At 40.2% G+C, this 72,089-nt stretch overlaps 2 protein-coding genes across 2 annotated transcripts in view; both read left to right on the forward strand.

Moving 5' to 3' along the window:
• Positions 1 to 16,233, forward strand: part of LOC145418447 (uncharacterized) — a 54,877-nt gene extending 38,644 nt beyond the window's left edge. The window contains exons 20-23 of the mRNA XM_080286863.1: positions 11,010 to 11,262; positions 13,556 to 13,721; positions 14,568 to 14,818; positions 15,219 to 16,233. Of these exons, the coding sequence (XP_080142989.1) occupies positions 11,010 to 11,262; positions 13,556 to 13,721; positions 14,568 to 14,818; positions 15,219 to 15,373 (825 nt within the window). The 3' untranslated portion in view covers positions 15,374 to 16,233. The remainder of the gene's footprint in view (positions 1 to 11,009; positions 11,263 to 13,555; positions 13,722 to 14,567; positions 14,819 to 15,218) is intronic.
• Positions 16,234 to 26,080: 9,847 nt separating this feature from the next.
• On the forward strand, positions 26,081 to 55,020 carry app (Palmitoyltransferase app). The gene is made up of 10 exons (XM_080286782.1): positions 26,081 to 26,280; positions 33,233 to 33,387; positions 33,892 to 34,052; positions 36,223 to 36,381; positions 38,677 to 38,814; positions 39,853 to 40,010; positions 41,186 to 41,303; positions 42,427 to 42,536; positions 42,922 to 43,090; positions 54,646 to 55,020. The coding sequence occupies exons 1-10, from the start codon at positions 26,104 to 26,106 to the stop codon at positions 54,960 to 54,962; spliced, it is 1,662 nt and encodes a 553-aa protein (XP_080142908.1). The 5' UTR covers positions 26,081 to 26,103; the 3' UTR covers positions 54,963 to 55,020.
• Positions 55,021 to 72,089: the final 17,069 nt, after the last annotated feature.

Consider the following 72,089-nt stretch of genomic DNA (forward strand, 5'->3'; position numbering starts at 1 on the left):
CTACAGCAACATCAACATACCTTGGCATAATGTTGTACTAATAGATGTAATTGCAGTTGAGATTTAATGTATCTGACCTTTAAACTTTGGTGACTTGTCTCATTGTTGGTATAGCCAGACATTTTTCCTCACCATCAGGACACCTTCTGAGAGGTAAGGGAAGAGAAACTACCTCAGTTAACCTTTAAACTTCAATTGACATCTGATCTCTTTTATTCTGGCCAACATTATATAATTTTCCTTGCTACTGTGAAACCTGCCAAAGTGTAAGGGTTAAGTACATGTACAGTATAAAAGTAAATTTGCATCACTTCAGTAGACCAGTAGGTGTAGTTATAAATGAATGGTAGCTGTTGCATCTGTTGCATATTGCCTCTTTACTGTGTAGTATTTTACTAGTGTTTGATATTCTCCATTATTTTAACATCTGAATTCTTGAATTTTGTGCATGCGGCTTCCTATGTTAATTAGTAATATTGTGTGCTTCATTTTGAGTTTTATATATCTACAGGAATACTTTCTGTCTAATCCATGTTGGTAGGAAAATAATATTACTGATAATTACTAAATCAGAGTAACAGAGCAGAAACTAAACACCCAATAAATAACTGCGTATAAGTTCATTTATATCAAGTAACCTTAGACTCCAGGATGCGTACTTCAGTGGAAAATCTTACTTCGTACCATCAGAGCAAGCTGACCTGATTCTCCTGTGATGTGTGGTAGCATTGTGTGTCATATCCCTCTCATATTCTTGTTACTCACTGTTGTGCAGACATACTCATCCAAGATTCATGACAATTTTATAAAGAAACATTCATCATACTGAAACTTCCTTTGCCTTGCAGATAAAATTTTGGTTGCGAATTACACACTTATGGTGCAATCGAGCTATTTCTCTAAGGTAAGACTTTCTGATGGAAATATGTCGTTGAAGGAGAGGCAGTGATGGGAAAATATAATAGGTTTTTGCACTGCCAAAAACTATTTGTCTTCTATAGGAGAAAAGTCTCAAATTGTTCATCACATACAAACAAAAAATGCATCGATTTACTTTATTTTATTTATTTATTTATTTTTTGTGATTCTGTGCATTTCTGGACTTACTGCTCCACCTGATACAATTATTTATTTCTTGACTGTGCTCCCTTGCATATAACATATTATATTTTCAGTTTCTTCATCTTGACCAGGTACAGCACTTCTTACTTCCGTTTATAAAATTTCATTATTCCCTGGTACAACCCCACAAAGACAATTGTTTACCTGCAGTCAGCAAGTCTTTTGGGGGCAAGCAACATTACTCCCTTATCCACCATTTCATTGTTGTTGGTGTGACTACAGCTTAACATTTGTATGTATGTTTTTTACATCAGTAAAAACGTGTAGTCTGCATCAGTTACATACAAGATGATACTGAGATGTAATAGGTTGCTGAGGAAAAGGTGTTAAGCACTGCATTGCCACATAGAATACAGGCCAGTATGTTTGGCTTAACCCTTAATGTCATAAATGTAAATTATGTGCAACTGATATTGACTCGGCATTTAACAAGAAATGGGTAGGTTAGTGCATTGGAGTGTGCATTTATTTATCTCTTTATTTATTAATCTGTCTTTCTTTCTGTTTACGTATTTATTTATTTATTTAATTATTTATTTTACAGATGAGGTAAGTGCATGGTGCAAGTTCCATTATTAAGCATTAGAGTTCTTCCTGAAAAATAGCATTGCAAAAGATATAAGGCATGAATCAGTATGTACAAATGGAATGTATTTAATACATGATGCTGTGATGCCAAAGAGTTAAGATACATGTAAAATGAGTTTGGTACAAATCAATGAAGAAGAGTACAGGGATAATATTTAGCAGAAGACACAACTGGAAGTCAAGTAATTTGAAGTGTTTTCTTGCGACCATCATCCACTCAGTTGATGTTGTGCTGCCTACTTCTTCCTTCATCTTTATCATTCTTTTTCTGTGTCTGCCTTCCTTTCTTCCTGTTTCCATCATCCACTTACTTGATGTATGCTGCCTAATTCTTCTTTCACCTTTATTATTTTTTTTTCTGTGCCTGCCCTCCTCTCTTCCTATTTCTCCCATCTTTCCTGTCACTTTTTATTACCCTTCTTTCCTTTTCAGGTGGCTTTACATTGAGTGAGAAGCACTGGGTAGTAACCATATAACCAACCCATACATGTTCCCTACGTGTCAACAAGTGGGTTGGTGGAGAGTTAGTGTCCCTTCCCGTGAAACAACTACGGTAACTCAAAGACAGATGGCCACCCCTTACGAGATTATGGCGTCTGGCTGCAGATAGACAGATTTGCTACACCCGTCACAAATGACCACTAGGGCTATTAACCCCTAAAGTGCGACCATGGACAGCCGACCCCCCCCGGGTGGCGGGGTTGGATCGCGGTCTGAGTACCTGTAGGAAAATATTAGCCAAAAATCAGAGATTAACCGTAGAACATTATACTTGGTATGGCAGATAGTACTTACATTCAGCTTTCTCCAGAGACAGGTATTGAGCCTTCATGGACTACCCAAGAACTTGTGGAGATTTGCAAAGTTGGGTAACAAAATCTTCACTTTCACACCTCCCGCAACCCAGTTTCCCCTCTACCACAGCCTCATTCTGTCGCAGTAAACTTTATACTACAACGTACAGGTAGTTTGGAATCCGTATTTGTACAATAAGCACTGAAAATAAGGCTAAAATCAACGAAGCCTACGGCCGATTGCAGCACGGCGGCGGTCTTCCCGTCACTCAACAAACATTTCTATTTTCACAGCTAAAAACACGTATACTACATTATTTTCAATCATATTACTTCCCAAAGGATCACTGCGGCGCGCTTTTATTCTGCCTGTCACTTTATTCTCGTTCCTGTCGGCCGCTCACCTGACTCAGAAGAGCTAGAACTCGCCTTAATGTCACTTTGAAAGCCTGCGGTAAACTGACACTAAACAGGGGCAAACTGCGGGAAAAAAAGCTAATGTGACAACTGGGGAAACAAGCGTTTCCTATTAGCATAAACTGCTTGTGAGAGGAGAGCGCAGATTTACAGTTCTGAGCAGTCAGAGCGCTGCCATATATCACATCCAGGCTTGCCGGGCCGTGGTGGGGGGGGAGGGGGGAAAAACGTGATACTTGGCAACAACGGAGGTCAGTAGTACAAAGGTAAAGTATGCTAATTGTAGCTAAAGGGTGGTGGTACTGATAGACAATACCAGCTGGAACATCCTTGCCCGCGTTTATTCAAAATTAACTCGAATCGCAAACGCGACGATCCGCCGTTATGTCATTTTTGGCGAGCGTCGCAAACGCGACGACCCTCGCTTCAGGGATTAATGACCCCCCCAGGGAAAGATTAATGACCTCAAAGGGAGAGGAAGTAGTTAATCTGCAATGGAAGTAGCAGAGATGAAATGTGTCGGCAAATGATGTGACATAAACAGAGAATACTTCAGACAACTTGAATTCCAGGACTGGCTTCTGCTAAATGTTTATCAAGTACAGTACATGCCCCCATCATTCCAAGGACATAATTTTTTTTTTTTTTTTTTTTTTTTTTTTTCCAGGCAATTTTATTCACCCTAAAGGATTTGTGTGTGTGTATGTGTGTGTGATGGGTTAATGAAGGATATATCGACCCCACTGAGTTCAAACAATCTCTCATAAATTCTCTGTTATTTTGTTTTTCTTTTTTTCTTGAAGGAAAGTCATGTGGGCTTCTGGCCTTTGGTTCCTTCCTTGCATTAAATAAAAGCTGAATAAAATAGTCTGGTAATATTGAGAATGAAATTTAAAGTATTTCATGATATTGAAGGATGTAGTCTCTTCCCTGTTTTATCGAATTTTTTAATCTTGCTATTTCCAGTCAGTTTTATGCCCAGCCTTCACTTTTGGTCTGTGCCATGCAGAGTAAATGCTGCACGAGTGAATCTATGTTAGGATGTGCTTCTGGTTCATGACTGAGGGGTTGTAACCATTAAAAAAAACTGCTACTTCCACTGGTAGTACAACTACTAGTACTACTACTACTACTACTACACCTACTACTATTACTACTACTACTACACCTACTACTTTTTTTTCCTGACAAATCTGGGCCACTCATACAGTTTTTATTCATTGCATAAAATTCAACGAGTCATAATTATTAGGTACGAATGAGTCTCCTTGGTTACTAGTGAAATTAGCATCCAGCCAGACTACACTTGGCCATGAACTGAGCTGAAAGGGGTTATGGATCTTCATCAGGTTAGAATAAACACACTATACTCTCGTCACCTTTAGTGGCCTTTCATAAATTGAATGAAATTGACTGGAGATGGCAAGAACGAAGTTTTAAAATGTGCTCTGCTTGAAAGAGTTAATTAATGTTGTATAAACTGAGTGCATGATGAACACTGACTGACCTGGTGCATGCATGAAAATTTAATCTTGTTTTGCTAGTTCAGTGCATGGACAGGTTTAAGTCATGCAGTACTGAAGGCTGTTTAAAGTCTCATTTTGCCGGTAGCAAATTGATTTTTTAAATGATCATCTTAGGCTTCAACTCCCACAGCCTTGGGACATTTTTTTCCTCTCTCTCTTTAATTTTATTCTGGTTCCTGGTTTTTTTTTTTTTTTTTTTTTTTTTTTTCAGGTTTAAAGAGCAACCTATACTCCTTTTACTCCAACCTGGCCTGAAATTGCCACCTCTTCATCTTGAATACTGAGCTGCAAAAATAGAATAACCCTAGAATATGCTACTAGTCATAAAGAAGTGCTATGGAAAGAACAGAGAGCCATGGTACAGTACAGTAATCCCGCATATTTCGCGGTAGTTACGTTCTTGTAACCCCCGCGAAAAGTCAATTCCGCGAATACTCTATTAACAATTGAAAACTTGCACTTGTGTCCACGATGCTGCCCATCACACAGTCCATGTCCATACTGATTGCGAGACAATTCGCCGTCAGACAATTCCCCGTCAAAACATGGACGATTCCCCTTCAGAACAATTCGCACCCTGGACGATTCCCCGCCATTCTATAAATATACTAATCAATACTTTCATCAATATACTTATTATTAATTAATCAATACTTTAATAACTATATTTCAGGGGGATCCAGCAAAGTCTACGTTCAGTAGCGTAGGTTCTGGATATTATTTATTAGTTGCACCTTTAGTCAATAATTAACTTGTTTCTTCCTCGCTGTAGTCGCCTTTGAATTATATTCTAGCGTCACCCATAGCTATCTTCATTAATGAAGGCGAATTGTTTTGTGTTTGTTGTGACTGCGAATTGTCCCGAAACCTCCATACTCATCCCGAAATACCTTCTTACAAGATTGAAAGCACATACTCCATTATGAAGGAAAAACGTAAACACCGTACTGTAATACACAATTATCTACACATTTATTAACAAACCAGTATAAAATAAAAAGATGCATTAACTGGTGATAGCAAACACTCGCACGGTCGTTTCTTAGCTTGTCTAGTAACACAATTTTCTCTGCTAAGGTCATAACTTGATCGTTTTGTCACTTTGGAGTTCTTACTAATTGTATTATTAGCCTTTGGTGAGGCTGGCTTACGTCCTGGGGCCATGTGGAAAGCAAGTGGGAGGCAAGAGGCTCATATCATAGTGTGGTTACAACCACAACATCCACTTACGGCAGTCAGGCGTGGACTGAAGAATGCGAGGCAGAGAGCAGTGTTGCCATATCCAAACGAAATTATGCTAGGGCAATGAAAAAATTATGCTAGATTGAGCATATTTGTTCCAAGTAAAAAATGAATTATGCTAACTTGAAGCTAAATGATAAAATTCTATACATATTCGTGCAACATATTAATTATATTGTTTACTATGAAAATATTAAAATGAACCTACATACAGTAAGAGGATAAATATCGGTATCTACCCATGCTGCTTTTTCCCACGAAACTTACGTTTTTCTGATGGATTTTGATGTGATTCGTTCGATTTTGAGCATCATTTCCATCGGAAATAACCAGATTTTGAGATATGACCCCCCCCATCCCCCTGAAATAATGAGGGATCTTTGGGGAATCGGGGGTTATAGGGAGGGGGGGAAACACAGAAAATGGTCATTTCCGACTGAAATGAAGCTGAAAATCGAATGAATCATACCAAAATCCATCGGAAAAACCTAGGTTTCGTGGGTAAAGTACAAAGCTCAAACTTATCCTAACCTAACCGAACCAAACCGAACCTAACCTAAAACCTAACCTAACCTAACCTATTCCAACCTAACCTAACCTAACCTAATCCAACCCAACCAAGGCCAAACTGAAAGTAACCAACTATTCAAACATCTTCTTACCTTATTCGTCTCTCTCTCTCTCTCTCTCTCTCTCTCTGATTTGTAGCTTTTATAAAATTATTCTAAAAATATTCCATTCCATTCTAAATTATGCTAGAATGCTTCTAAAACTTCTATTATGCTAAAAAATATTCCAGACTCGAAAATTTGATCAAAATTATGCTAAAAGAATAAAATTATGCTAGATATGGTAACACTGGCAGAGGGGCCACGGGAAAGGGACAGAGGGTGGCGTGAGTTTACCGCGCTACAATTGGAAGCTGCGGAAATTTCAATTTTTTTTTTTTTTTTCTGTATATTCAAGGATATTTTTGTTGAACTTATTAATGCTAAGAAAATCCGCGAGAGGGCAAAACCGTAGACAAAAAATCCGCAAAAAATGCGGGATTACTGTATTACCCTTTTCCATAACTAAATTACGTGAAGTGAACTGCAAAAGGACGAAAATCTGAGCCACGTTAGAGTGAAACAAGAATAGTAATGAAGGGATTAATGAAGGCTGTATCTAACCCTTCCAGTTCATGTGGTCACTTTTGACATTAACCCCTAAACCGTGGGGTTGTTTTGGCGCTCCTTGCGTGTCCCGCGGCGATATTCGCGCTCCGATGGACTTTGTAAAAATATTTGCCAAAAATCAGTTATTAGTCCTAGAATATTATAATTACATATGCATATGGCACATACCTTCAGCTTTCTCCTGGGATGTTTGTTGAGCCTTCATCGAGTACCATAGGACTTGTGGAGAGTTCTGAAGTTGGGTAACGAAGTCTCCACTTTACACTTCCCAACACCCCGTAATATGATTACCACAGCCTGATAATATCACTAGAAACACTATTCTTTGATTTTCAAATAGTTTGGAGTCCATACTCAAAAAAAAAAAAAAAACATCGTGAAAGCAGTGAAAATTACGAGCACGTAGCAGCTTTCCACTTGTGCCCATTCGCCGCTGGTGTTCTGTCATTTATTATTCATAAAAACACTCACACTTTATATTTCTATTACTATATAACACATATATATCTACAGTCTTTATCCATAAGTTTCCTTCAGTAATAGTAGTTTATTGTCACTGTAGGCATTCAGTTTCTCTTTCAGTAAAATACGTAGCATTCACTTTCTCGTCCTGTATACTAGCGTTGAGAGCGAATCTGTCACTTTCACTTTCACTTTCATAACTCATAGTATTCATGCATGCTAGAGTGAAACTTTCACTTTCATTGCTTCTAGTATATATACTCGTATTCTTATATTACTATTCATTTACATTTCTATTTACATTCTCTATTTTATTTACATTAATTACATTTTATTTTATTTACACTGTGTTATGCACTGTCACTTGCAGTAACTTATAAAACTATTTTCCACTGTTCACTTATATTTACATTCATTGCTTTCACTTGCTGTTTACACATTATTTACATTTCCACTTGCACTGTTTTAGTCACCAGAAAGATCGTAGTCACTGTCCATCATTTTCATTGATAAATTAGCCAGTTCACGTTCCACAGCAGTCACTTAGTCCTTTACCCCTTTCCACACAAGGTTTAGTAGGGGTAAAGGTCACAGGGCCCTTTGCATGGGGCTAAAAAGCGGTGGAATTGGACAGGCGCGAATCCGACGGGGTTTCAGCTTGAAAGACGACAGTAAACTGAATGCTGTGATGGCCTAGGGGCAGTGAAAGGCTGCCAATGTCAGCGTGGTGACAGCTGCTTATATATACACTATGAAATGATTGGCAGGAAATCTAGACAATACATAATAAATTAGGTAGTTCCAGGTGAATGTAAATATCACTTAGGCTTCTCCCATCCATTCATATATATATATATTTTTATTATGAGAATAGATTTTACGGCATATTTCAAGGGGAAATAAACAGGGAAAATTAGCGAACGAGGTCACGTGAGGCGTTGTCAAGTGATAATTAGCCAATTCCAGGTGTATGGCACTATCACTTACCTTATTTCTTTTTTGTATGTATTATTTTGTATAAGAATAGGGCATAGGGCTTATTTCAATGGATGAATTCAGTGGAAAATTCCAGGGAAGATTTACTTAGCGCAGCACGGCTGGGCAGGCAAGAGGAGAAGGTAATGGAGGGGAGGTAGGGAGGGGAGTCAAGAACGGGGAGAAATGGCTAAATTGTCAACAATGGATGGGAGTACAGACGAGATTAGGAGTGCTGACTAGTGTTGGACACTGGCAGTACTGATAGATGATACAAGCCACCACTTGAAAGCCCGGGCAAATTCAAAATAACACAGAATCACAAAAGTGACACCCTGCGGTATGATCCCTTGCTCCCAAGTGTCATTTAAGTGACGCCCCGCGGTTAAGGGATTAATAAAATTGTTTGGAAAATAAGAATGAAATAATAAAGACATTACACGTATATGGAAGGGATTACTATACCCGTTTCATTCTAACTTGGCTCAGATTTTCATTCTTTTGCAGCTTATTTCAACCTTGTCTAGATTTTCACCCTTTTGTAGCTTATTTCCCATTGTTCCATGCCAAATAGAAGATAGTGCTATGGCACAACATTCTTTCCATAGCACTTCTTCATACTAGCATCAGACTGGACTCACACAGAAGACTTTATACTATTTTTCCAGGCGTGTTTTACTGTAGACTTATTTGATGAAGTCATACTAGATTTCAAAGACTTTTTAGTGATGTTTTTTAACTTTAACTGAGTAATATTTTTCAGGCTAAACTGTCAATGTGTGCTGTTTCTTATGCATATTTTTTTCTCTCTCTCACACTTCCTCTTTCCTCCATTTTCCTCTGCTTTTCCTCCTCTCCTCTCTCCCAGTCGGCTTCCCTTGAATCTTAGTGTCCTCCTCTTCCTCCTCCTCCTCCTCCTTCATTGCTTTCACATTTTTGTATTCTGATTCCTCACTTCTGATCACTATTTAATTTACAGCTTTTTCAGTATTGTAGATGCTTTTTGCTGTATTTTCTTATAGCTCTGACTCCTACTCTGGTGTACTGTAGTTCACTCTCTGTCTGTCTGTCTCTCTGTCTGTCTGTCTCTATCCATCTGTCTATCATGTTACTGTAACAGGTGTGGTTATTTTCATTCTAAAGGATCATTGTTATATTTCAGCTTAATTTGACTATATTCTGAATGCAGTTCTTACTTGTATTTCCTTCTCATATGTTTATCCTTTCTCTTTCTCAGCATCTTTCAAATTTACAGATGTGGTCTTGCATTTTTTTTCTCTCTTTTATCTTGCTCTCTCTCTCTCTTCTTGCTTTTGTAATGTATTGGATTTTTAAGCTTCTGTGGGCTTGTAAAATATTTGTCTTGATGTTGTGTATGTTCGGATATGTCAGTTATCATTCATTTCTAGTCCCACCATCAAGTCAGAGGTGAGCACTTCCCCTTCAGTCAGTGTTTCTCTCTCTCTCTCTCTCTCTCTCTCTCTCTCTCTCTCGCACATCTCTGTACCTGGTGGCTGCTATCCGAGTTACACCGTCTCTTGCACCTTTCCAAGCAGTCCCCTAACACTGAGGTCCATTCTCTTAATCTCACAGGAGCTTTACCTTCAAATTAATATCTGTACAGCACTGCATCTCATTACTCACACATATTATCTTCACCACAACACGACTTGCACTAGCTGTTGTTACATCCAGGTCCCCAATATTACAACTGGGTGAACAGGGGGAGAGAAACACTCTGAACCTTGTTAGGGAGGAGACGCAGTTGATATTTCTTGATTGTTCGTTGTTGGAGTCAAGTGATTTATTTAACTTCCCTTATAGACTCAGTAAGTGTATATTAGAAGGGAATAAGGAACACACACACACACACACACACACACACACACACACACACACACACACACACACACACACACACACACACACACACACACACACACACACACACACACACACACACACACACACACACAGTTTACTGAATTAGTTGTTGGGAGAAATTTGTGACATTTTAAAACACATGCCTAAAATTACGATTTCATGCACTGTAAAATTGCCAAAATTACAACAACACCGTCACCTCCTTATGTTGATCCATTATACACTGCTGCCTTTCTCTCACACAGCCCTTTGCATAGGATATCATATCATCAATAGGTATGCTTTCTCCTCAACTTCTGTATTATAACACTTTGAACGCCAGTACTGTATTGGTGCATATTTTAGTTCTGCCTCCTCACAGTCCCCCATGCTCACTAACTTGCTGCAGTCCTTATGTTAACCCAGCTGACCTGACACAATGTATAATAACCTAGCCAAACCAATCCAAACCTAACCTAACCCAACCCAACTCAACCCAACCCAACCCAACCCAACCCAACCTGACCCAACCAAACCATGTTCCTATCTTCACAGTTCCCAGTCATAAAGTTCCAGCAGCACACTCACCTTCACTGAACTTCCTCCCATTCTTATGTTAACCTCACAGCACCTAGTATAACCTAACCTAATGTAACCCAGTGCACACCACACCACACCATACCCCACCAAACCCAATCCTAATCCCTCATCACTCTATACCATACCATATCCCACCAAGCCCACTCCTACTCCTTCATCACCCTGCCGTCAAGCCTCATCTCCTTCCACTCTGCTGCCCTGCCTTCCGTACCCTTCCACGGACACCTCCCCTGCACCACCAGATGCGTCGAGGATTTGCCCGTCCACTTCGTCGCTTCCGCTCGGAGGCCAGCGTACGTGAGGAGCCGAGTCTTTGCCCGGTGGTGATCTCGCAGGAGGAACTGGACCCCCACCTAGAGTTATCCTTGAGTGTGGGGGTGCCAAGGGTGGGTGTGGGTGGGGGTGAGGGGGACGCCAGTGAGCTCCTTGATGTGTCCCTCTCCCACGCTAAGTCCCAGCCTAACCTTCTCCTCATGACAGCAGAGGCTAACAGACGTAAGACTTGTTGTGTAAAGCACCTCGTCAGTGGGAAGTGTTACTGTGTTCAGTCATAGGAGTTGCCTTTAATTGTATTTCATTAAACTGTGGTGTTTACCCATTTAGCTGCAAATTACTGTACAGTACTACTTTTTTTTATGTGTTTTGGCTTACATCAGGTTATTGTTCCATGCTTAACAAAACCCTATGGTATATTAAAAATATATTACTGTATTAATAATACTGTAATAAAGTTTGCTTGAGCTTATGCTAGACAACAATCAGCAGATAGCCTCACCACAGTGAGTTGATTCATGTTTGTTATTCATCAGCAAGGCTAAGAAAAGTTTGGCCGTAAGTCATATACTGTACATAATCAAAGGCAGCTGCTTGAGACAGATACCATAAGACAAAAGACTGAATTGTTGTTGGACTGTTCCTTTATGTTTGCATGAATTAATTCAATCCCTCCCGTGAAGAGTTATTGGCTTGTATTCTCGTCGGTCATGGAAGCTCCCAAACACCTCTTCTTAAGCTATTTATGTTGCTTTTATACCTTGTTATCCACTTCTGTGTTATTCTGGCTGTATCCAATAATAAATCACTAAGGAAAAGGTGTTAGGGAGCTTCCTTAAGTAACAAGAATGCGATCCATTGTCTGTGCCTTTGAGCTACCGAGAAGGTACACATATACCATATATACTATCTGTTTTATTGGCTATGCATGAAAAGGGTCTTGTCAAAGGAAATCTTTGCTTACTGTTGTGGTGATTTAAAAACCTGTATTCTCAACAGTTAAGGAAGCTCCCTAGCACCATTTTTTAATTTATTTATTTTTTTAGCACCTCTTTTTGTTTTATTTTATTTTTTTGCACATTTTCATATTTATCTATTTTTCTTTCATTTATTTTCAGCACTTTTTATATTTTATTTATTTATTTTATCTTTATTTTCATGTATTTTTTTACTATAGCATATGTACTGTAATCTGATGCAAATTCCTGACCTCTTTCAGCTCATTTGATTGCCAGGTTGAATCAGGTTGGGAGACTTATAACTTAAAACTTATCTAATTTCATATGACCATAACATAGCACTGTATTTAAGTTGTGAGTGACCCAGTTCCATCAGATGAAAACAGTAGCTTAATTTTGCTGTGTTTTCATTTTTGTTTTCATACAGTATATTAGTTCCTTCACTTCAGTTATGTATTTTTTTTTTTCTTACTTTATTCGTTGTTTCTCCAGATCATTTTATTCAAGTTAGGAAGGTTAGGTAACGAAGGACTTTCCAAGGCTGTATCTGTCTCCTGAAAGTCTCAATAAAGCTGAATAAAATAATCTAGAAATTGAAATAAAAATAGAGAAAAGGTCATTGGATTAAAGGGAATAATATACTTTTTTTATACAGAAGATGAACAGAGACTGGAAAAAAAAAAAAATCCATAAACCAGATTACAGGTGTCTTTGCTAACTGTAATTTTGTTTATATGTCACTATTAAAACAATATAAATGTAAGTACAAGAGAATATGAAGGTGTAATAAAAAAAATACCTCCTTACCTGATGAGAATACAGTGTTACAAAATATTATGCTCTCCTGCTTCACTAACTCATTAACCGTCAGTGAGGAATGCATGGGTGCTTATTTGATCATTAATTTTTTCCAGAATTGTAAGAATCATGTTATATCTCCAGTGAACTGTGATTTAATACAGTACTTTATTTTCATACTGTACTTGTTTATTATGATTGTGTTATATTGTGCTGTAACCATAAAAGTCTGAGTATATGCAGAGTGTCCAATGAGATTTTTTTTATAAAGTTCTGGAGGTTAATATTTGCCTGATTTTGATTTTTTTTTTTTTTTAATGTAATATTCTCACCATCACAGAGGTACAGTTACTGGTGACTTTATGAGCAAAAACGGTCTCCTTCATAATTTTTATCCGTCAATCTATCTATCTATAGCCAGATGCCTTAAACCTTTAAGGGGTGGCAACAAACAAATCACCTCCATGTTTCCCTGTATCCTGCCATTTCACTGCCTTCCCCCCAGCTCACACCCCCTTCTCTCATAAGCTTCTCCACTCCATCCCTCCATCTCATCCTTATAATTTTACCCACAGTAATTGTAGCTCTTTATTGGTTAAAAATTGGTACCATGATACATAGCATCTTTTAAACAAATTTAGCTTTGGAATGGCATCCTAAAAAAAAAAAAAAAAAAAAAAATCTCACTGGACACTTACACATTACCACTGCACAGTAGAATGGAGGCGGTGGGTGTACATTTTCATCTCTGTTTTTAGTTTCGTCGTCTTCGAAAGTTCTGAATAGCCTCAACAACAACAGCACCAACTCAAGCAGGCAGCAGCGAGCGGATGTGTTTACCAACGTGCGCGGTGTGGCCGGCAGGGTGCAGGGCCTCCACATTCCTCGCTCTGGTCTGCAGCTCTTCTTGAGGGTCCGCATTAGGTGAGGAGAGAGAGGGAGGGGGGAGGAAGAGAGTATGTATAATTTTTTGCTGTAGTGTATTTTCATTTTATTGAGGAGAGAGGATGGGATGTGTGTGTGTGTGTGTGAGAGAGGGAGAGAGAGAGAGAGAGATTGTGTGCCCTCAGCACACTCTTATTTTATAGACGATTGAGAGAGTGAGTTTTATGTTTCATCCCTGAGCAAAGACTTACTAGTTTGTATGCATCAGTGCCCAGCTGTCCCTATACATACCATGCACCTTCACCTTTCACCACTTGGGTACTAATATGCACTGTCCATGATAAAAACATCATAGTACTGTCTAACTCAGGATGATTTTGAGACATTTGTGGGTCTTGTGGAGGATAAGTAAGGAGTATTTTGGCAAAACTGAAATCATCAAACCATTGGTGCCCCTGCCTAGACATGAACTCACATCCCTTTGAGCAGCAGACTACTTCTCCGTCCCCTTGACTACCACCTTCCATGGCAGTGGTGAGACAGGTGGAGGTTAGCAAGAGCAGTAATAGTAGTGATGTTTGCATAGTTCTTTCATCATAACTTGGCCCAAATTAATGTACTGTACTTTTGTAACTTGCTTCACCTAGTGCCAGGAAAAGACAATGCTGTGGCTGTACATCCTTTCCATTGAACTTCTTTGTGACTAGTATCATATTCTGGGGTTAAGTTATTGCTACAGTTCAGCTCTAAAGATGGGCAGACATTAATTAAGCCAAGTTAAGGTAAAAGGAGTTGCTGTACAGTGTTGGAGGTGTTAACAAGATAGAAATTTTGTATCTCAAATAACAAACCATTTCTTTAACTGCCAAACTTCCTCCCCTGCAGTGATGAGAAGGGTGGAGGTGGTTTGGGCAGTAACAGCAGCAGCATCAGTGGTGGTGGTGGCAGTGGAAATCGTAGCACCAAAACTGTGGGTCGTTCCCGCTTGGTGCCAGCGTGTCCATCCCCGACCTTCGACTGTGAGTGGCAGGTGGAGAGTGAGGTGTCACGTCGGGCAGTACTCATCCTCGAGGTCCGCACCGGTTCCAGGGAGCTTCTCAACTCTGCCAATGTACCCCTCAGCGATCTCTTCACAGGTATTAATCCCTACCTCAGTTTGCCTTTAGGTTCGCACATAGTAAGAGTTAGATGATATTGTTATTACTATTATTATTATTATTTAGGTATTTTAATCTGTTCTTGTTGTGTCCCAGGCTGTTGTGAATATGAACCCAATATACTGCAGGTTGAAGTTGCCTTTCCCCTTCCATCTGCCATCCTCCTTTCAGGGAACTGGGGAGGGTGATTTGAGGGCCCAACAAAACTGTCCAGTTATGTCAGTCCTACTAGTAGTGTGGAGGCACCTTTCATCATGTTCCTGATGGAGTAATAAGGGATTGGATGATAGAGATACTGTAAATAATCTAAAGTGCTTATTTGTATGTTGATGGATTTGTTGTATTGTGTACTGTACTGTAAAAAAAATATGTTTTGTAGAGCCTGGTGCGGAGGTGAGTGTGGAGCGTTGGGTGAACCTACAGGGAGGTGCCACCTTACTCCTGAGGGCTAGTCATGGGGGCCAGGCTCCACCATCTGCACGGCGACGATCCATCTTCCGCTCATGGTCACTCCACAAGCTGGGCAAGATCTGAGCCATTCCACAAAGCATAGTAGATAGAGTAGTGGCAAGATTCAGGACATTCCATGGGCTGTATAAGTTGTTGGCAAGATTGCAGTCATTCCACTGGCTGTACAAAGTATAAATCACTCCAGGCAAGTTCTGAGGCATTCTACAAGGCATGCAAGATATTGGCAAGATTAAAGGCATTCCACAAGGTGTACAAGATACAGTATTGACAGGATCTGAGTCATTCCATAGTTGTACAAAATATAATTCACTTCACAACTTTGGGTAAGATCCAAGGCATTCCACAAAGCATACAAGACATTGGCAAGATCTGCGGCATCCCACAAGATGCACAGTATAATATAATTCATCCTACAAATTGAACAAGCTCTGAGGCACCTGAAAAGACTTCAGTGAATTGACAGCTGTGGCGTAACATTGTGTGAGGCGCCCTACCCAATCTCACCACTAGAATGCAGGGCAACTGGAGAAAGTGTGGCCGATGGGAGCTTATTTTGTACTGGCAAACGATGCTCTTTATGGTTCTTGATGCAGTATTCATTTGTATTATTTATACGTTAGCAGAGTTAACCTCACATGACTTTGATTTAGTGTTTCATGCAGAGACCCGAGAGGACTTGCTAGAGAATGGGCCTATTTGGTCTACAACGAGCTCTTGTAGTGTTTAAGCTAGAGTCTGTGCCTGTCCTTAAGCCACTGTATATCACAGATTCTTTATTAGGAGATAAATGACCAATTCCATTTTGGAATTCAACCTTAGAATTTGACATTAATCAGGGATTTGGAACCTGTTGGAAAAGAAACATTCTGTATCACATGGAGACGTAATCTCAGTTCCTGTTTTGTACCATAATGCAAAAAATTACCTCTTGAATTACTGTATATTGATAGGAGTGTAAAGTGATATATTTTCTAGTCATTTGTGTTTAAAAAAAAATATCATGTGACTTAGTTCAATAATAGGTTTTGTATATCTGTATATAATTCATCTTAATTGTCATCTCACAGTTTAAGGCACCTACAGTCTATTCCTAATATTTTCAACATTTCTTTTGATACCCATTAGTATATTACAAGATAAAATTAGCAACTTTGTATAAAATGTAGGTCAGTAATACCCAACCACACCACAACACCTTATACGTAATTCATGTGTACATTTCTAATGGTCTCTCAGCTAAGGTACAGGACTGTGTGTACAGGGTGGTCCATGTATTGCACAGCCCAATTTTTGTGTGTTGTGGGGGTGGCCCAATCAACATTACCATTATCTTCCCTGCATCATTTTCTTCCCCATGTAACCTTTTCTGCGCATCATTGTGTCAGCGTTGTACATCCATTGATTCTTTTATGGCCAACCCTTATGGGATGAGGGTGTCTGATGGTAGACAGATAGATAGACTGGATGGTTGAGAACACTAGTAATTTCATGAATCAGCCAAAATACCTGCAATCCACACCAGCAGACTGAGCCATCCCCACGACACTCGAGATAGGACACAATATGTGCTGCCCTGTTTACCTCTGAGTCACAGCCAAAAAAATCTAGTCAGAACAGCTGGGATGTTTTCCAAAAATATGTACTCAGGGGAACATGGTGGAACATAGCAGGCTTAGTGTTTATACTGTGTTATACTGGAATAGGGAAGAGTGGGGCTGGAAATTAATGCCTTCAGGTGGTGGCACTGATATATCCAGGCAGCTTCACTACCTGGTTATACAATTGTCCTTCAGATTCTTCCCTGTCCCTCAATAAGAAGATGGTGGATTGTAGGAAAATAGTGACTTCAGCCTGCAGTCCACTGGGTTCACATCCAAGAGTGGTATTCTGGTGTGCTTATGAAGCTTACTAACGCCTCTTCCCTACCAGTTTATTTCTGATTCGACTCTGCCGCTATATTCTTGTTTGTTATTTATGCAATGTATACCCAAATAACAAGATAAGCAAAAAGGAGGATATTAATGGGGAGTTTTGAAAATAAATTGCTAAGGAAGAGGTGCTAGGGAGGCTCCATACCCAAGGAAAATATGGGCCCAGGTGAGCTAGGGTCCACAGCAGTAACCGGGAAAAGCACAGGATAACACTAAATCCTGGTTATAGATGGCCAGGCGTTAGAAGAAGACCCTGTTGCTGGTGACAAAAGCTACTCTCCATCGCTAAAATACTCCATATAGTGGCCTAATAGTTGTAAAGAAATGTGCAGAAAATTAAGAATTGATGAAGCAGTAGGACGAGTTGTGGAATTATGCTTTAACTACACTGATGGACTAGTGATGTGAGGAGAGAGGAAAGTGTGGTTGTTATGATGATGAACAGTGAAGTAAGTGATAGTGAAAAGGGTGTGAAATTTGTTAAGTGGGAGAAATAAGGAGTGGAAGGTGTCATACAAGCAGGAGGAATGGAAGGAAATGATAGTAAAAGTAATATTGAATTTGGCAGACAGAGGACACCCTAAAGTAAATGTAAAGGGAAGATTAATGTGGCAATCAGTTGTACTTGAAGCAGTTTATGGATGGAGAAATGCTGCGTCCCTATTAGAAGACTTTGTTGTGGATGGGGGAAGACTGTGCCCATATTTAAAACACTTTACTGAATCATGTAGGACTTTGCAAGTGATGTCCTTCATAGCATCAACGAATGGCCTTTGGTTGAGATCGAGTGCATAACCGTTTAATCTGTAACTTGGCTCTGATCCACCTAAGTATGGGTTAAGATAGCTTAGCCTTAAATTACACCACTCGCACCAGATTAGCATGTAAGGCAGCAACTTTAAGTCCCATGTTCTCGGTTAAAGAAGCTCTCAATGGCCACTTCCTTACCAATCTATTTTTGTGTTTGGTTTGCTAATATCCTCGTGAATGTTACTTATGCGACTCATTAATTTAAAATAATATAAATAACATCCAAGAGAATAATAAGCCAAGATACACAAAATAAATCAGTAAGGAAGAGTCATTGGGAAGCCTCTTGGGCAGGTGAGAATATCTCCCAGTCACTTTTCTTCCACTTATTCAAAACTGTGAGCTTCCTCCAGTGACTCTTGATGGACTAAGTGGCCTATTGATGGATTAAGTGGCAGTATGTTGTATTTCAGCACCAAAAAGCGGCCTTAAATCATCACAGTATATGCATAGTTTTTTTTTTTATTGAAATTGTTAGTTAATTAGTTTTTGCACTAGACGTGGTTTTTATCCATTTTGAGCCCAATTTTATATGTCCCTTGAATTTTCGTATCAAATTTTAGTATATGCATAGTTTTTATTGTAATATGTAGTCTGCTGGAATTGGTAGAACTGAAATTAGTTGTGCACTAGATTTGGTGCTTATCCATTTAGAAGCCATTTTTATATATCTTGTACTCTCTCTCTCTCTCTCTCTCTCTCTCTCTTTGTTTGTCTGTCTGTCTGTCTGTCTGTCTGTCTGTCTGTCTCTCTCTCAGTACAAGAAGCAGGGCAGTTAAGCATTTAGTATTTTTCACATTAGTTTTTGCTTTTTTAAATGTTAGTCTTTCATAATTCCACTCAATATAGTGACATATTTTAAGAGTTTATGCTTGCTATCTCAGAGTGATTTTATTCAACTCAGGATAGATCTCATAGACTGGAAATTTTATGAAGAAAGAATGTAACTTCTCCATTTTGAAAGACCTTGCATCGTCATCATCGTCATCGTCATCTCCGACACCTTGCTCCTTCCAATGATCTGCCAGACAGGGAATGGCCTTTACGGAACTTCGTCCACATTGCTTTTATCATCTCATATCTCTCACCCTTTCACTCCTCTTCTTCTTTCTTTCTTACCGACATAGTGCTCCACACACTTTTTCTCACTCTCTCAAACCGTCTTCCTCTTCCATCGCTCGTGGCATCTCACCCTTCCTCTTCCTTATATCAATATACTGCTTCACTCTTTTTCTGTACCCAATAAGATCCATTTTTACTAATATTACGTTCAGTCCCTCCTTCATAGTCTTTCTTTGACACCTTATCTATGTGTATTCTTTAAATGTCCATACCATTACAGTGTACTTCTTATCGGTTCAGTAGTCGCTTAACTCACTGCCATTAAATCATTGCCTTATTATTTCTTCATATCAGTTCTGTAGTTCTTTATCTCACTCCTGTTACATATTACAGTATCTTTATTTATTTAAATTTTTATATTTGTTGTTGTATCAGTTCAGTTGTTCCGCATCTCTTTTCTGTAAGCTATTGCCTTTTCTCTCTTCGTATCAGTTCAGCAGTTCTTAATCTCACTCCTGTTACCTAATACCTTTCTCTCCAAGCTGAATAAAATCATGTGCAGATAGCAAGAGCAGAATAAAAGACATCACCTTACTGAACTGGTATTCTGAGGAGTGTGAGGCAGTGAGAGAGGGATGCCAACATGCGCCAACACCAAGGACAACATTCTCATAAATTTTGGAGAATTAACAGCACCTCTTCCTTAACATTTTGACAGGTATTTTATTTATAGGTGTTACACTTTATTATTATTGTTTTGCTGGGGAAGGATGCCTTCATGTGGTGGCACTGATATGAATCATATGACTGAGTGGCTCCACTGCCTGATCATACACATGTCCCTCACCTCTCTCTCTCAGTCCCCCAAAAGGAGGATGGTGGACTGCATAAGGACAGCTAGATAAAGCCTAGGGTTCCAACGACTACTAGCACTACTACAACCACTATTACTAGTCATCACTGTATTCTGTTGTATGTAGTTTACTTATTTTTTGGTTGCTGATACAGCTTGCATAAATAACTCAAGAAAATATCACTCACATTTTTCCATACAGACATAGCTTTGCATCAATAAAAAGGAAAATACCAGCATACGAATTACAGAAATAAACTGTTAAGGAGGAGGTGGTGGCGTGTATGCTGTGTTGACTGAAATGCACACCCAACACTTGACGAAAGCCGATATTCCTCACATGAAGTGCAAATATCCCTCACCTTCCCTCTCTCTCTTCTCAGATATGTTGGACTGAGGCAAGATCCAAACAGCAGGTCTTAGGCTGGAAATTATACCTTGTCCATTTTAACTTGGCCTGAAATTGCTCTCTCTCCATATTAACTGCTGAGCCTTAAGAAGAGATTAGATTATGGTGCTAGTCACAAAGAAGTGCAGTGGAAAGGATGTAGAGCCACAGTATTGTCTTGTTCTGCCATTGAGTTGCAAGAAATAAGCTGCAAAATTGTGGAACTCCCTGCCAAGTTAAGATGATAGGACTATAGTAAGTTTTTGCAGGAGCTCTAGTCTACCGTTTTCTTTTTAATGTGTATCTACAAGTCACAATAACATCATGTAATATACAGTACTGGTATTTTATGTTAATTTCAATAAATAAAATGAATCATGTACTTTTAATTATATATACTGGTGGTTTAGTTTCATCTGAGAGCACTGGGCTACAAAACTTATGCCCATATTCTCGTAAGTTAAGGAAATTCCCTAACACCTCTTCCAAAGTGATTTGTTTATTACACTTTACCGTCTTATTCTGTGTTACATAAATCCTTCCCATATTGCCATATTCTGCACAAACAACATACAGAAGGATATTAACCAGTCACATCCAAAAATAAAGCAGTAAGGAGGAAATGTTTGGGAACTTCTCCTAGTCAGATTTATTCATCAGTCTGACTACACTTGGCCATCAACTGGGCTGAAAGGAATTAGGGATCTTTATCAGGCAAACACCACCTATAGCATTCAGGTTAGGGTGATAATTTCCTTATAAATAATACTGTAATCTAAATCCTGTATGGGTTTTCCAGTCATGCAAAGTGTTGGAAAGTTAGGAAAATACCCTGAGATGGTTTAGCCATGTGGAGAGAATGGAGAATGACAGATTGGGAGAGTGTGTGTGAGTGAGGTGTGAGGTGCAAGTAGGGAGGGAGGAAACTGAGGATGACATGGAGGGATAGGATGACAAGGTATGAAGATGATGTGACTTGGAGAAAAGGCGGCTTGATGGCAAAGGACAGGGTAACATGAGGGCAGTTTGTTTGTAGCTGTCTATGGAATGAAAGGGATTACACAAGACTAGTTTTTTATGTTACTTTTCATCATCAACAATATTATTATCATCATCATCATCATCATCATCATCATCATTTATCATTTGCCTAACCTTTTTATCTCACCTAAAGATAGGGTGAGGTAGGATCCAGAAAAGGAAAGAAAAGGTGAAAAAGTGGGAGAAGTATCAGCAACATGCCCAGTAAAATGGACCACACACTCATCCACACACCATTCAAGCCCCTGGAATCCTGGTTACACCTTGTAGGCCTTTATTTCTACACATACAGGTATTTTAATGGATATATTTCTTTGTAGATACACTTCACATACACAGATGATCCATTGTGACAAGTGAAGTCTTTGTAGATACACTTCACACACACAGATGATCCATTGTGACAAGTGAAGATGTTGGGTGGGAGAGAGAGAAATGTTAGAGATTGGGTTCTTTACTTCTCTAATGTTTTGGGCTGCACAGGACCTATCTTGTGTATTCTGAAACAGAGAAAATAAAAAAGAATTCTGGCTCTAACTTGCATCTTTCTCTTCCAGCATTTCTACTTCACACACACTTGCAACAGATTTAGTCCATCAGATGTTTTTAAAAATGGAAATAATATGTACCGTAGTTGACTCCCATAATGTTAACTGAATCAAATCCCTTGCAAAATATTATAATGATATCCTGTTTGTCAGGTCTTCTTATCTGTCGTTACGGTAGAAATGTAAGTTACGGTTATGTCTTAAAGTTACTGGGAGTTTTTGTATCTTGTATTATCATCAAGGGATGTAGGCAAATAATCTACCCTTACATGTAGTAGAGAGTAAAATGTAGTAGAGTAGCCTAGCCTAATGTCCTACACTTCAAGGGGGTATATGGAATTAGCTGTTACTGTTTATCACTGTGATGGTGTATGAGGAAGGTGTTATGGAGCAGAAAATCCCTATACAGTATACAGTAATGTGTGAAGGGAACCTTGGAAGAAATCATCAGCTTTATGAACACCAAGGTGAGTAGTGCCAGGTATTTTTTTTCGTTTTATTATTATTATTTGGTGGCAGGTGGTGGAGACCATCATCCACTCACTTGGTATAGTGCTGCCTACTTTTTCCTTCACCTTTATCATTCTTTTTCTTTTTCTGTGTCTGCCCACCTCTCTTCCTGTTTCTCCCATCTTTCCTGTCACTTTTTATTACTCTTTGTTCCTTTTCAGGTGGCTTTACATTGAGTGACAAGCCTAATGGTTTCCTGTGAGCCAGGAAACCATTTACGACACTGAGTGGTGACCATATAATCAACCCATACGTGTTCCCTGTGTGTCAACAAGTGGGTTGATGGAGGGTTAGTGCCACTCCCCATAAAACAAATAACCCAAAGACAAACGGCCACCCCTTATAGGATTATGGTGTCTGGCTATAGATATGTAGAGAAAATATTATTATAGTGGGTGAGAGAATGTGAAAGGCAAAGCTGCATGTATGGAATAGGTAGGATTGTTTTCAGAATCAGGTTAGTACCAATTCACTCCACTTTAATTGCTACATGTTTTCTTTTTCTTTTTCTGTTTAGTTCAGAGGAGATTTTTTTGAAAGTGGAGGGGTTAAATATAGCCTTCATTAGGAATATAATTACTGTGTGTGGCAGCAGCAAGAAAAACATATTAATGACATCCATGAGCTGAAGGAGTTAAGATTTAGTGGGTACAGTTGCATCCAGCTGGGGGGGGGGGGACAGCGACGTGGCAGGGAGCATGGTGACAAAGAGGCGATTTGTTTGTGGCCACCCCTTACAGGATCAAGGTGTCTGGCTATAGACAGATAGATTTCATCCAGTTAAACTCACTCACCAGTCAGTTCACCTCCTGGAAAGTCAGTTAAGCTACAGTCAGGGTTCTTAATACAGGTTTGTCTGTCTCTATTATGTCCTTCATGTAATGGGGTCTGTAGATGCTCACGTTGGCCGTAGCCAAAGTGGGAATTCCCTGTTTGGCCCAGTGGTAATGTGTGCACGTGTGGAGCGCCTAAGCCTGTGTTCAAATCTCAGCCAGACTGTGATTAATTTGTTCAGTTTCATTTCTGTTATTATATTCATCACCATTGCAGGCCAGATGGGATGTTCAGCATAAGTTTGCCAGGTTCAGCTACATCCATTCAAGATTACTTTGATTAATTCAAGACCACTTACATCAATTCATGACCAATTAATTTAGGACCAATTAAGTCTGTACAGAATCATTTGTCAGTACAGGACCAGTTGGGTCAGTACAGGACCAGTTGGGTCAGCACAGGACCAGTTGGGTCAGCACAGGACCAGTTGGGTCAGTACAGGACCAGTTAGGTCAGCACAGTACCATTCACGCCAGTATGAGACCAATTAGGTCAGCACAGGACCAGTTAGGCCAGTACGGGATCAGTTAGGCCAGTACAGAACAAGTTAATTCAGTACGGGACCAGTTAGGTCAGTACAGGACCTCTAGCTCTCATTTCCTCCCCTTTCCTCTCCACCTGGACGTCCCTCCCTCTCCCAGTCTTCTCAGTCCACTTACACTCCACATCACTGCACCACTCTATAAGCCACCTTGTCCATCCTCACCCCCACTCACTCTTTTCCGCTTATTCTACCCCCACTTAACTCATTCTCTTATTTCACATCTACACTCCCCATCGACTCACTCGCTCGACGCACTCCACTTGCACACTCACTGGCGCCTCACTCACACCTCATGCATTCATTTCCTCATTCCCCACTCCCTCAGTCACTCACTCTCATTCACAAATTCCCACTCTCTCTCTCTCTCTCTCTCTCTCTCTCTCTCTCTCTCTCTCTCTCTCTCTCTCTCTCTCTCTCTCTCGGCCGGATGACGTCATTTATACCTGTATTTTTGTTACCTTGAGACTTCTTACTCTGGGGAACCCCCTCACATTTCGCAATATCTCTTCCTAATCGATTTATTGTACGTACAGTATTTACACCTCAGTATCCTCTTGAATGTTTACAAGAGAATGTGACGGTAAAATATGAAAATAAATAGCTAATGGAGAGGTGTTACGATGCCTGCACCACTGAAATACGGCTTCAGATTTCCTCAAAGGTAAGTCAGTCATCCATTTTTATTTATTCATTTCATTAAGACTAGCGTAGGGGCCCGGGACTAGGCTGCTCGGTCTCGACATTTGTGAAGATGACCAGGCTCACACGGTCCTGAGTGGCATTTTGTGAGCAGTAAACCCTAAGTACCTCACGGAGAGCCTTAGGGGCCCCATTCAGTTTGGATGTCTTAACCCAATAAACCACCAGACGTCCTTAGGTTGCATCGAGAATAAAACTTAAAAAGTTCATCATCTGATTGGAGAGATTAATGTTATCTCTGGTGCTCGTTTGTTATCGGGGTTTCAGCTCCTGATTTGGATGTGCTGCCGTTTTTATCTGCTTATCGATATGGTGATAAATGGGAAAGAAAGCTTACACAGATAATTTGGTTTGTTTAGTGGTAAAACTGGGCGTCTCCCACAAGCCGTAATTGTGTTAAATTCTTACGCATAGACATGAGTCTCCTTGGTTATTTGTAGGCCATCAACTGAGCTGAAAGGGGCTAGGGAGCTTTGTCAGGTTAAAAACGAACGCAATACGACATTCAGAGATTTGCCTTCTGCTTACAACAAACATTTCAGTCTAGGGAAAGAAAATAGTTTGGTGTGAACAAGAATAGGGTATAAACGGTAATTTATTCGTGAATCCGGGTCAGGGAGTAGATCGTAAGCTGGTTCTTGACAACCCAGAATGCACTGTACAGTTACAACTACAGCAATCGCTAAAAATAAAACCATTTCCAGTCAGCGACCATGACCAATGACCCTCGCGTTTTCTCTGGAGAGTCGGAATAGGGGACTCGTCTATATTCGCATGGTTAGATAACTCTGTGAGTGTATGTGTTAATCTTATTTTTTCTAGTCTAAGCAGATGCATCCCACAGTATTTCCTTTTCAACCATGACCAGAGTGACTCCAGCGTTTCCTTTGGCGAAGGGAATGGGGGAAAGTTTTCCTTTCGAGCGTATCATACTGTATCTTTATTAATCTTATCTTTTCGATTCTAAGCGGATAAATTCTAGTACTTCGTTTTCGAGTATTATTTTAACAAAGTATTTGTAGTTTAACTTTGTATTTTTGTGTTGTTTATCTGCTCGAGAGATATTTCCAGTTTGTGAAATCTCAAGAGTTTGCTGGCCAACAGGTGGCATTAGTGGTAAAATTGTCGACATCGAAGCGCTTTTTATCATCATTCCACTAGAGGCCTAAAATAATCACCGTGACTGTGAGCTTTTGATCACTGATACGAGAGAATGCGAGTGAAATTAGATGAAACCGAGGACAGTATATTGAAAAGGGTGAGGAGAGTAAAGGAATGTCTCCGGTGCGCGACCCTGACTTAACCCCGCCCAGCGAACACACCCTGAGGAAGGAAAGCTCCTGCTTGTCAGAAATGTCATTCTGCAGGGGAGCTATTTGCCTATAATTCGCGGCGGAATCGAACTTGAATATCTGGTGGAGGTGTAGGGGAAGTGCCAGGGGTGGAGTTGGTAGGTAAAATGAACGGGGGGTGGTGGGTGGGGCGAGGGTCGAGTGTAGCAGCAAGTGGTGTTGGAGTGGAGGAGGACCTGGCCAGGTGACGCAGCCGAGGACGACCTCACACCACGGCCTTCATGCTGGAGGAAGGCGCGTACCAGCGTGTGGCTCTCGAGTCGCCCTCACAGTCCCCAACACAATCCAGTGAACACTTGCTGGACAACAAGTGTGTTCAGTCCAGCGCCAGCTCCTCCTCAGACAACCTTGACAACTTTGATGTGACCACACCTAAGGACACGCAGCCCAAGACCAAAGTGAGCATGTTTAAGACTTATTAGTGTACTTTATGATTATTTCAGAGCCATATGTGTAGAATGGCAGCAGATATCTAGAAAACACTATCCCTTGTTATGTCATCATTTTCGACATTGTCTTTTGCAGTCAAGCCTGTAATTTACATAGATAATGACAGGAAGATTGCCAATTTTACCAACTTGATTGAAAGCTGATTTTCCTACTCCCTTAATGTATATTATTGATTGTATATACATAAAAAAATACCCCAAATTGTAATACTGTATTTAGGAACACATGACATAACATGGACTTCTTGTTGTATGGTACTATAATGATGGCAGTGTAGTACAGCCTAAAGACATGCTGATGTATTTCAGTTTTATTAATGAAACCTTCAAGGTGATGCTGGACCACGATATTTTGCAGTTCTCTTCAGTTTTTCCACTACCAAAGCCCTTCATGGGATTTTTTACGTTTTCTGAGTGCATTTCAAGTTGTAATGTTTTTTCTTTTGAAAGTGGTGAACATCCACTTAAAAAATTGCCATTGTTTGCAAACCCCAGCAATGCCAAAGACAGGTGGACGCCATTGTGTGGTATGTTGAAGATAGACGCACAAGATGGTCCTGTGTCTCCTTGAAGCTTAGCTCAGTTTTGTGTTGGTGGATTTATTATTTTCACTTGTTAAATAGGGTTATGTGTATCTTTGTTTACTAGTATGTGTTTGCTTTACTTCCCACCCTCCTATGTGTTTTCTCTACTTCCCTCCCTGCTATGTGTTTTCTCTACTTCCCTCCCTGCTATGTGTTTACTTCCCTCCCTGCTATGTGTTTTCTCTACTTCCCACCCTCCTATGTGTTTTCTCTACTTCCCTCCCTCCAATGTGTTTACTTCCCTCCCTGCTATGTGTTTTCTCTACTTCCCTCCCTCCTATGTGTTTTCTCTACTTCCCTCCCTCCAATGTGTTTTCTTTACTTCCCTCCCTCCTATGTGTTTTCTCTACTTCCCTCCCTGCTATGTGTTTTCTCTACTTCCCTCCCTCCAATGTGTTTTCTCTACTTCCCTCCCTCCAATGTGTTTTCTTTACTTCCCTCCCTGCTATGTGTTTTCTCTACTTCCCTCCCTCCAATGTGTTTTTTTTACTTCCCTCCCTCCAATGTGTTTTCTCTACTTCCCTCCCTCCAATGTGTTTTCTCTACTTCCCTCCCTGCTATGTGTTTTCTCTACTTCCCTCCCTGCTATGTGTTTTCTTTACTTCCCTCCTTCCAATGTGTTTTCTCTACTTCCCTCCCTCCAATGTGTTTTCTTTACTTCCCTCCCTCCAATGTGTTTTCTCTACTTCCCTCCCTGCTATGTGTTTTCTCTACTTCCCTCCCTCCAATGTGTTTTCTCTACTTCCCACCCTGCTATGTGTTTTCTCTACTTCCCTCCCTGCTATGTGTTTTCTCTACTTCCCTCCCTCCAATGTGTTTTCTCTACTTCCCTCCCTGCTATGTGTTTTCTCTACTTCCCTCCCTCCAATGTGTTTTCTCTACTTCCCTCCCTCCAATGTGTTTTCTTTACTTCCCTCCCTCCAATGTGTTTTCTCTACTTCCCTCCCTGCTATGTGTTTTCTCTACTTCCCTCCCTGCTATGTGTTTTCTTTACTTCCCTCCCTCCAATGTGTTTTCTCTACTTCCCTCCCTCCAATGTGTTTTCTCTACTTCCCTCCCTCCAGTGTGTTTTCTCTACTTCCCTCCCTGCTATGTGTTTACTTCCCTCCCTGCTATGTGTTTTCTTTACTTCCCTCCCTGCTATGTGTTTTCTTTACTTCCCACCCTTCTGTGTGATTTCTCTACTTTCTGCCCTCCTATGTGTTTTCTCTACTTTCTGCCCTCCTATGTGTTTTCTGTATTTCCCGCCCTCCTATCTGTTTTCTCTACTTCCCTCCCTCCAATGTGTTTTCTCTACTTTCTGCCCTCCTATGTGTTTTCTCTACTTTCTGCCCTCCTATGTGTTTTCTCTACTTCCCTCCCTCCTATGTGTTTTCTCTACTTTCTGCCCTCCTATGTGTTTTCTGTATTTCCCGCCCTCCTATGTGTTTGTACTTCCCACCCTCCTGAGAATGCTAAACTCAGGATGAAGATGGCAGACTCGAAGTAGGAGGCCAAATGAAGAGGAAAAAATAGATTCATTTACACTTTGTGGCCAGACACAAGTTTTGTGGATAAAAGAAGGCGTTTCTGATGTCTTTTTATACATTTAGGCAAATTCAGGTGTGACCCCTATTTCATCCAAAAATATCTTGTTATGGATGTGATAGGAAGCGTTAGGAGGAACACACTGAGGTGGTTTGGCCATGTGGAGAGGATGGAGGGTGAAAGACTGACGAAGAGAGTGTATGTGAGTGAGGTGGAGGGGGGAAGAGGGAGGGGGAGGCCGAGAATGAGATGGAGGGATGGGGTGGAGAGGTATATGAGAGAGGGGGGTGTGAGTTGGGAGCAGGGCAGTGAAATGGCGGGGGACAGGGTAACTTGGAGGCGATTTGTTTGTGGCCACCCCAAACGGGATTGAGGCATCTGGCAATAGATAGATAGATAGATAGATGGAGTCACTGGAAAAATAAATGAATTTCTTATTATGGGTGGTATGCCCTGCCAGATTCCATCTCCATGATATGAACCCTCTTGTCTGCCAGTAAACCAAGCCTTGAAAATCCACTTAACGTAGGGATAGGCTGCTGGTTCAGGGTTGTCAGGCAAGCAGTGAGTAAGCATATCTAGTCTGACATGACATCTATGTATATTTAAGAGTAAAATTGGTGTTGGAAAAATAGGAAGCCCAAGGTGAAAATTATGGCTGAAACAGACTTGACTTCCACCTAATTACTGGTTCCTGTAGTCTGTATAAAAGATGCTCTCTGTTTTAATTTTTGTGGGGAGGGAAAAGTCTTGCTAGCTTCTGCCCTTTGGTTCCTTCTTCCATGCATTAACAAAAAAAAAATCTGGTGTTTTGTTGCTACCCAGTGTTGGTAAATGGATAAAAGTAAATAAAATAGTCAGAATCCAAGCTAGAGTCAGACATTTTTACAAATCTTAATAGCTACACATCAGATTTCTTTTCTTCCAACCATTTCCTGCAACTGTCTGGAAGTAGGGTAGTATTCTGGTAGTAATAGTACTGGTAGTTGTTTCCTAGGCAGTCTGGCCAAACAGCCCCGAGTCCCTAAGGAAGGCCACGGCTGAGACCGGGCTTTCCCACGGAGCTCTCAAGGAGTGTATGCTGTGTTGTTGGTGCAGGTGATTGTGTGCAATGCAGTCTTGCATAATGTGCTTAATACTATGGGGTGCTGTGTTGCATCCTGGACAGGCATCAGTGATGGAGTCATCCAGCCTCTTCTGATAACTCAAGAGGACTTGATGATGCCCACATCTCAGCATATTACTCAGAAGCTGAGTAATATGCTGGTTTGGACACTTGGTTTAGTTTCCAGTCCATAGAAAACATCAGCTATACCATGGTCATCCTCAGTGTGGGGATTCCTTATAAAAGCATGAAATTGTTTGAATTGATACATTGTATGTGTGTAGCCTATATTATTTTTAAAATGATTGATTGTATGTTGCCCATGTGTACTGTTATTTGAAAAGAACGGATTGTATGTATGTATGCAGCCTTTATTTATTGTTATTTGAAATGATTGAGTGATTGTATGAATGTATGTAGTAACTATGTGTTTTGAATTGAACTGATTGATTACTGTATGTATGTAGCCAGTGCGTATAGCCTATATGCTGCATAATTTACTTTTTCTGCCCTAAGGTTCCTTTCATGGGAACCCAACAGCATCCAAGAAATTAGCCAAGACCCAGGAGTGCTGCCAAAGATTTCTCAGTGAGGTTTTGTTATTAGTAATCTTTTGAGTGAAGTTTGCAAGGTGGAATAATATGTGGGTTTGTGTTCTCGATGGTTAAGGAAGCCCCCAAACACCATTTCTTTATTGACTTATTTTGCTTATTATGCCTTACAACTCTAATCTGTGTTATATAAATCCTTCTAACATCCCATACTCTGTTGAAATAATGTCCAGAAGGATGTTAACCAGCCATATCCAAAAATAATTCATTAAGGAGGTGTTACGAGCATCTTAATGCCTGTGTTCTTGTTGGTTAAGGAAGCTCCCTAACACCTTTACCAAAGTGATTTATTTTGCATATTACACCTTACTGCCCTATTCTGTGTTATATAAATCCTTGTAACATCACCATACCTGACTAAATAACATCCAAAGGGATATTAACCAGCCATATCCAAAAATAAATTGCTAAGGAAGAGGTGCTAGGGAGCCTCCTTACTTGATGAGAAGACGAGCCACATGCAGTTTGGTATTGGCATGTCGGGTGCAATTAATTATTTTTTTTGTTAATGCAGTATTGGTAAAAGGATGACTAATTTAACATTTATATAGATGTTCTTACATATTTATTTAATGGATTATATTATATTTTATTTTTTTGCAAGAAGAAAGAACTGCTAAGGTTTAGTTTGTGTTTTGGTATGAGGATGGGTCATTTTATTTTTATATAACTACATTTATTTATTTATTTACAGCATTTGTATTTACATACATTTATTTCCCTATTTACAGCATTTATTTGTATTTTGTGTGTAATGCAGTAATTCCTCTAAAGTAGTGGTATTTACTGTACTTACCACACTTTTTGCTGTGCCTGCCCTCCTGTCTTCCTATTTCTCCCATCTTCCCTGTCACTTTTTGTTACTCTTCTTTTCTTTTTCGGTGGCTTTACATTGAGTGACAAGCCTAATGGTTTCCTGTAAGCCAGGAAACCATTTACAGTGCTGGGTGATAACCATATAACCAGCCCATATATGTTCCCTACGTGTTAGCAAGTGGATTGGCAGAGGGTTAGTGCCCCGTGCCCGTAAAACAGCAAACTCTAAGACAAACAACCACCCTTACCAGTTTGTGATGTCTGGCTATAAATTGATAGGTAGATAGACTTCTGACACTGGTCATTAACATACAACTTTCACACCACAGACTATTGCATACTGCTAAATGGTCAGGATATTCAGTAAAGATAGGGTTTAAACAGGTCACACTAGCATTCTTTCTCTCTCAGGTGTCACAGTATTATCTTTAACAGCTACTGAACCATATACTTAAATACAAACATAAATACAAACCCGTACAAACAGATACTGGTACATCAATACAAACTGATACAGCCAGTCACATCAAATAGATTTTTTATTCTAGTCTGCAACTTTGACTTTGGTATGGTATTTAATATTTGAGATCATTTTTTGTGCTGGAACACAAGCCTCACTTCAGGATTGATTTAAATCAGAGTGAAAAAATCATGATTTCAATCAAAATGGATTTTTTAAATATATAAATACAGTAAAAATGAAGAAGACAGAGATTGTGGTGGATGTGTATTGTACAGATGCATTAAGTCTGCTTGGCCTGTACTCTTCCTGTACTGATAGTGATCAAGTCAGGCACCAGTGATTGCCTTTTGTTACACGGCAAATATTAAAAACAGAGGAAAGAAGGCTCTTTGATAATAACAATAAATGTGATTATACTCAGTGTTAACATATGAACTAAACTTTTTTTAATACACAGTAACATGATTCAGTCTAATGATTATGATCCTAATTTGACAAAATATAAAAGAGAAGTTGGCAGCTTTCTTCAGTATCTGACAGTGTGAGTAACCTTCCCCATACCAAGAAGTGCTAGCCTTGTGGTGCACTGCCTTACCCCCACTTCCCATTCACATTATCTGTTTTGTAAGTCTGTTTATTTGAACAATGATATATAATCATACCTAATGGATGCATTGCAGCAAATGGGAGGAAAAAAGACCCAGTGTGGTACTCTTTTGACAGAATTCCCAAAGGTGCAAACAGAGTTGGAAAAATAATATCAGATTTTAAAATATCAGATTTAAATGAAAAAAAAAAAAAAGATTTTAAATTTAAAAAAATGTGATTTTTTCCAACCCTGCCTCACTGAAGTCAGTTTTCAAGGAACATTGTAATTTTTTAGGAATATGTCTGCAGGAGTTTGAAATTGCTGTACTTTATTTTGATATTGTGAGGCTTTGTTACAGGGATGCTTTGTTTAATCTGATGTTTGTGTTGAAGGTTTTGATAAAATTATGCGGATCTATACTGTACTGTGTTGGACCAGTTTTTCTTTTTCTTTCTTTTTCTTCCTTCCTTCCTCCCTCTTTCTTTGTTTCTTCCTTCCTTCCTCTTCCTTCCTTCCTTCCTTCCTTCTTTCCCTCCTATCTTCCTTCCTTCCTTTCTCATTCTTTTTTCTCTTTCTTTTTTCTTTCTTTCAAACACCTCATTTGGTGCCATTCTTTTGTTTCTTCACTGACTTACTTCAGGTTGATGTAGTATTTTTGTTCCACTGTACTTGGACAGGTACCTCCAGTCTTCCTTTTTATATTTTTCATGGCCTTCTATATGGATTTATGTTGTTTTTGTTTTTTTTAATTCTATTTTGTATGAGAGGTTTATGAGTGATGGGGCTGTGAGCTGGCAGCAGGGGAGTGAAATGGGGGGGAGACAGGGCAACATGGAGGCAATTTGTTTGTGTCCACCCCTTATGGGATTAAGGTGTCTGGTGATAGATACAGTATTTTTTTTTTTTTTTTTTTTTTTATAGGCCCCCTCTATGGGTTGATGGGGTCAAGGGTAAAGTCATTCAAATATTTGGGAATCTTATGTTTTTGTATGTTCATGAATCACCTTGGCAATTAGCACAGAACCATCAGTGTGCTATAGCCTAGCTGTGTGGAGGCCATCTTGCATTGCCTTGGAAATGTTGGTAGTATTTAATTCCTAAACTACACTCCTTATGGGGCAACATAGGATTGGATGGATGGATGGATGGAAGAAGCATATATGAATGATGTGATCCAGTACGAAGCAGCCTTCTCGGTGGTTTCAGGTAAAAATGGCGAGCGTAAAGCGTAAGTGGCAGATCTTTCCTGGCCGCAACAAGTTCTGCTGTGATGGGCGGCTGATGATGGCACAGCAGACTGGCATCTTTTACTTCACTGTTGGACTCATTGTTGTCACCAGCGTCCTCTTCTTTGTCTTTGAGTGAGTACCGTGTAGGACCAGAGCCAGAGGGTTTGTGGTTGCTGGGGGAAGGGGAAGTAGCTCTTACATACAAGGCCATATTTGGGGAAGTTTTGGTTGCAGGGGATGGGGAGTACCATATCTAGGATTTTTGGGATTACTGTACCAGGACATCTTCCCCCCCCTCCTCCCAAGTGACATAATACACAACAAATGTGTACTGCGTTTTTAAAAGTAAATACATACATCGCAGTACATTGGTATATATATTGTATATACAATACCTACATACATATATCCTAATACATACAATAGTTGCTGTCCAACTTGCAAACATAGTAGAGACCAAAAGTTTGTCCTTGGAAAGTTTTTAGTCAAAACTCACTGTTACTTGAGGCCAAATAGCCATATATACAATTTTTGTGTGTGTATGAAGATAGAAACTGAAACACCATTGATATACCAGGTGCTTCATGTGATTACAGGTGTTATATGAATTGAATGATGTTTTGTATTCCCGTGCAGCTGTCCTTTCTTAGCAGTGCAGTTGACCCCTGCCATCCCAGCGGTGGGGGGTCTGTTGTTTATCTTTGTCATGTCAGCGCTGCTACACACCTCCTTCACCGACCCAGGCATCATACCCCGGGCCACACCTGATGAAGCACTCTATACTGAAAAACAGATAGGTGAGGATATAACAAATTCTATACCTGACTCTACCTTCTTCCCCTTCCGTTTCTTTATCCCTCCCTCCTCTCTCCTTTCTTTTTTCCCCCACTACATAACAGTCTCTCCTATCTTCTCTCTCTCTCTCTCTCTCTCTCTCTAACCCCACATCTTTCTTGTCTCCCTTCCACCTGTCATGTTTTATTCTTCCAACATATGTCATTCTCCCTCCACCCCACTACCTTTTCCTCTCTCCCTCCCCCTCCCCTCCCTGTCTCTCCTCCTTACCCCTCCACTTCTCCCTTTCCATATCACCAATCCCTCTGTCTTCTCCTCTCCTCCTGTCTTTGTCTTCCCCCCTCTTCTTCTCTTTCTCGTCCCCTCTCTTCCTCTCTTTCTCTTCCACTCTCCTTTTCCTCTTTCTCTTCCCCTCTCCTCATCTCTTTCTCTCCCCTTCTCCTCCTCGCTTTCTCTTCCTTCCTCCTCCTCCTCTCTTTCTCTTCCCTTCCCCACCTCTCTCCCCTCTACCTTCAACTATTGATTAAGCTGTCTGGGGAACGCATTGACTCATTATCATCGACCAAGTATTTTTTGTTCTGATGTGTGTATGATAATGCCTTCCTGGAAATTACAGTCCTTTCACTGTAACTTGTCCCAGACTTTCTTCCTTTTGGAGCTTATTTCACATAGTTTGGTCGAAGAAAGGTAATGCAGTGGCTGTACATTCTTTCCATAGCACTTCTTTGTGACTAGCAAGCATCATATTCTAATGTTTGATCTCTAAATATAACTCAGCATTCAAGATGGAGAGATGTCAGTTTTAGGCCAGGTTGGAATAAAATGAGTATAGTTACATAAACCAGTTAATACTCTAACTTCTGTGAGGTTTTTAGTGGACCAGTGCTGTTATAGGAAAGAAAATAGTGACCCCTTTACCCTGTCATTCATATTTCATTCACTGTCTTTCATTTTGTAAAAGTTATTCATGATAGCTGCTGTGAAGGGTGCAAAATGGATGAGTATGTTTATGAGTCAGGATTCCAGGGGCTTGAATGGTGAGTGAGTGAGTGTTTGTCCCATTTATTTAGGCTTTGGGTTAGCTTCTCCTTGTCTAGGACCTCTGGACCCTACCTTACCCCATCCTTAGGTGGGAAAAGAGGTCTGGATGATGGTGATGATGATGATGGATGATGATGATGGTGAAGGTGGTGATGATGATGGTGATAATGGTGATGATGATGATGATAATGGTGATCATGATGGTGATGATGATGATGATGGTGTTGATTGCGAGGTGGAGTCGTAATTCCAGGGAGTTCATTGATTAGTGATTGATTTAACTGGGCCTGCTTTTAATAGCTCTCCTGCGTGTATACTTTTCTTATGTATGGATCTTGCTACACACTTTATGAGTGGAAGAAAGGACTAAGATGATGATGATGGTGATAAATGATTCCCCTCTCTCTCTCTCTCTCTCTCTCTTTTTCTCTTTCATGGGGTCTGGGTAAATAACTTGTTTTATTGTGGAAGTAAGTCCATCATGTTCATGTTTCTGTTTCCTGTCTCACCATATCTGTAGGTGGGAAAATGGTCATAATTATGTTGGTGTTGTAGCCCCAGACTCATTTGAATTTGAATCCAGTGGACTGCTGGTTGAGGTCGCCCTTCTGTTGCAGTCCGCCATTGTCCTTCCAGGGGATAGGGAGGACATCGCGGGACAGTATAATCAAGTATCAGAACCACCTGATAATATGTCCACCATCGTCCTTCCAGGGGATAGGGAGGGAAATGAGGGACAGTATAATCAAGTATCAGAACCACCCAATAAAATGTCCACCATCGTCCTTTCAGGGGATAGGGAGGGAGTTGAGGGACGTGAATATAATTAGGTACCAGAACCCTTAATATCAGTGCCAATTCAGGATGGTCTCTCTCCAATGAACACCACCTTCTGAAATTCTAACCCATTCAGTAGTGATGCTTTCAGTGTTTATTTTATGAAAGCCAGGATTCCATGGGCTTGAATGATGAGTGAATGGAAGCGTGGCTTAGTGAATTGGACGAACTTTGGCTATCTTGATGGTGCTACCCCTCACCCTGCCCTAGGATGAGAAAGGAGGTCCAGGTGATGATGATTATTGCTCAGTTTAGTTATTTAGCTATTAATTTTTTTGTTTTTTATTTTTTCAGAGGTGCCCAACTCTGGCAACGGGCCTCGTCTGCGTCCACCACCTCGCACTAAGGAGATCTCAGTGAACGGGGTGACAGTCAAGCTAAAGTACTGCTTCACCTGTAAAATATTCAGGCCTCCCAGAGCATCACACTGCTCCATCTGTGACAATTGTGTTGGTAAGTACAGCCAAAATAATAACTATCTTTCCTGCTCTGTCTGAAGAAAATTTGCAACAGGCAGTGGAGGGATAGAGTGGAGAGGTGTATGAGAGAGGAGGGTGTAAGTTGGGGGCAGGACAGCAAAATGGCAGGGGACAGAGATCGAGCATGAGATGGAGTAGAGGTATGTGAGAGAGGAGGATGTAAGTTGGGGGTATGGCAGTGAAATGGCAGGGGACAGAGACCAAGGATGAGATGGAAGGATGGAATGGAGGGGTATATGAGAGAGGGGGGTGTAAGTTGTGGGGAGGCTAGTGAAATGGCAGGGGACGAGGCGACATGGAGGCGATTTGTTTGGGGCCACCCCATATGGGATTAAGGCATGTGGCTGTAGATAGATAAATAGAAGTACAGTCAAAACCTGATCTATACTAGTGTGTATTTTAGATGGTTCAATTTTTCCGCTTTGTTTTGGTCAAACTCTGGGATACTTGTGTGTGTGTGTCTCTCTCTCTTTCCTTTAACTTCTTGGTTTTTGTTTTCCTCTCACCGACTATGTACCCTGATTTAGTAGATGAAGCTTCTTATGCCTTTGAAGATAACCTTTGTGTACTTATAATGAAATACAGAGTTCATCCTCCTCCTTTCATGGAATATCTCGTGCCATTTCAGACAGCAGACCACAACTCATATTCTCATCTTCCCTAACAATGTATTCTCCAAACTACTCATTAATATCCCCTGGTTTGCCTCTTATGTCTTTTCAATATCGACATAGATGGCATGAATAGCACACAAGATTATAGTAATTGAGCAGAATCAGAAATAAAATGGTAAGCAAGAGGTGTTAGTAAGCTTCCTAGCTGCACGAGAATATAGTAATGGAGCAGAATCAAATAAATTGGTAAGGAAGAGGTGTTAGTGGATAAAGAGGGTCCTTAACACCTCTACTTTAATGATTTATCTTCCAAACTTTTCATTAATATCCCCTGGCTTACCTCTTATGTTTTTTCAACATCAGCATAGATTGCATAACGCACAAGAATATAAAACAGCAGAAACAGAAACAAATCAGTAAGGCAGAGGTGTTAGTGAGCTTCCTAAGTGTACGAGAATTCCTCCCCACATCTCAAACCATTTGATCACCACTTCCCCTTGTAAGGAGGTGTGATAAGTGTAGTGTAATGTGAGCTATGAACACTTGTGGACAAATTAAACAAGGTGTATTTGGCAATGAGTAATCACATAGGGGAGTCAGCACAGGTGGTTTATGTGTTGTTTTATTAAGTTACTGATGAAATAAAAGCTTGTCTGCGTGTAAAGATGCTGGGTGACTTATTTGATAAAATCTGTTTTTTTATTTATTTTCTTAATGCAAGGAAGAAGGAACCAAAAGCCAGAAGCCGGCAACATTGCTCTAAAAACAAAACAAGATAACAGAGAGCCAAATTCAAGATCTATTCATTTTGAGATGCCTGGACACACTGCGTTTGAAAGACTGGAAGTCTTAGGCAGTAGGAAATACAGACAGAGGAGACAGTTCCAGAGTGAAATGTGTCGTCCTCATTTACAGTTGCCTCAGCATTAAGTAGCCGAAGAATTAACATCTTTGCTTTACGTCAGGTAGATTTGATAACACTTTTTCATCACCCAGAATTGCTAGTGATTCATTGTATATATTTTTTCTTATTCTGATGTGAAATGTGTTTTAATAGTCATTATATTTTGAAGCTACTGATAAATGAACACTTTTGCATCACTGAAAGATTTAATACAATTTTCACTATCCTCTTCAGTATATCTCCCCAATTCCAAATATAAATTTTTAGAGGTAGGTGTGAAGGTGAATCACATTAATAGAGAAAAACATAAGAAAAAAATGCAGTTGATGAGTCATGTGAGGTGAAGTCAGGATTCCTAGGGCTTAAGTGATGTGTGAATGATTGCATGGCCCATTTTAGTGTGTGTTAGTGGTAGTTTTCCTCTCATTGTTGTCTGGACCCTACCTAACCCCATCCGTAGGTAGGAAGAAATGTTAGTTGATGATGATGAAGAGAAAGAAGATGATGATAAAGAGGGAGAGGAAGAATAACCCCATCCATAGGTACAAAGAAATATTAGATGGTGGTGGTGATGAAGAAGAAGAGTAGGAGGAGGAGGAGGAAGAAGAGGAGGAGGAGGAGGAGGAAGAAGAAGAGGAGGAGGAGGAGGAGGAAGAAGAAGAAGAAGAATGGAGAAAAATATAGTACACCCAAACAAGACCTCCAGGGGCAGAGATTGATTTTTTTTTTCTTTTTTCTTGTCTATTTTCAGAGCGTTTTGACCATCACTGTCCATGGGTTGGGAACTGTGTGGGGCGGAGGAATTATCGTTACTTTTACCTCTTTATAATATCACTTGCCTTTCTCTGTGTGTTCATCTTCTCATGCGTCATAGCACATCTCGTCATATGTAAGTACTGTTGTTGTTGTTGTAGTAGTAGTAGTAGTAGTGGTGGTGGTAGTAGTAGTAGTTGTGGTTGCAGTTGTTATTGTAATGTAGTAGTAGTAATAGTAGTGGTAGTAGTAGTTGTTGTAATAGCAGTAGTGGTACTGGTTGTTGTAATAGTAGTAGTTTTGTTGGTGAAGCATGGTGGTGGTAGTAGTAGTAGCAGTAAGTTGTAGTACCATAGTTTGTTTTTGTAATAGTAGTAGTGGTAGTAGTTTTGTTGGTTTAGTAGTAGTGGTAGTAGTAGTAGTAGTAGTATAAAAGACAAGTTTGAAGTTTGTACATGTCATCTTATAAACCCCTTGGAGTTGGTGATATATCTTTTAATTTACTTGTCAAACTCCAGATTATTGTAAATATTAATAATGAAGGCTGTATCTGACTCTGCCTGTTTGATCAGCCTCATAAATGTGGCTAAAATAATTGGAGACTGGAAGATTAAATTTAGATGTACATATGTTACTGGATTTGGGATATTACTTTTTTTTCTCATGGGTATTTTTTTATTGGTGAAAGGATACCAAAGAAAGTTGGAACTGATGGTGGTGGTGGTGATGATGATGATGATGATGATGATGATGATGATGAGGAGGAGGAGAGGGAGGAATAGTTGGTGGTGATGATGATGATGATGATGATGATGATGATGATGATGATGATGATGATGATGATGATGATGATGATGATGATGATGATGATGAGGAGGAGGAGGAGGAGGAGGAGGAGAAGCAGAAGAAGAGGGAGGAGGAGGAGGAGGAGGAGAAGCAGAAGAAGAGGGAGGAGGAGGAGGAGTAGAAGGAGAGGGAGATGATGATGATGATGATAGGTGGTGGAGGTAGAGAGGGAGATGATGATGATGATAGGAGGAGGAGGAGTAGAAGGAGAGGGAGATGATGGTGATGATGATGATGATGATGATGATGAGGAGGAGGAGGAGGAGGAGAAAACGAAGAAGAAGAGGGAGGAGGAGGAGAACTACCCAAAATCCTTTTCTCCCCACAGACATGAATAAATATAGTGAGACATTCATGGTAGCGATACAGAAGAACCCAGCATCGGTGATTGAGGGCGTGGTGTGTTTCTTCTCGGTGTGGTCCATCCTGGGGCTTGCCGGCTTCCACACCTACCTCACCACCTCCAACCAGACCACAAATGAAGATGTTAGTAGTACCTGTGTTTTTGTACAGGGTGCGGGAATAAATGGGTGAGAGGTTAGGGAACGTAGAAGGGAAGATTATGTAGCGGTACTTGTAGAGAGAGAAATTGGGAGGAGTTAAGATGTTAGAAGTACGTGCGTTTTTGTACAGGGTGTGGGAATAAATAGGTGAGGGATTAAGGAACATAGAAGGGAAGATTATGTAGCAGTAGTTGTGGAGAGGAAAATAGCAAGAAGTAGAAGGGAGGATTATGTACATGTAGTTATGGAGAGAGAAATTGGAAAAGAAGAGTAGAGGGGAGAATAAGTAGATTAAATGGAAAGAGAAACAGGAGAAAGAGGAGTAGAAAGGAAGAGTAAGGAGAGGAAATAGGGGGTGAAATTGAGAAAAGAAAACTGGAAGGGAGGAGTAAGGAGAGAAATTGGGAAAAAGGAAGTAAAGGGAGGACTGTGGAGGTTAAATGAGGAGGGAAATTGGGGAAAGGAGAAAGGAGTATGGAGATGAGATTACAAGGGGAGAGAAGTAGGGAAAGTAAAAGGGAAGAATTTGGAGAAATAGAGAACTGAATGATGCCTGGTGGTCTAGTGGGTTAAGACACTCCAGCGGGATTGGGCTGGGACAGGATTACATCTGAAGAGTTGTTGTGATAGTAGTAGTAGTTGTTGTTCCCCTGGCAGTCTGGCCAAACAGCCCTGAGTCCCTGAGGAAGGTTTATTGTTCACATATCGCCACTTGGGTGAATGAGGCTGGTCACTCATCTCTTAAATGTCAGGACTGAGTTGCCTGGCCCTGGACCCCTACACTCTTGATGGCCGAAAAGGATTGGATGTAGATAGATTGAATAGTATAATAATGAGTGTGTGAGAAAGGTGGAGGGAGTGAAGTGGCACTGGACTGGGCCACATGTAGGTGATTTGTTTGTGGCCACCCCTTATGAGATTGAGGTGTCTGGCAGTAGATAGATAGAGAAAGGTATTACCATGTGTTGTTATTACCGAATGGTGAGTGGCACCCATCTCACTGTAATCATAGCAGCCCATTGAAATAGGGAAGCTTTGTCTTGTGAGAAGGATTGTCTTGGTTTTCATTGTTTTTCCTTCTTTTTCTTGTCGAGTAATGCGGTATTTTTTCTCAACTGAAACTGATTACAGCAATGATAATTTATACTGTGTGTGCAGATCAAGGGCTCGTTCTCACCGCGTAGTGGGCAAGCCAACTTCAACCCCTATGGCTATGGTAACTTCTGCCTAAATTGCCTGGCAGTGCTTTGTGGTCCAGTGCAGCCCAGCCTTATAGGTGAGAACTGTTTAGCTTCTGTTATTATACATGTACAGTTAGCCACAGGGAGAACTAGGCAGAGGAAGAAATATAGTAACAAAAAAGTATGCATATTCACAACAGATGTTCTTATAATACACATAAGAACTACAAAGAGAAGATTACTGCAGTAGACCTTTTGACCCATGGTAGGCAGTCCCTACAAGAGTAACTAAATTTCAAGAATAAGATAAAGATAGTAAAGAAGAAGGCTCTGCTGAAGGGAACAACTCAGGATGTGTGTTATTTGTGGTGCTGTTCCAGGCAGTGTTACCAGTTAAAGTCTCCCAATCAAGGACTATGGGTGTGTACAGTAATTTTTTTTGTAGCTGACTGTACATGTTTTATGAATAAACGTAATCACTCATTCTTAACCTGTGAAGAAAGAAGATAATTATTTGGAACTGGTAACCAGAGATTATTTATTATTCACTGGTAGATTCAAAGCCTTCATCTTATATTGACATCCTGGCAATACTCACTTCACATTATTTCACATAAAGTTCTTTCATTAGCCTATTGAATTAACACTTTTTTTTTCTCAAGTTGATGTTAATTCCCTGTTGAATATGAGTGTTTTTTTTTCTGCCTTTAGCATCTCAGTTACGAACCGGAAACATGTCTTGCAAGGTGGTTCAGTTAAGGTACCAGTAGCATTTCACCAGTGCACATCACAGCATTTAAATAAGGAGTGATTGTACTGATTTTCTACTGTCTTACTAATAACTGGACTGCTACACTGCCTAGTTATACAGTCATCCCTCAGCTCTCTCCCTGTCCCCCAAAAGAATGATGGTGAACTGCAGGAGGGGAACTTCAGCCTGCAGTCCAATGGGTTCACATTTCAGATAATCCCAGGGCTGTGACTACTACTTGTACTGCTTTATGTTGTCTTGTGTCCCTCTTTACTGGCTGCTGTTCCATCAGATTGGCATGGTATGTTGACTATACCACATCTACTGTTTTATATGATTTTTCTGATTTCCCTTCTCTTCACTTGTTGGTGTTCTGTCAGATCAGCGTGGTGTGGTGACAATAACTTCGACATCTTCTGTTTCATATTATTTTTCTGATTTCCCTTTACTGGCTGCAATTCCATCAGATCGGCGTGGTGTGGTGACGATGGAGTACCTCAACAGTACACAGGGCAAAGGTGCAGACAGCCAGGTTCAGTCTCGGAGTTATGGAACTGTTTACACCGCCCAGCCCACGGTTAGTCCTGTATCTCACTCTATCCTTGTCGTAGGCTGTTTAATATGAGGGGAGGTAATAGAGGGTGTGTTCATTACAATATTATAGCTAGTTTTCATCTGACAGAATTGGGCCACTCACAACCTCAGAGTCATGGTTGTGTGAAAATTGGTGACCTTTAATTAGGAGATGGGAGTGTCACCTTGGTTACTAGTCAGATTGTTCTCCAGTCTGATTACACTCTTTCTCCCCCTCCACCCCTCTCTCTCTCTCTCTCTCTCTCTCTCTCTCTCTCTCTCTCATTTTTCCAAGTAAGCAAAGCCACTTACTCCTTCCTTAACTTAAACTCATCAGATTTTATACTCAGTTTTGTCAAGTACAACCAAACCAATTATACCACCTACAGAATGGCCTGGTTGCCCCTCGTGCCGGCCCTGATAACCCTGCCATAGGTACCCACACGGGGAATGCAGCTGTGGGGGCGGGGGGCGTTAATGCCACCACCGCACCCACCATGGAGCCACCAGCACCGGCCCCACTTAAGAAGAAAGCTGCCTCTGTTCAGTCTGTAAATGGTAAGTCCTCAGTTTCATTTTATAGTCTCCTAATTTTGAAAGGAACTAGACAGGGTGACATGGAGGCAATTGTTCATATGTAAATGCAGACAGGGTGATTGTTCAAAATTAAATGCAGACAGGGTGACATGGAGGCAATTGTTCATATGTAAATGCAGACAGGGTGATTGTTCAAAATTAAATGCAGACAGGGTGACATATAGGCAGTTGTTCAAAAGTAAATGCAGACAGGGTGACATGGAGGCAGTTGTTTAAAAGTAAATGCAGACAGGGTGACATGGAGGCAATTTGTTCAAAAGTAAATGCAGACAAGGTGACATGGAGGCAGTTATTCAAAAGTAAATGCAGACAGGGTGACATGGAAGCAATTTGTTTGAAATACCGGTAAATGTAGAGAGGGTGACATGTAGGCAGTTTACTTGTGGCTTCCTCCTTGATGAGTAAGGCATTGGGCTGTAGTTAGAAATGGAATTAAGAATAAAGTGATGGTTTTTGAAAGGGAGGATACCTCACTGTAATGTGATAAATGGAGAAAGACTTGAATTGATGAGGGATCTGTAAATGCCTTAATGCAGCAATATAAAGTGAAGTGCAAAGGAAATGGAAAGTAGTATGATATAGGGGAGAATGAGTTAGAGTAGCATTTTTGTGCTGTATGGTGACGTAGAGATTGTCTGTCCGTAAGGTTTTGGCGTGAACGTTCGTGTTGCCCCGGTGAATGACCTGCCCCCATCCTGGTTTGCTCAGTCTGACACCTACTACTATCTCATCTGAGTGTGGTTGGCCCCAGCGATGCCAGAGTTAGGGGGTAATCCAATGACTCTTTCCTATAACACACTCCCACACCACTTATATATGCTTGGGATGCCAGGGGTTCCATTTTTGTCAGCTCAGGAGGCTTTGTAGCACCTCCTCCTCCTCCTCCTTGGTGATTGATGGCTATATTCCTCACCTCTTCAGTTTAATGATGTTTGTATGTATGATGAATGATGCTGTTGTCATTTTAATACTGGTACTGGACAGTTTTATTTAGCATTCTTACTTTAGTCTTTGTTAGTTCTTATTATATCCAGGCAAATTTATTTATATCTGGAGACTTGGAACTGGAGAGGCTAGATATAATTCACGTTGTTGTATCTCCAGGAAATTTGATCATATCCAGAGATTTGAAAGTGGGAGGGTTGGATAAAACCTTAATTTACTCCTTCACAACTAGAGTGATTTAAAAAGCAAAAGTAAACTGTCTGGAGGTTGCAAGAATAAGAAAAAAGAAGAAAAAGAAAGAGAAAAAAAAGAAAGAAGTATGCTGTATTGAAAGGGGTTAATGTACCTTGTGTAAAATAAATCAGAAAAGGAGAGTTGCTAGGGAGTCTTCTGTACTGATAAAATTGCCACCCACCCACACACAGGCTTATGTCTCTATCACACCCAGTCGTTTGCATGGCCTAGTGGCAGTAGACATCATGTGGTGCACAGGGAGGGTTTCATTTCTGCCTGGCTGTAAGAGGGAGGAGGCAACACGGAGACGATTTGTTTGTGACCACCGCTCATTGGGATTAGGTTGTCTGGCTATGGATGGGATGGAGGGAATTTCATGCAGAAATACTATAAAAGGATAAATGATTGAGAATTATTATGGTGTATGGCAGTGAGATTTGACCTGTAAGAATGGCGAATACCTGCAGTTTTGAACACACTGGTGAGAATGTTGACAAGGATGGGAAGGATCTTGTTAAAAAAAATATTAGAGAGGTGATGCAAACTATGCTCTTTTTACTCTAACTTGGCCTAAATTTGTCATCTCACCATCTTAAGTACAGAGCTGTAACAATAGATGAACACTAAAATATGGTGCTAGTCACAAAGATGTGCTATGGAAAGAATCGGATTGAGCCTGTGTAGGCTTATGTCCAAGGGATGGTTGAGGTTTTTTGCTCACTTAATGTCACTCAGGGAATAGTGAGGCTGGTCACTCATCTTAAATGTCAGGGCCAACTTCCCTAGCCGCGGATCCCCACGTGCCTCGTGGGGCGACGTAGGATTGGGAGATGGATGGATGGATGGTCATTATTATTATTACTATTATTATTATTATTATTATGTTTCGTATACACCAGGAAACCATTTACTACGCTGGGTGGTAACCATATAACCAAATTTTGGTGCCTGGTGGTTTAGTGAGTAATTACGGCACTCCAATCGGATTGAGCCGGTGAAGGTTTATATCCAGGGGGTTGTTGGGGTTGATTGCTCACATAATGCCACCCAGGGATAAGTGAGGCTGGTCACTGTCATCGTAAATGTCGGGACCAACTTGCCTAGCCCCAGGCTCCTATGCTTCTCATGGGGCAATGTAGGATTGGATGATGATGATGATGATGATGATGATGATGATGATGATTATTATTTGTGGTAGATGGGGGCACTCACCATCCACTCACTTGATGTAGTGCTGCTCTCGGGTTTCTGCCCTTTCCTCTCCTCCATCCTTCTTTCCATCCATCCTCTTCTGTCTTTCTTTCCTTCATTCTTTCCTCTTTCTTCTGCCTGCGATTGACTTTACACTCCCTCTTCTGTCTTTCTTTCCTTCATTCTTTCCTCTTCCTTCTGCCTGTGGGTGACTGTACACTGCGTGACAAGCCAAATGGTTTCCTGTACACCAGGGAACCATTTACTATGCTGGGTGGTAACCATATAACCAAATTTTGGCACCTGGTTATTTAGTGGGTAATAAAGGTGCTCCAATTGGATTGAGCCGGTGAATGTTTATATCCAAGGGGTGGTTGGGGTTTATTGCTCACATAATGCCACTCAGGGATGAGTGAGGCTGGTCACTCTCATCTTAAATGCCAGGACCAACTTTCCTAGCCCCGGGCTCCTATGCTCCTCATGGGGCAACGTAGGATTAGGTGATGGATGGATTATTATTATTATTATTATTATTATTATTATTATTATTATTATCATCACCATTAGATATTGTATTCAGCTTAATACAGGGCTTTTTTAGGTAGTACAGTAGCTGGTTGGCTACCTTACAGTCAAGCCAGGGTAGTGGTGATGGAGAGGGATGCCATCATGTGGTGGTACTGTTATAAAGGAACATCTTCTCTGCCGGGATATACAAACATCCCTCAGCTGTCTCCCTATCTCTGAATGGACCAATGACAATGATGGACTGAAGAAAAAGGATCTGTAACCTACAGTCCACAGGGTTCACATTTCAGATGAACCTGGGGCTGCAAGTACTACTAATATACTATACTATACTATGTACTATACTATACTGTAGTGTAGTATACTATATTCTGCTTCTAATACTACTACCATACTACCACTACTACCCAAGGCAGTGTTTCTCAAACGTTTTCACTTCATTTCCCATTCATGGGAATCTTAACATCTTTATGACCCCCTTCAGTTTTCTCTCAAGCCCCCCACAGATAAAGATGAAAAAACTGTTTTGTTGCTGTCCATTTATGTTAATGCTTACAGGTATCAATCAGAATGCATATTTTGTTACATATTAGTGGGATGGATGACACTCTTTGCTTTCAGTCCATTGACTGATTTGAGGTTGAGTCACTGATAATGCACATCTCATACCTGAGTGCACATCCAACTGGTTTTGGCATTTACATTTTATATGTAGAAGTGTGGAGACACCAGATTGACATAAATATGTTGTGGAACATGGCAAGAGAACTCTTAAGTGCAATTTTACAGACACACACTGATTTACTATTTACAGTAGCCCGCCATGGCCCCCCTAAAATCCTGCCATGGCTCTCAGTTTGGAAACCAGTGACTGGGGTGATAATTAGCCACACAAAGCCACACAGTCATCACTCTTGGGCAGATCAGCCACAAGTACAGAGTCAAAGGCCAAGCTGAGTTTAGCTTTTAGTTCATAGAAAACATTAGCTGTACCATGGCCAACCCCAGTGTGGGGATTCCTTCAGAGTACCAATATTCATGACATTATTTGGCTCATAAACACCATCATGCTGTGAGGTCTTGTGTCAGTCTCTGTCTGTCTATAGCCAAATGCCTTAATCCTGTAAGGGCTGGCTACAAACGAATTGCCTCCATGTTGCCCTGTCCCCTGCCATTATGCTGCCCTCCCCCCATCTCACACCCCCTCTCTCATTTACCTATCCACTCATCCCTCCATCTCATCCTTAATCTCCCCCTCCCTCTTCCCCCTTCTACCTCACTCACAAACACACTCCTCGTTAGTCTCTCACTCTCCATCCTCTCCACATGGCCAAACCACCTCTGTGTATTTCTCCTTATCCTTTCTGTCACATCCACACCTCATCGCTCCTTCACCTCCTCATTTGTCAGTCTGTCTGTCCTTGTAACTCCACATCTATCTGTCTATTGCCAGATGCCTTAATCCTGTAAGGGGTGGCCACAAACAAGTTGCCTCCATGTCACCCAGTCCCTTGCCATTTCACCGCCCTGCTCCCAGCTCACACTCCCCTTCCTCATACCTCTCCACTCCATCCCTCCATCTCATCCTTGGTCTCCACATGCTCCTCTCAAATAACTCATTTCCACTGCTCTCACTCTTGATGTGTGCAGACTAAAATTTTTTGGTGGTAACAGGAATAAAATAGATTAGGATTTTCTTGTATAGAAACGTTTGATGACCAGTTGAGAGTTATGTTCAGTATTGTTTTGCCATTGGTTTCAGTACACCATGCCAACCAATTGATGTAATGTTGTAGTGGTAGTAGTGTACAATCAACCCAGAAAGTATTGGACCTCTTACTGCATGTATAATTCAGAAACATGGATAAAGCAATGTGATATATGGAGCATCCTGTGATAATTAGTGCAAATATTGTCAGTGATCACTCTCATCTTAAATGTCAGGACCAACTTGCCTAGCCCTGGGTTCCTACACTTCATATGGGGCGACATAGGATTGGATGATGGATGGATGGTAGTTATTAGACTCAGAATTGCACAAAAACTCATATTTTGGATGCTCTATAACACACTAGGTTAAAGACTTGCTGATTGTCACATCCATCGTACCCCAGGCATGCAATACTTTTTTGGTTGACTGTACGTGTAGCATTGACCGTTAAAGTTTGGTGTGTTCCTAACCCAAGATTGTACCGAGTGGTGGTGGTTGTGCTGACTCTTACATTAACCTCCCTATGCAGCAAGCCTTCTTTTTCTTTTTCTTATCTGCTCTTGTGGTTGAAAATTTAGGGGGATTAGAGGTAACTTTATATCCAAAAATACAGGCAGTGTGTGTTACAAAAATATCACAGTTCGTAACATAATCGGCTTTACTGTGTAAATACAGTATCAGTGGAACTTTTAACAGGTAGTTTTTCTGTAATTCACTGTGGACTTTAGACACACACACACACACACACACACACACACACACACACACACACAGATGAGGACCTACTGACCTGTATTATTTCCACTGTTACCAGCAATTGGATGTTAAGATGTGTTTATGAGCAGTGTTAATGGAGGGCTTACTGTAGTGGCTGTTATATTAATGTTTAAATGTTTGGGGGTTGGTGTAAGAGCTGCAAAGGGGATGGAAGCAATATACCTGCATACGGAAATGTTCAGTGGCAAGATACAGCAGATTTTGATCAACTGGGACCCTCTTTTTGTCCACTGAGTCTGGTGATATCTTTTTAAATTTTATTCTTGCTCTCTTTATTTTATTTTTTTCAGCTTAAGGAGGTGGTTTTCAAAGAGGGGTGGTTAAAATTACCCTTAAAAAAACTGTGAGGGACCCTTCGTAAGGTGAAAAAAATTGTCAGGTTGCACAAGAATAAATTTAAGAGGATGTTGGTCAGAATCAAGAGTTAACCCCGTCTTTCTGGTGATTTATATACTGTATTTATTTATGTATGTGTTTGTACTTTTGTTGCCGCTGCTATATTCTTTTTACTCAAACTTGCGTGAAATTGACATCTGTGTTTATTAATTTTGTTGCCGCTGCTATACTCTTTTTACTCAGGCTTGTGTAAAATTGACATCTGTGTTTATTTACTTTTGTTGCTACTACTATACTCTTTTTACTCTAACTTGGCCCAAAATTGACATCTGTCCATCTTGAATACTGAGTTGTAGTAAGAGACTAACAGTAGAATATGCTGCTAGTCATGAAGAGGTGCTGTGGACAGGGTGTTGAGCCCTAACACTGTCTTCGGTCACTGAGCTACGTGAAGTAAGCAACAAAAGGATGAAATTCTGGGCTAGGTTAGAGTGAAAAGAGTATAGACAATTCCATTAAGCTGTGGAAAGACCTTGTACTGATGGGGTTAATGAAGGCTGTGACCCGTATTCTTGTTGGTTAAGAAAGCTCCCTAACACCTTTTCCCATGTGATTTATTTTGGTTACCACATCTTATTGTCCTATTCTTTGTTTTACAAATCCTCAGAATATCGCTATGCTCTCCATAGGTAACGTGCAAAAGGGTATATATCAGCCGTATCCAAAATAAATCACTTTAGAGGAGGTGCTAGGAAGGCTCCTAACCTGACAAGAGTACCGGCCTATATCTAAACCCTTCAGTTTAAAAAGTCTGTCCTAAGCTGAATATGAGTCTGGTGGTAGCAAGAGTATTGTCAAGATAAGTCACCAGAGTGAAGGGGTTAAGGGATAGTACTGAAAAACAAGTCACCAGATTGAGGGTGTTGAGGGGTAGTTGGTGTAGTAGTGGTATGTAGAGGGGGAGCATGATAGGAGCTCTAACATATATCCCTGTCTCTCTTTTCTCCCCTCACGCTGCCTCCCTCCTCTCCACCTGTGGCTGTCTCTCCTGTCGTCCACTAGGCATTAATGTCAACAACAACAACAGCAGCAACAACAACAACTTTACTAATGTGCACAGAGGCCATCCCTGCGGCCGGGTTCAAAAAATGACAGGGAGAAAATTGCGAAAACCAAACCGCGACCTTGACGACCAACACATACCCATTATCTTGCACAACCAGTCCTCTCGTAGCTCCCTGGTGGACTGAGGCATGTATTCTGACGGCTAAACGATGCTTGATAGCACCTCTGCCTGACCTATTGATTTCAGTTTTGGGTGGCCTTGGTGCTAGAGGGGGATCCCTTCATGTGGTGGCACTGATATAACCAGGTGGGTCCACTGCCTGCTTGTACAAACACCCCTCAACTACTTCTCTATTTCCCCAAGAGGAGGATGGTGGGTTGCAGGAAGGCAACTTAAGCCTGCAGTCCGCTGGGTTTACATATCCGATGAACCTGGGGTCCACAACGACAGTCAGCCATCAGTATTCATTGGGGTTACGTTAAAACCGTCCCACGAATTACAAAAATCCCTGAATGATTTGTGTCATCAGTGAGATGCACCTGCCATTATAATTTAACTACATGATCACCTTAAAACCCTTTACAGTCCCCTGAAAATCATCATACTTTAAAATCAACATATTAAAGGTGTATTTTGAGATTATTGGTTAACCTCTTTCACTCCATTGTTGTATTGTATTACGTTCCCTGTCTCCATACACATTTATTCAACTTTGGAGGGAGTGTCTGAACTTGGGAGGTTAGATAGAGCCTTCACTGATCCCTTCAGTTGGAGACCATCCCTAAGTTGAATAAAATTATCCGGAGATATGAATAACTCTCAAGTAATACATAGGGAGGTATTCTAGTACGGTTAGGAAGCATATCAACACCTCTTCCTTACCCATTTATTTTTTATTCTGCTCTGTTACTATATTCTTGTGTGTTATGCAGTCTGTGTTGCTACTGAAAAGACATTAGAGGCAAACCAAGGGATATTATTATGAGTAGTTTGGAAAATAAATTGTTAGGGAAGAGGTGTTATGGAGCGTCCTTACCTGCTAACACCTCTCCCTTATCAATTTCTTTCTGATTCTGCACCGTTACTATATTCCTGTGTGTTATTCATGCAGTCTGTGTTGATACTGAAAAGACATCTGAGGCTAACCAGGAGATATTAATGAGTAGTTTGGAAAATAATTCAATAAGGAAGAAGTGTTAGGGAGCTTCCTTACCTGACAAGAATACAGGCCTTAGTCGGATGGAAGGGGTTAACACACAAATAACCAAACCCATGAATATAAACTAGAGGGGCGATTGTATTGGTGGTCCTTATAACTCAGATGTGTGTCCTAGAATATCTCGGCTGTCTTCCCAAAACTGGTATTGTAAATTAAAGGAAACTGGCAAATTGTTGTATTGTTAGCCATGGCACTTATACAATTGATCGGTAATTGACTGTGGAAAAAATGATAAACGAGAACAAAAGGCTGTAATGTGCAAAAATTAGGAGTATGTAGATTGAAAGTACATCAGTGAGGAAGAGGCAAAAAGATGAAATAGAATAGCAGGCTCTAATATAAACAGTACATAACAATTCATCTATAATTTACCATGGAATAATGAGAAGTAAGAGAATAAGAGGCTGTGATATGCAAAAATACATAGATTTAAAGGAAGTACAGTATATCAGTGAGGAAGAATTAAAAAAAAAAAAAAACTGTAATGTGCAAAAATACATACATTCATAGTTCATTGATGAGTTATAAAAAAAAAAAAAAAAAAAAAAGGGCTCCTAATATCCAAAATTATCCAAAATACATAGAGTAGGAAGAGGTGCTAGCAAGTTTCCATAGCTAACTAGATATTGCTCTCTAGAGGTTCAAAAATTTCTCCAATAAATATTTGCCACCTTAAGCATGTCTTGGATACTGAAGGTGGGTTATTGCATGGGGCTGGAGTCACCAATGAACTTGCAATCAATTTCCTCTTGTAACTTGGATTTATTAATGTAGGCTGTGACAGGGAAAGTACTTTGGAATGGTTTGGCCAAGTGGAAAGGCTGGGGAGTGAGAGATTGGCATGGAAGGTGTATGTGAGTGTGAGGGAGAGGGGGACTGAGGATGCTTTGGAGAGACAGTATGTGAGTGCAGTGGAGAGGGAGAGGACCGAGGATGATGTGGAGTGTATTTGAGTGATATGGAGAGGGAGAGAGAGACCAAAGATGATGTGGAGAGTGTATGTGAGTGAGGTAGCAGGAAGAGGTGGGCAGAGGATGATAGTGAAGGGATGGGTTGGAGAGATATGTGAATGAGGATGGTTTTAGCCAGAGAAAAGGCAGCCTAATGTCAAAGGACAGTGTGGCATGGATGTGAGTTTCTGTTTATAGGTAGATTCCACAAGAGTATAGCCTTCCTAGTCCCTTGTTCATCCTATAAAATCATATCTAAAATTAAGCAAGAAAAATTATTGGAGGTTATTTCCATGTCTGATCCGTTCTACATAAAGAAATCTTATTCTTTTTCCCTTTTAACTTGACCCAAAATTCCCATATCCTTTTTGAATGCTTACTTGTCAGAAGAGATTAATGCTAGAATGTGGTGCAAGTCATGAAAAAAATAAAAAAAGAATGTAGTCATGGTATTGTCTTTATCTTCCATTGAGTTACTTGAAATTAGCTGCAATATGAAAATCTCTGGCAGGTTACGGTAAACAGGCTGTAGTTACAAGAGGGGATTGATTGTTAATTTGTTTGTGAATCTAGCCCCTTGCCGGCATGGTTAAGACACTCAGGCTCCTACGACGTACTCACTTTAGTAAAGTCATCTTGCAATAGTGGAACAACACAGGCAGTCCTCATTTGAAATAAGAGACAAAATCTATAGTATCACAGCTTTTTCTGTACATATGGTGTTATAAATTAGGAGAACCAGCAAATAACCTTCATAGCTAGCAGTGCAAGTAGTAGGCAGTTTTTCTCCAAGATAACAGATTTAACAAGCACCTTTATTCCTTGCACTTGCTGACACTTACCCTGCTGGGGGTTTGGCAGCCAAAGCACCCTCTCAGAGAATATTAGTTTGTACCAGCCTTGGAGCACTGGGTGTTTTACCCCCAGTGGTTATGTGTACAAAGGTGGCTTTAAGATATTTGCCATAATTTGGAGTTTTGTTACATGCATACTTTTCAGAAAGTCAGTAGTGTAGTTAACAGAAAAGAAAAAGTTACATAATAAGGACTGCCTGTTCTAGTGTTATCCCAGGCTTGAGATGGTCATTAGATACCCCAGTTTAGTATACCGCACGTAAGACCCTTATAGCATTGCATGATATGTTGTTTACACACCTAGCTACTAGCCTTTACCTCTGTTATTGTTGCAGTCACCCTAAATGCATTCATTGCAGTGATGTATTAGTTTATGCTTGTGACCTGTTGATAGCAGCTCAGGAGAGGTCTGTAGTTTTGAAATGGTGCAGTCTTCTCTACTCAAGGGGTTAATGAAGGCTGTACCTAACCTCTCCAGTTTGATCAGTGTCTCCTAACTTGAAATAAGATTAAAAAAGACATCACTGAATTGAATGGGTTTTCCCCTCGCTTAACCACATCATTTAGTGTCAGGCAGTGTATTTACTTCTTGCCCTAGTGTTTTGGTTTTGATAAAGGCTGTTAAATATTTACTTGTTGGTTATACATGATTAGTATGTATTTTGTAATTCTTTTCTCCATACACAGTAACCCTTTTGTGGCTGTCGATGCACTTTGTCATTTTATTCTGGTAAAATTCATATTGTTTTATTCAGGTGAGGGAATTTCAGTTGATTCAAGCTAATAGCTGTCACATCTCTGATTGCTGTATATCCTTCACCTGAACAGAATTATCTAGTGATAGCCAGAGTAAACTATCCTAACACTTTCTCATTCCCTTGCAGGTTGTTTTGGTTGGCGTAATTTGAGAGTTGGAAAGTTTTTGTAGCCAAATGCAATTGTGCAAATTTTTGTAAATGATCAACACACAACAAGGTTAATAAATGTTATAAGTATTTTAAATTTGGCCGCAGTCATGTGTCCAAACAGTCATGCAGAAACATCTTGGACACTGTGGCATTCAAAGAATGGGAAAGTGTTAATGTTTCCATAGAAAGCATAAGGTGAAAGGTATGAATATGTAATTGCATTTTTGAAAGCTGCAGAAAACTATTGTTTGTGTGTAATGCTGTGTTAAACTTTTCAATCCAGTGACAGGTTTTATTCTTGCTGCTGCCAGATTTTTTTTTTTTTTTTTTTCTTCCATCTTAGGACAGACCCATAGTAGTGATGGGGTTAACAGAGACTTGCTGTGACCCTCCACTTCAAAATGTCTATCCTGATTTAGAGAGAAAAAAAAAAAGTGTGTACAGAAAGCAAGAATAGAGTGAAAAATTCATCACTGGATTGAAGGGCTATATAGCTGACCACAGTTATGGTAGCAGAATAATTCCATACATCATATGGTGTGGAGGATTCAAGAGCTTCAGCTGGATGTGACCCATGAGGGTTCACAGCCAAGAAATTTGTCAAAGTTTATTTCTCACAAAATACCTCTCAGTGGTAAGCAAATGGTCATTCTTACCTTAAATGTTTGGCCTAAGTAGCCTAGACTAGGGATCTCATGCCCTGATGGTGAGTAAAAGATTGGATAATTGGTAAGAGTAGTTAGAATAATTTCATTGCTTGTGTGTGTTAATGTGTTAATTTGTGTATATATTTACAGGTAAAGATGGCATGAGTATGAGTGCTGGTGTAGGCACTACATCCCCCCCAGTCAACCCCATACAGCCCCCAGTAGTGCCAGCCACCCACCTTCCAACCACAGGCAGTGCGGCTGACTCTGGGGTCGCCAGCAGCAGCAGCATAAGTGGTCCTGGTGCGGGCAGTGGGGTGGTGGGGTCAACAGGAGTGTCCAGTAGTCAGCTGTATCTCCTTGACAGCTCCTATGACCTCGACCTTGACTCCATTGATGGGTCCGTGTCACAACCCTCACACTCTGAGTCATCACAGTTGGGCCTCATCCACAGTAATGCCGTCTAAAGGCCATTCCAAATTAGGATTACACTCGGCCATGACTCCTACCCTTCCCCACCTGCCCATACTCAACCCCCCACCTGTGACTCACTCCAGCCTCTGTAACTCCTCTAGTTGTGACTTATCCTTCCACAATTGCCCTTACTCCACTACGAACTCCACCCTAGACTTACAAACTTGCACACCTGCTGATACCCACTCTCTCTAACTCCACCTCTAACTGTGATTTTGATATGAAGTACTGTATATTCACAGGTGGTGGAATTATACTCAACTGCAACTACCTACCCATACTCCATCACTCAGATTCCACCTCTTGTGTCTATAATTCTATTTCAAGATGGTTTATAGTTACAGATAATAAGACTGCATCGCTGTAGGCAGGTGTGAAAAGGTGTTAACTATATCCATTGCAACTATAATCCTAATTTGAAACAGACAAAAGTTACAGGAGGTAGGATTAAAGTGAGGAAGTGTAGACAGATGTAGAAGGGTTTAAGTCATGTCCAGGAATAATTTTGATTTGGAATGGACTAAAATATCCTCCCTGTTGCCCACCAGGTCCCCCCCCCCCTCCCCAGGTGGTGCAGTAATCATCCTCTGACATTCAGCGTGGTGTTAATGCCAGCAATAATATTCCCCGTACAATCTACTCTTACTTGAAGCCATACCCTCGTTGATTTAGAAGGCCTCTTAGCACCTCTGCCTTAGTGATTTATTGTCCATAATACACCTTTATTTTCTCTTGTAATGCATGTATCCTGTACTGAAATTTAATTGTCCCTCAGCACCTTGAATTACATCTGTTTGCTATTCTGATTTATTGCTCTTCGTATCGTTTCATGTCGTATCGTTTGTTAGTTTTCATTCCTTAGTTATTTTTCGTTTTACACCTTTTTTGTCCTCTGTACTGCTTTATCTTTTTTAAAACCTCTTCATTTGTGAGTTGTTTTCTATTTTACTCTGTGTTTATGGGTATGGTACTTTTATTGTTTTAACATCATTATAAATTACATAACCTACTAGAAAATAAAATACTCGATACAGGAGGTAGTGAGGAAAAGTTACATAAATACAGTATTGGAAAGCTACAAGTTGATAAAATGCCAGATACAGAAATGCTAGTAAGGAAGAAGTGCTGGGAGCCTCCTTAACCAACAGGGATATGAGCCTTGGACCCCTATTCAGTGATAAGAGAAGACTTAATCTGCTGGAATTCTGGACCAGTGTAGTGGCCAGTTGTATTGAAAGTATATAATTTTGTATTTTGATATTCCCGGTACATGGTTATTCATTTGTCCAAAGGTGCATCGTCAAAGATGGTGGAAAATGCATCATACTATACTCCTTTTACTTTAACTTGGCCTAAAATTGACACATCTCTCCGTCGTATATCCTGAGCTGTAACAGGAGATTAACATGGGAACTGTAGCACTAGTCATGAAGAAGTGCTATGGGAGCTGAGGCACTGAAAAAATGAAGAGCCGTAGCATTGTCTTATTCTGCCTCCAAGCTGTGGGAAATAAGCCGCAGAGGGATGAAAACAGCCAAGTTAAGGTGAGAGAATATGTGATTATTTACGAACTCCAGACCGTAACAGTGAAACACTTGAGATGATATAACAATTGTACGAGTATGTGTTGTGCACAATCAAATCCTTATTTACAATTAGTGAAGAATTGGTTTTTATGTGTTTGTATGTATGTGTGCATGCATATATCTTTAAATATATACATGTATATGTACTACAAGGCTGATATTTGAGTTGATTTGTGTCTGTATGGTTGTATGTATATACTATATATATATATTCTGTATATATGTGCATTTATCTAAGTCTGTACATTATTTCTTTTTAAACACATGCATTCACTTTCACTTAACCCCTTCAATCAAGTGACAGATATTTTCTAGTTTTTTCTTGCCATCCCGTTTTTTTTTTTTTTTTTTCTCCTAAATAAATAAACTAAGGAAACCATTTATAGCAGTTGAGTTTTGAAACATTATCCATTAACCTCTTCACAGTCTAGCTTCCCCCTAAACTGAATAAAATAATTTGAAATTAACTGGAATTAGATTTAAAATGTCATGGGATTGAAGGACGAACTCATTAATTCACATTCACACATACAAGGTGTCCTGTGAGATGTATGAGAAATTTTTGGAGGTTATTCCTTGGCTAATTTTCAGTAATAAATGGTATATCAAGGTGGACGCAGTTCTAAGCCAGTGGAGCCACAGTTACATACAGGCTTGTGGGCAAAAATGGTCTCCCTCAATTTATCCAGAAGTCTGTCAATAATCCACAGTTTTTGATGACCCTATGGGGGAAAACAGTATCCATAATCATTTACTCCTAATGTAAATGTAGCTCTGTATTGGATGAGAATTAGGCTCGTATTATTGTCAGGTATGGAAGCTCCCTAACACCTCTTCCTTAGTGATTTACTTTTGAATGTGGCTGGGTAGTGTTCTTTATATGTTATTTATGCAGAGTATGGCAATATTTGAAGGATATTAATAGCCCAGAATAGGACAGGAAGGTGGTATGTCCTTTTGTACGTTATTTATGCAGAGTATGGTGATGTGTGAAGGATTTATTTAGCCCAGAATAGGACAGGAAGGTGGTATATCCTTGTGTACGTTATTTATGGAGAGTATGGCGATGTTTGAAGGATATATATGGCACAGAATAGGACATTATAAGGTGTAATAACCAAAATAAATTGCTTAGGAAAAGGTGTTAGGGAGCTGCCTTAAATGATGAAAATATGTGCGGTAGACCCATATAGATATAGCATTCTGAACTCAAAATTAGCCAAAAAAAATGATCTTAAATTCCACATACGTCTCACAGGATGCCCTATAGGTACCATTCATTCAGCCTTCATTGGTTTTGATCAAAGTGGAGTTGTGGACAGAAATATCAAGCTGCATTTTAGTCAACATTTCTGGGACCCTTATGCAATATTCTGAAAAATCCATTGGGCTATAAAGAGTGCATCGATGGGTTGCAGAAGGAATTGCTCGGTGTTGCAGTATTTATCATTAACTTTTTTGCTCTCTGGAACCCACTCCATCCCATTTTTGGGTGGGAGAAAAGTTGAGATGATGGTAATGATGATATTGATAATGACGATGGTGATGATGATAGTAATGATGATGATGATGAGGAGGAGGAGTAAATGTATTGATATTTTTGTCCACATCTTTACGTGAACACGTTACATGTGGTTTTATTTTTATACTGTATCATTTCTTACCTGTATAAAATATATATATAAAGAAAAACAGTATGGAACTCCTCAGACTAAGAAACCAAAGTTGTCTCTCACATGCACTGTAATATTTGTCTCATGGCTCCACCCCTTCACCCCTATGATATCATTTCTCTTTATTCTTGATGTTTCTGGGTGTTTGATTTCTGCTTGTGAAAGGGTAAGGGGAGGATGAGGCAGAGGGATGGGGTGGAGAGGTATATGAATGGGAGTGTGTTATCTGGAGAAAGGGTAGCCCGATCACAGAGAACCTCCAGGAAGAGAGAGGTTAACTTTATCCAGTTCCTCTCCTCAGTTCCCTCCCTATCTCCCCAAAGGAGGATGGTAGACTGCAGGAGGAGGGGAACTTCAGCCTGCAATCCACTGGCTTCACATTTCAGATACTACTAATCCCTCCAGTCTTAAAATTGTATCATAAGTAGAGCAGAATAGTTGGAAATATTTTTGTCTGTTGGCACATGTCATAATCCCAGGAGTAACATCAAGTAAATCACCTCCATTTCATTTTGTCCTCTGCAAAAAGGCTGTCTTTTCTCCAAATCACACCCCCTACTCATATACCTACCCCATCCCACCATCACATTCCCTCCTCTTCCCTTCCCTTCACCTCCTCATAAGTATAATAAAATGGTCTGGAAACATTAAGAGTAAAATGGAGGATATGTGTGGATGGAAGGGCTCATCAGATTGTGTACATAGACCAAATACACTGCTAGAACATTGCCTCTGTCTTCACGTCACAAGTCGGAAATACATGGGCAGTCCAAAGTCTGTCCATAGCTGAATAAAAATGCCTGGAAAGAGTAAGATGATTAAAAAAAGCAGATATATGCTTGTATTAAAAGAACTAATTGTCGGCTAGAAGTTTCCTTTGTCTTTCATGTTGCTTGGTGGTTCGGTGGTGGAGAGGGAGTCCTTCATGTGGTGGCACTGGTATAACTGAGTGCTCTGCTGTCTAGTTATACAGGTACAAACATCCCTCAGCTCAGTCCTTATCCCCCCAAAGGAGGATGGTGGACTATGGGTTGAGGGCAGTCCACTGGGTTTGTGTTAAGATGAGAAAGGGAGTGGAATCAACCTCCCTGACTTGTGTTGTATTTTTTACTTCATTCTTGCCACCTTCAAATGATTTTGTGCAGTAGTGAGAGGGAATGGATGTCGCACCTAACTCCACCAATTGGAAAAGTCTGTTATACGCTGAATTAACTTGTTCGTAGAATGAAATAAGCGGAAAAAATAGATCTTTGGTTTAAGGTGTTAAATAGAGACTGACTGTGACAGATAGTAACCATCCATCCATCAATTCATCCTCTCATTCTCTACAGTATTTTTAATCCTTATTTAACTCATTTCCCTTAACCCTGTACTTTGGGTGACTCATTCTTTTGTTTATTCTTGTTACCTCCAGAAGCTTTATTCAGCTAACTAAATTTCATATGAAAAGTGTTGATTAGGGCTATGGAAATCTGAGTTGCATAGGCTTCGTATCACATTTTCCTAAGTGATTTATTTTGCATATTACACCAGAAAACTCCACTTTCTACTGTTTGCATCGGTTTTATATGAATATACTTTGCTTCAGTGACATACAAAGTGGTTACTGAGGAATAAATGCAGAATAAATCACCAGATAAAAGATGCTAGGTAGACTACACTGTCATAGAAAATACAGCCCCTTATCTGACTGCCTCTGAGTGAAGTCTTAAGCTGAATAAAGTAACCAAGAGATAGCAAGAATAAAACAAAGTCTATGGATATTTATTCCTAATTACTCATATATTTAGTAAAGAATTAGGAGGTGAGCTGTTTCCGTTTTTGGCTGGGTAAATATGGTAATGATAAGACGTCTTTGGAGAATTGTGCCTATCTGTTGAGGCTGTGTTTGGCCATGTGGAGAGGATGGAGAGCGAGAGTAACGAGGAGAGTGTATGTGAGTGTGAGTTGGAGGGGGGGAGAGGAAGGAGGAGGCCAGGATGAGATGGAGGGATGGTGTGGAGAGGCATATGATAGGGGGTGTGTGAGCTGGGAGCAGGATAGTGAAATGGTGGGGGATTGGGTGACATGGAGGCGATTTGTCTGTGGCCACCCTGTATGGGATTAGGGTGTCCGGCAATAGATAGATAGTGTTTAATGAGAAGGTACAACTGTTTTGGCCTGACTTAGACCCTTTTTCAGATGACCTCAGTAATTTGTTCTCACTTTTGTATTGGTCATGATTCACAAAAGAGCATGTGAGCATATGGCTGTTGTGGATAAGATTTTGTATTGCAGGAAGAAGGAATAATTGGAAGTCCTGACACCCCCCGATGCTGGTCTTTTGCAGAGAAACGAATCTGATAGGATGTTTCTACCCTCCCTTATCTTGTCCTTCCTGGAAAAGCACATCTTAGTTTATAGCTTTTTTACTCCCTGTCCATATCCTTTTAAAGCATGTCAGCAGATAGGAAATTCTCTCCCTCTTCTTTGTGTGTCCTGGAAAACAAATATTAATTATATTGGAATTGACCTTAAGTTTGTAAATCTCAGTCCTTTGTATCTCTTTCTTTCTTCCTGCATGTGGTGGCACTGATATAACTGGGTGGCTCAGCTGTTGGTTATACTAATGCTCCTTGACCACTTCCCCATCCCCCAAAAGGAGGATGGTGGACTGTGTGAGAAGAGCAACTTCAGCCTGAAGTACATCAGATTCACTACTACTACCACTACCACTACTACTACTACTACCACCACTACTACTAGTACTACTACTACTACTACCACCACCACCACCACCACTACCACGACTACAAGTTGTTTCGAGATTATTTTATTCCAATTAGAAAAGGTCTGCCATATTTTAAAGTGTTTTATAAGGCTGTAATCGCCACCATTTTGAAATCCTGAACTGAAGATAACCATGAAAAGATACCAGGAATATATGATGTGATGCGACCAGATTGAGTGAGTAAATTGGTGAAAATATAGTTCTAATTCCAGTGAGTGTAATATTGACATGTTGAAAATTATGTAACATTTTGTAGATCATATTAAAAGAATATATTGTTATTAGTTAATCAAATTTTTAGCAGACTTGCCCTACCTCACTGTAAAAATCAGAATGTTAAAAAAATTGTACTGATCTGTAAAATTACTGTACATTATTATTATCATCATCATCATCATCATCATCATCATCATCATCATCATATCATCATCATCTTTAGCTTGTTTTTTTTCCCTCCTAAAGATGGGGTAAGGTCTTCAAATTCATTCAGCATTATTATGGTGGACTGTAGGAAACTGACCACTTCACCTGGACAGTCCCGGAGATGTTTTATTACTTATATTAAAGGTTTGTCTGTTTTGTTAGTGTGAGGTACATGAAATGGGTTAGTGTGTTAAGTGTGAGAGGCTGCATTACAGTAAGAGCAGTGTGGATTGTGAGTTGTGTTATTATGATAGTGAGGAACAGGAGATAGGTGTGGTGTGTGAGGGAGCTGAATAAATCAAGGGCATGTTTGATTGCAAGTTGTATTTTGTGTTGTTACTGAAGAAGATAAGGGTCAGTGGCACATCATAGCTTGGCTGGGTGCATGTGAATCTGGAAAGTATAGTTTCTGTCGGATCAGTATTAGGTGGAAGCTGATGGAGGATGGCGTTTGGCTTTCAAATTTTTGTGGCTGTGGTGGCTGTTTATGTATATGTATGTGACTCCATCTTTGGGTGGGTAAAACGGTTAGGATGATGATGATGATAATAATAATAATGATAGTAATGATGATAATGGTGATGATTTAATTACAGTTTTAGTTACAGTCACAGAGATTTTCATGATGCAGTAGCATTGTATGTTAACTGCAGATTAGAATTTGTTGAGAATTGCATGGTTTTCTGCTATTCATAAAGATACTCATTTTTTATTATGGTCATGCAGTATTATGATCCCCTCATGTTTATTACTTATCAGGCTTTTTTCTTTTTTTTTATATATATATTTTTTTGTCCAGTCCATGAGTGGGAAAAGAGTTATGATGATGATAACTACAAGCCTTTTTTTTCTTTTTTTTTTTTAAGTTGTGGGTATAGTCTTCAACGGTTCCATTCCTGAGGCCCAGCAGTCGTTTTGTTCACCACTAATCTTTTAAGAATTGGGCCATAAGTCTGTCTGTTATCCTGGTGACTGGGTGTGAACAGAGAATTTGTTGTTGTGGCCCTTCGTTGATGGTAGTCAAGTGAAGCATCATTCAGAATAGTGTAATGCAGTTCTTGTCAGCATAAAGACATCATTTATACAGATGGCCCATTGTGACAAGTGGATATGTTGGGTGGGAGAGAGACAGGTTAGAGTGTGAATTTTTATTTTCTCTTTTGTTAGAAAAAATAAAGGCTTCAAGCTCTAACCCATGTGTCTACCCCACCCAACACATCATTTATATTTTATTCATGCTACCATCATGTATGCAGCTGGTTGACTCTGTAACTGTCTTCTTGAATTTGCATTTCCCATTGCCTATGACCTCCAGTCTTTTGAATCCAATGTGTCAGGGCATCTCAAAATGAACAGAGCTTGAATTTGACATTGTTTTTTGTTCAGTGTTTTGTAGAAGGGACAGTATTGCTGGTTGTTTACTTTGGGGTCTTTTTCTTCACAAATGACAAGTATATTGAGCTTCGGAGCGATTTCTTGTACTGAAGGTGTGAATGAAGGCTGTATTTAATGTCTTTAGTGCGAAGTATCTCTGCTAAGCTGCATGAAATTGTTTGGTGGAAGCAAGAATAAAGTAGAAGATGGTGTTGTTGAGATGCAGAGTTAATATATGCAAACATGTGAGTAGCCTTTCCATTGTAAATCACATTGTTTGGTGATTTTATGAGATAATGGCGTCTCAGCTGTTACGGAAGTTCCCTAGCACCTCATCATTATTTATTTTTAGATACTGCTGGCTAATGTTTTGTACATTATTTATGCAGAGTGTGGTGATAGAACAATTTAAGTGTAATAAGCAAAATAAATCGCATGGAAGAGGTGTCAGGGAGCTTCCTTAACTGAGGAGAATACGGGCCAATGTCTTTGCACACAGCGTTTTGGCCGCAGCTTATATAGTAACCTGTATTTTTTAAAGATTTCCTGGTGATTATATTGGATCAGTAATTGTAAGGGACAGTTTAATATTAACCAAAGTATTTTTTCATTGATATTTCATCACAATTATTTTTAAGTCCAAAGCTGAGATGCATGAACAAACCTTCCATCAACTGTACTCTGTTCACTATAGCTAGATAATAAAATAACCATCTCTGCATTGTGAATAATGAGGTGTAACAATAGATTAACACAAGTATATTGTCCTAGTCACGAAGTTCTGTGCATAGGATTGTGATTTGTAGTGTTGACTAATTCTGCCAATGAGTTACGGAAAATTACAGCAAAGAATGAAAATGTCCACCAAGTTAAAGTGAACAGATTTTAGTAAATATGTTTTTGTAGGCAGCATGAAGAGAAGAGAGTGTTGATTCTTCCCGTGTGTCTTTCTCTTCTTGCAAAAAATAAAATGAGTCACAAGAATGAGTTGATCGTAAGTTTGTTTGTGTATCTGGGTGCAACTGTGGGAATGTTGTGTGTTGGGCGTCATACAGTGAAGACCAGTGGTTACTTTATGTGTTTAGGGATTGAGTTGGACAGTGATGAGGAGTCTACATGTGGTGACACTGTACAGCTTGGATGGGGCAGCTGTGGTGTCCAACTCAGAGCCAAATCTCCTATTTCCCTGCACCTCACCATGGGAAGGACTCTGATCTGACCCTGGTGAGGCACTGTCTACCACAAGAGGGTGCCGTATTCTTACACAATGTACTGTACCATGCTTTATCCATAGGACGGCCCCATAGAAGAGGTTACTTAACTATGGTCAGTGGATCTGCTTGACTAGACAGACCTAGGTTAAGCAACAGCAACAATAAGAAGGGATTGAAACTGCCACAGCAAACAACACTATTATTTCTTCAAACTGGTGATGTAACCAATATCTCTATGACAGTTGTATTCACCTTAAGGGAGACTTTTGATGTGGAGGGGTCAGTGAAGGCAATATCTAACCTCCATATTTGAAAAACTTTCTCAAGCTGAATAAAAAGGTCAGACGTACTGTACGAAGAATAGAATATACGTCCCCAGGGTGAAGACATTAAACTTTCCATCCTTATGGTTAGATGTAGATGTTTCTTTTAGATTTTTTTTTTCTTTTTGAGTAATGTAAAGCAACTATTAGTCTTGTTTGTAATTGTCGTCAGGCAGTTAACCCCTTGAATCCAATGACATATTGTATATTTTGCAAGGACTAGATGATTGTATCTGCTTGGAGGAGACTTTCAAAACTTCTAGGGTTAGATACAGCCTTCATCAACCCTTTCACTGTTAGAGGTCCTTATCAAGTTCTGTATAATTGTCTGAAGGTTGCAAGGGTAAAATAAACTGTTATTGGATTGAAGGCGTGAAATTACTGTAACAGTCATGAACAGCAGTTGTCATTATGTACAACTTGTAGCAGATTTTTGGTGAAACTGTTTGCCTGTAAGTACTTACTTTTAGTCCATTTCATTTTGTTACTTGTTTTCTACTGGAAAATTCCTTCTTAGGTCAGTTCCATGGCAAGTTAACAGTGTAAATACTCAGCCATTCATATTAAAGAGGAATTCAAGTATTAACTGGTTATTTACCTACTGTATATTTGTGATACTCAGGGCCATCTATCATCCACTTAATATAATAGTACTCTCAAGTGACTCTACATGGAGTGACAAGCTAAATGGTGTGCTGCATCCAAGGACTTGATAAAATACACATAAGGCAGATAAGTCAAATTCAAATTCCATCCAACCCCCTGGGGAAGGGGGGAAAAGAATACTTCCCCAGTATCCCTGCTTGTCGTAAGAGGCGACTAAAAGGGGCCCTACTGTCTCCACAGTCTTTCCCTTCTTATTTTCTTCCTTTTCTTTTCTGTCCAGCCTCTCTTCTTGATATTTCAGTGTTTCTTCCAGCCCTTATTTTCCCCCTACTTCTCAGGTTTGACTTTGGTTTAATGGTATGAAACTTTAAGGACCTTCCATCAACGTCAACTCTTCCTTCCTTGTTCAAGCCTTTAAACCAAGTGACCAGTCAAGTCACTTCATTGCCAAGCAAGTTTTATGATACGCAGCTTCATTGCCAAGTCATTTCAGTGCCAAGACCACTTCAGTGCGAAAACCACTTCTATTCCAAGACCACTTCATTGCCAAAACCACTTCAATGCCACGACCACCTCTATTCCAAGACCACTTCATTGCCAAAACCACTTCTGTGCCAAGACCACTTCATTGCCAAGACCACTTCTATGCCAAGACCACTTCTATGCCAAGACCACTTCAGTGCCAAGACCACTTCTATGCCAAGACCACTTCTATGCCAAGACCACTTCTATGCCAAGACCACTTCAGTGCCAAGACCACTTCTATGCCAAGACCACTTCAGTGCCAAGACCACTTCATTGCCAAGACCACTTCTATGCCAAGACCACCTCTATGCCAAGACCACTTCAGTGCCAAGACCACTTCAGTGCCAAGACCACTTCAGTGCCAAGACCACTTCAGTGCCAAGACCACCTCATTGCCAAGACCACCTCATTGCCAAGACCACCTCTATGCCAAGACCACTTCTATGCCAAGACCACTTCAGTGCCAAGACCACTTCAGTGCCAAGACCACTAATACGCAAGACTACTTCAATACCAAGATCGTGTCAACGCCACTTCTTTGCAGACCACTTGTACTCCAAGACCTCCTCTGTGCCAAGACCACTTCTACACCAAGACCACTTCAGCACCAATGCCACTTCTACATCTTCCTTGTTTCAGTTCCATTCCAAGTCATATATCTTTGTTTTGAGTTAGTGCCATACGGTCTTGAAACCTGGTGCTAAGAATCCATTAATCAACATAGAGCACACAGGGAAGATTTAAGAGTGAAAATTATTCATGTGAAGCCTCCTTAAAATCAAGAATCAAGCAAACCAATCAATGGAGGAGATTTTAAGACCCCATAGGCTGGTAAGTATAATTTTTCTTGGTAAATAAGACTTGGGGGGGGGGGGCATTGTTGTGTTGTGGCCTGGATAAGAGGTTTGGTTATCCCTTTGGTTAGTGAAGCAGTGACATGGATCAGAGTAAATATTCTTTTTATATTAGCTTTAAATTGGTTGTCTGTAGGATGCCCTAACAGTATTCCACCTTGAGCTGCAGTCATCGTGATCAGCCAGTGAATAATCAATGTGAAGGACTATTGTGAGTGAGCTTTTGTTATTGTTTTCCCTTGGAGTATTGTGGTGCAGTAATGATTTGTGAATCATACAAAATTGAATTGATTGACCCTGCATAATAGATACTTGGACAGTTTCTAGGAGAGCCCCCATTCATTTAGTTATGACAAGGGTCAGGTTTCACAATAATAGTGGTGAACCCCATGTTTTGTAGAAATAACTAATGAAGGTTAGGATTGATGGATGTTTACATAGGTCCAGTTAAATGCAAAGATTTCCAGAAAATTGGTAGAAAGGGGACTATTGTCAGAAATATTGACAGCTTTGAAAAAACTAATGGATAGTAAGGTTTTTATCCCTAGAGATGGTCATGTAATAAAAAATGGTGCTGCATGGAAGTATAAGACTGGTAGGTCATTGTTGATTACTAAAACAGCTTGAAAACTATAATTATTGTAGTATCGCCATTGCTTTGAAGATATCTAGGAAGTATTTATATTTCTTGCAATTAGACATTATCACTAAGGAGAGGTTAATATTACAACATAGTGCAAAAACGCAAACTTGGTACTGTACTATTTCTTGGGACATCTAGGAGGCCGTTAGTAAGTTCTACATAAAAGGATCTTTTGACTGCATTATTCCTGTATATATGGCCCCGTTGACTTAAATTATACTCCGTATTGAACAAAAATAATAACGTATTTGTGATTCGTTATTTAGATTTTTTACGACTAAACTTTTATGTATACATCCGTGATCAGCTTTGGGTTATTATTGGAACGTCAGCTAGCGGGAGGACGGTAGGGGCGTCAGGCAGGCGAGCGTTGGGTGTCATTTATTTAATATTTCCACTTATTCCCAAACTAAATATTGACTAGACTGAGGCAGCAGCGAGATCATTATTTTTTGCATGCCTGGGGAATAGTTTGTTCTTGGGTTAAGAATGAATAATGAAGTAAAGAGGTAAAGTCCATGACTGGCTGAAGATGGCGTTCATTTAAACCTTCACTTGGATAATGACAATGTATTTTTGTTACCATCAGATTATTTGTTGGAACCTGGGGGCAATGTGTTATTGTGAAAGGTTTAATTAAGGCCACTTATAACCCCACCAATTCGATGACCCGTCTGAAGTGTATAAAATTCCCTAAAAGCTTATAAAATCAAATAATTGAACTGAAGGGGTTGACGCATAACATGTTTTTTAAAATTATGTAGGTCATTTGGGGTATTCCAAAATATGTTATGATTAGAGGACAGTGTGACTGTGTGTAATTGGTACACTAGCCATATCAGGTATGTGAATAGGTAAATAGGGTAAGGAGGCTGCCAACCGTACCGTAGCTTCATTCCTGTGTGTGTGTTTTTTTACCTATTTGTATTTACCTATTTGTAGTATACAGGAATTGAGCAATGCTCGTGTTGTCCTGTCTCCATATCCACATTTATCAAGTCTACCTTTACACACATGAATGTTTTTCTCATGCACCACTTCTTTGTCTAAGTCGTTCCAAATATTTAAGTATTTACCTAATATACCTAATTGTGATATACACGGAATGTACTATGCTCGTGGGTTTCCGTCGCTGTTTCTCAATAAGTCGAATTTAGCTTTAAACTCGTTAAGAAAAAGACTGGACGATCTCTTTGTCCAGGCTATTCCATAAGTCTATATTTCTGTAAGGAAAGCTATATTTCTTGATATCCTTCAAGCAGCTTGACTTTTTCAATTTCATTCCATGTCCTCTTGTTGCTCTCTTATCCCATACAAACAGATCTTCTTTGTCAATTTTATCTACTCCCACCATGGTCCTGAACACCGCAATCATGTCTCCCCTCTTTCTCCTTTCCTCTAACGAAGGCAAATCCAGTTTTTCCAGCCTCTCTCTGTATGACAGGTCTGTCAGACTGGGGACCATCTTGGTTGCTGTTCTTTGTATTCTCTCAATCTTGTTTATATCTTTCTTTTTGTGTGGGGACCACACTACCGCTGCATATTCTAACCTGGGGCGGATCATGGCCACTATCAATTTTTTCATCATTTCCTCATCCATATAATGAAATGCTACTCTTATGTTAGTCAAGAGTTTATAAGTCTCTCCAACTATCTTGTTAATGTGCTTTTCTGGTGACAAACTATCTTGGACCAGCACTCCCAAATCTTTCTCTTCTCTCCTTTTTGTGATTAATTCATTACCCAAATAATAATTTAGTGATGGTCTCCTGGTACTTTTACCCATTTCCAATATTTTACATTTCTTTACATTAAATTTCATTTCCCACGTCCGGCTCCAATTGTGTATCCTATCCAAATCCTCCTGCAGTATTTTACAATCCTCCTCAACCTCTATCTTCCTCAAGATCTTTACATCATCAGCAAACAGACTTGCATAACTGTTCACTCCATCTACCATATCATTTACGTAAATCAGGAACATTACTGGCGCCAACACTGAGCCTTGAGGGACTCCACTTGTTACTTCCCTCCATCCAGACATCTTTTCCTTTATTACTGTCCTCATTTGTCTGTCTCTCAAAAAGTCTCTCATCCATTCCAGAAGTTTCCCCTTTAGTCCTCCTATATATTCTAGTTTCCACATTAGTGTGTGTGTGTGCGTGTGCGCGCGCGCGTGATTTGCCCTTATATTGCCATATGACCTACAGGGCCGAGTTAAGCAGATTAAAAGTATGCTGCATTACGATTTTTTTTTTTTTTTTTTTTTTTTTTTTTTTTTTTTACCAAATTCATCGTTGAAAACTTGTTAAATGCAAAAGTTAACTTTCCTTCTCATTATGTACGCCGCTGCGTGTTAAAATTTGCTAACCTAAGCATAATTAATCTTGCCAAGTTGATTGTAACGTATTTGAAAACCAAACCAAATCAGATTAGTCCAACTTTACGCACATTCACAAACTACCACCGTCACTAGCTACCATCCATACCACCACCACCAGCTACCATCCATACCACCACTACAAACTGGCACCACCACAAACTATCCCTACAGACTACCATCACAAACTCACTACAAACTGCCACCATGGTGATGATAATGGCAGTTTGTTGTGGCAGTCGTAGTGGGTAATAAGGGTAATGATGAAGGTTGGTGGTGGTAATTGAGATCGAAGAAAAAAAATTATCAGTTTATCATCGTCATATACATAATCTTTGTGTGTGGATTATAAAACTAAAATTTCGAATGTTCAGGAATGTTGGAGAGAAAGGAAGAACGACTGATGAAGATGGGGAGAGAGGGGGGAAGGATGAGGGTGGAGGATTTGTGCTTTTCAGGGAGCTTGACAGGGTCGAGGGAAATAAGTAGAATAGGTATAAGGGCAGGGAGGGGAAAGGAAAGAAGGGAAACGGAGGAAAAGGAAGAAATGGGAGAGGGGGTGAAGGAGGGAGGTAGTGGAAACTTATGAGCAACTAGTGGGGGGGGGGGAGTAACAAGAGGGGAGAAAATTGTTGGGGGGGGGGAAGGGGGGATGAAGAATCTGGTAGAACAGGCTTAGTTTGGCCCGAGTAGTGACAGGTGAAGGCTCTCTCCACTCCAGTAAGGTGTGCTTCCCTTTTTCATCTCTCTTAATTGCTTATATGCTGCTGTTAATGCCTTGTTTGAATTGTAAACAACCTAGAGTATTTCAGAAGGTAACTTAGGTAATTGAAGTAGCTGAAAATGCAAGAATAACAACCGGTATGTGGAGACTGGGGGATGATAGGGTCGTTTGTGTGTGTGTGGAGCTTGAAAGGCCTTTTTGGAGTTTGAGGAGTGGATTTTTGGAGATTGGTGGGTCTGAGTGGAGTATGTGGGGGCCTGTATGTAATTTGGGGGGGAGGAATATTTGGAATATGGATGGTAGGGGTCTGGAATTTGGGGAGGAATGTTTTGAATTTAAGTTGGGGTCTGTTTAATTTGGGAGGAATCTGGAATGTAGGTTGGGATCCGAAATTTGGGAGGAATGTGTGGAATTTAGGTGAGGGGGTCTGGAATTTGGGAGGGATCTGGAGTTTAGGTGGGGGTCTGGATTTTGGGAGGACTGTCGAATTTTGGTGAGGGGGTCTGAGGAATTTGGGAGGAATGTGTGGAATTTAGGTGGGGGTCTGAGGAATGTGTGGAATTTAGGTTAGGGGGGCTGTGGAATTTCGATGGAATCTGGAATTTAGGTTGGGGAGGGTCTGTGTGTAGAGTTTGGGGTTGGTATGGAGCTCAGGTTTTCGGTTTTGATTATGTATTTATTTATTTATTATAGTTTGTGATAATTTATGATTATTTTCTTTATTTCAGGTGAGTTGGGAAGAGGCAGCCTGATGATCAATGAGGGCAGGAATTAAATTATGGGCACCTCTTCCAGGGTCAAGGGAGTTTGCTGTAGAGGACTGGCACCACCATTCACACAGCTTAATGACAGTACCTTGCTTATATTTCTTTGCCATAGCACTCCTTTGAGTAGCATGTGTTGATAAATGAAGTTTGAGCAAGTTAATATACAGTAGACTATATCCAAAAAATATTAGAGAATGGTTGTGGTTGAAACAGATCAAACACTTTTCTCGAGTGTGGGTGAGTGCAGAGGTAAAATGTGTACAGTATATTGATGTAGGTGCAGTAGTAGAAATGTAATGTGGTCCATTTCACTGGACATGTGGAAAGGATGCAGGATAACTGACTGTGGAGGATGGTGTGTGAACGTTGAGGGTAGAATTGAGAGAGAGATTGAAAAAGATCTGGGATTAAGTTAGTATGACAGGGATAAAGGGCTGAATGGAGAAGCTGCTAGTGATCAAGCAGCATGGAGAGCTGGCATTAGGTGATTCAGGCTGATGTATGCAAGCATCATGGACATGGAGTTTTTATAAAAGAACCAACGAAGGAAATTATTAGTTTTCCTTATTTTTCGACTGTGCCGCATCCCATCCTTAGGTGGTTTAAGAGGTTGAGATAGTTAATTCCCGCTGTTGTGTTTTGTCTATCCTTGCTCTGTGCACCCTGCCTCACCCCATCGTTAGGTGGGAAAAGATTGGAATGAAGGAAAGTCAAGATTGTCTCTGGTTAATTCACTCTTTGCATTAGCGTAACATGAATAAGGAAGTAGTAGTATACTGTATAGGAATAGATGCATTGGTTACTATGCTCCCCCCCCCCCCAGTGAAATTTAATAGAGCCCTCAACTCAGTTGTGAGTTCATGTTTACTTGTACTTGAATCTGGAGAACTTAAGGCTGAAATTATCCTGCAGTCCTTCCTCCTTGTGAGGGATGGGTACATAGCCTGTGTGGCAAGAATATTAACTGATAGACTTGAGAGGTATGTGTTTGATGTAGCCTTCAGTTATGTCCTTTAGCATAAGATTTTAATAGTTTTGAGGTTGCACTGTCATTGTAATTAGAGGGTTAATGAGTTCTAAAGCATATTTGTACTTCAGGGCAAGTGGGGGAGGGGCTGTTTGATGGCAGAGGAGGCTACTTCTGCTGGGTTGGTTTGTGGTGGTTCGCCTTCCACAATGGTCACCACTGTCGCTGTTGTGGGGAAGCAGGCTCATCTGGACACCAAAATTGTGAGTACTCTCAAGAATACAACCACTA

This window comes from Coenobita brevimanus, chromosome 114 (assembly GCF_032717465.1).
Source record: "Coenobita brevimanus isolate Jiangsu-jjx chromosome 114, ASM3271746v2, whole genome shotgun sequence".
Classification (NCBI taxonomy): Eukaryota; Metazoa; Arthropoda; class Malacostraca; order Decapoda; family Coenobitidae; genus Coenobita; species Coenobita brevimanus.

Bases quoted from the DNA above. Each gene is read 5' to 3' on its own strand.
- app (XM_080286782.1), top strand. From the start codon at position 26,104: ATGCTGGAGGAAGGCGCGTACCAGCGTGTGGCTCTCGAGTCGCCCTCA. The intron at 34,053-36,222 runs GTGAGGATATAA...TTATTTTTTCAG, and splicing joins CTATACTGAAAAACAGATAG to AGGTGCCCAACTCTGGCAAC. The intron at 36,382-38,676 runs GTAAGTACAGCC...GTCTATTTTCAG, and splicing joins CATCTGTGACAATTGTGTTG to AGCGTTTTGACCATCACTGT.